The sequence below is a fragment of the Ochotona princeps genome, chromosome 5 (genome assembly GCF_030435755.1).
Source record: "Ochotona princeps isolate mOchPri1 chromosome 5, mOchPri1.hap1, whole genome shotgun sequence".
Classification (NCBI taxonomy): Eukaryota; Metazoa; Chordata; class Mammalia; order Lagomorpha; family Ochotonidae; genus Ochotona; species Ochotona princeps.
This window is the reverse complement of record NC_080836.1, coordinates 99,553,563-99,625,651: the sequence shown is the minus strand read 5'-3', so window position 1 is coordinate 99,625,651 and position 72,089 is coordinate 99,553,563. Positions and strand designations below refer to the sequence as shown.

At 42.4% G+C, this 72,089-nt stretch overlaps 1 protein-coding gene across 1 annotated transcript; it reads left to right on the top strand.

Annotated features, from left to right (window-relative positions):
* Positions 1 to 21,426: 21,426 nt before the first annotated feature.
* On the top strand, positions 21,427 to 28,832 carry SLC19A3 (solute carrier family 19 member 3). The gene is made up of 5 exons (XM_004576749.2): positions 21,427 to 21,596; positions 23,292 to 24,117; positions 25,805 to 25,997; positions 28,013 to 28,154; positions 28,650 to 28,832. Exons 1-5 carry the CDS (start codon positions 21,447 to 21,449, stop codon positions 28,830 to 28,832), a joined length of 1,494 nt encoding a protein of 497 aa, XP_004576806.2. The 5' UTR covers positions 21,427 to 21,446.
* The last annotated feature ends 43,257 nt before the right edge of the window (positions 28,833 to 72,089 follow it).

Here is a 72,089-nt window from a genome sequence, read left to right as displayed (position 1 = left end):
GTTTGCAAGCTCCCCAACCCACACACATTATCTTACTGAACCCTGCACTCGCGGCACCTTCTTCAGTAGGTTCTGCTCAAAATGCCTCCTCACTGTTCTCTTTCCACTTTGTAGAATGCTTTTGCACAGGTGATGGAGCAGTGAACTCCCTCATCCCTTCCCTCAAACTCTGTTCCGTTTTTTTAAAAACAGCATTTATTCCATATTGACAAACTTTGTGTTTTTAACAGTCGCAAAAGGAGCCAGAGCAGTGGTGTTTCAGGTTAACCTGCCACCTGTTTGTGCTGGCATCCCATATGGGCACCAATTCATGTCCTGGCTGTTTCATTTTTGATCTACCTTTCACGTATACCCTGGAAAAGCAGCAGTGAATGCCCAAGTCCTTTAGCCCCTGAACCAATGGAGAGATTCCAAAGAAGCTCCCGGCTCACAACTTCAGATCAGCTCAGCTTTGACCTTTGCAGCCCTTTGGGGAGTGAATCAGCAGGTGGAAGATCCTCTCTCTCTCCCCAAAATTTTTCAAATGCAAATAAATAAATCTTAAACAACAAAGAGGCACAAAAAACACTGAGCCATAATCTCCTTGGTTCATAATACACTCTAAGCACAGCCTTTTTTTGTTTGATCTGCTAATTTATTTAATTATGTGATAGATCAAGGGCTTGACAACATGGTCCAACTGTAAGGTTCATCATCTGCCTCCCTGTACCTCTACACCCGAGGGTGTCATCCTACCTTTACAGGGGATTTCTCCATCTATGTGTGCTCCCTTCTGGGAATGTCCCACTATTCATTTCTTCATCTGTCTGTCTACTCTCCAGATGTTGAAGAGGCCCATGTTCTGCTAAGAGCATCCTCGACTACATTGGCTGGTGCACGTGTGCAGGAATTCATACATGCTCATAGGAAATGCATGAATTAAAGCAGTGCAAGCAACGGCTGTTTGTATCATATTGTAGATGGCCACCATCTTGCATTTTGGCAGAGGCTCACAGGCAGGCACATAAGTGCGAAAGACTTAGAGCAGAAAAAGGAAGGCTTTAGGAATGGACCCATCGGAGGCCGTTAGCCACTGGTCAGCTGACTACAAGCAATGTAAATGTGATTGGTGCAAACTTGGCCTTTTTTACCAAAACCGGAAATAATGACAAGGATCAGAAAAACTTTCCGTTATTTTCTCTGTCCTGGCCATTTAGGGCTGATCATCATCAGCTGGGTTCCTGACTTTTTCTCCAGGTGGTGGTCTGGCTTTCTGTAAGTGGGGTTTGTAGATAACAGGATAGCAGCTCGCTAATAGGCTGGTTGTATATAGTGGCAAGATTTCTGCAGATTATCAGTCAGAGTTCTGTTTTTATGTACAGTCTGGCTAACATCTGTACATTTAGCAAACCTGTTTCTAATAAGTGACATGACCTGTTTGTTTATTGTGGGCTACCCATCTACTCTGACTGTATTACTAATTTCACAAAGGCAGGCATTTGTGTCGGTTTTGTTTTTTGTTTGGTGCCTAGAACAATGTCTAACATATTGTAACTTTCAATGAACATTTGTAAAATGCATGAATATAATACCTACTGTGTTTTTGTCACTATGTTTATGGGGAGATTGTATCACTCAAATATAATCCTCATCAATTAATGCAACCATTGTCCTATTCAATTTTTTTATATCCTACCCTGCCCTACCAGGGTCTGACACTAAGTTGGCGATTGCCAGATATGTGCCAAAGCATAGTTATCCAGTTGACATTGTTATTTTGTTCTTCTGACGCACACAGTAATAAAGAGACTTGAAGGTGGCAGTGATGCAGGAAGTAACCATCAGTCCTGTTCCTTGGAGGTCCTGGCCATATGCCCTCTCAGGAAGCATCCTCGGCATCGGTTGAGGTGTCAGTCTGTCCCCTGCATCAGACTCTTGTCCAATTCTCTTCAATGTAATGTTTCTGAAGCATCTCTCTGGAAGCACGCCCAAGAAGGAAAAAGTCAGGAGAACTGTTCAGTTCAGGGCAGGGCCAAGGAACGGAAATTCCCTACCTTCGGAGTCCCCCAGGCCAGTTGCTGACCTTACCAAGAGCTCTTCTGTCCCATTTTGGATCTCTCGGTGTCAACAAGGAAGAGTCAGGGTCAAAATTCCAAGACACATTTCATAGGTCAGAGCAATGGATTTATCAGCATCATTTATTATGTGATTTTACTTTATAGGACCCAGAGATAGAACAAGTTATTTCTTTATGTTCTTATTCTTTTTAATGATAGGATATAATTAAGATAGATATAGTTATTGAGTAACTCCGAATTCTGACTAATAGATCTATCTAACTATGACTGCATTAGTATTTTTTTAAGATTTATCTATTTTTATTGCAAAAGCAGACTTACAGGCAGAAGGAGAGACAGAGAGAAAGAAAGATCTTCAATTTGCTAATCCACTCCCTAAGTGGCCATAACGGCCAGAGATGAGCCAAACTGAAGCCAAGACCAAACTGAAGCCAAGCTTCCTCCAGGTCTCCCACATGGGTGCAGGGTCCCAAAGCCTTGGGCCATGCTCTATTGCCTTCCCAAGCCACAAGCAGAAAGCTGGATGGCAAGTAATGCAGCCAGGGTATGAACCAGTGCCCATTTCAGATCCCAGTGCATGGAAGGCAAGGATTTAGCCACTGAGCCATTGCACCAGTCACTATATTAGTGTTTTATGACCATAATCTAAGACAGTTAACCAGCACTATTGATAGAACAAAATGTAATAAATGTTATGTAACCATTCAAATGTAATAAAATTATAGTCTGTTAACAGAACCAAACTGCAATAAGCATGAGCTAAATAGATACACATTGCTTCAGGGATTGACATTCAAAATCTGTCAGAAAAATTGAACCAAACAGCAGAAAGAATACAGTGAAATGTGAGTCCACTAATGATCTTCAGTATCTTCTGTGGAAGCCACTAAAGCTTCATAGACTATGAAAACCTATTAATACTCATGATTTTTCTAAACTCATCTCAGACAACATCATGACATTAGGGAGTCTTACTTTTAGTGAATTTAATTGCATTTTTTGGTTATACACATTAAAATCAAAAAAATTTGAGAGACCACCATGTTTTTGCTACAATATTATATGGTTTATTGGGAAAAGATTAAGGCTTACAGAAGCAGAAGATAGTAGCAAAGACACAGGATATATGAGCTCCAGAATGGCAAGGAAAGGAATAGAAACAATCACTTCAGTAATAGATTTTCAAGAAAGCTTAACATGGAAAGTGTTGCATCCAACCCAAACCTCTCCCCAAGAAGTGCAACGTGGACAATTCTGCTAAGCAACAAAGTTTATTGAGAAGGCAGGTCAACAAACCAGCTAGCCGGCTCAGTCGGCTCTCCTTTCCTTCAGAGAGTAACCCACAGGTGAGGGTTAAGTGAGTTTTTATGGAAGAGTGTCATATAGCCATGGGAACCAGGTGAGCTGGGCAGCCACAGGAGGCAGTTATGGAAACAACGGGTGAATAACTCATAGAATATTGATTCCTGGGACCGAGGGTTGCTGGCAGAGCATGCTACTCCTTGTGATCTAATCAGGACCAAAAAGCCGGAAACTGGCAAAGCATATTGTACAGAAACATAAAGGGCAGGTTAGCACACTTAGGCAGTCCTGAACTCTATTTTGTAACCTGATTACACAAAAGTTATCACTCTTTCATGGAACTCAGAGTCTCATTAGTAATTCTTGAAAAAGCTTGATGTTACTGTTTTCTATTAGGACACAGAATCCCGCAGATCAAAGCATATGAATGAAACTCCTTGTGACTTTTGAACCATGGAGGACTGGCAGAAGAGAGAAAAATTTACGCACAGGACAGTTACCTGCAGTACCTTCCCAGGGGCCAGGCCAATAACTCTAGCTGCAGCATTGCTCCTAGCAGCAGCTGTTCCCACAGCCACAGGAATGGTTGTAGCTGCAGCAGACTCCCACAGCAGCCACAGCAGCTGGAGCAGAAGCCTACCAGGTAGCACCTGCAAGAGGTACAGCCACCACAGCCACCAGAGCCACCACAGCCACTGCAACCCATGGTGTCAGTAGAGAGGACTCAGGTGAGATGAGCAGAGAGGTGCAGAAGAGGTGAGAGAGGTTTGATGTCTGTTCCTGAGAGGCAGGCCTTTACATACCAGCTCTGCGGATAGGAGAGCAGACACACTAGGCCATTTCCTTGTCGGTGTTCGGCTGAGTTGGCATGAGAGAATCTCAGAATGTGTTGTTTACTTCCCTTTGGAAGACCAGATACATTTATTAGGTTATGTGCATGGTTGATTTTTTAAAATGGAATGTCCTAAAGAGTTCCAGAGAGCCATGCAGGCACACTCAAAAGCGCGTCAGGGTGCTCTGACGGTTAGCAGCACATCAACATGACCGGCAGGCAAGTCCTGCTGAGCACTCAAACATTCTTTTATTAAAAAGTGGAGACACGAAAGGTATCTCCAACACAAATGCCAGTGCCTACTTTGAAAGCAGCCTCAGCACCACCCCTTGCCAGAACTCCCACCTGAGAATGGAAAGTCTTCTTCCCCACCAGCTAGCTGGGAAGAATGGCACTGTGCTTCAATATTTGGTATGTTCAACATTTTGTGATGGCTTACCTCTCCTTATCCCTCAATAGAAGGAAGAAAAACAGAAAGTTTGGAAATAAAAATCACACCCACTTTTCCCTAACCCTTGAGCCATCCCACTCTGATCAACTATTTCATCAATTAAACAACAACAACAAAAACAGCACAAGTAAACCTTTGCAATAGTCAGGGCTTTTTTTCTATTATAATTCTTGTTGCATTTAAAATAGGTAGCATTTTGTAATTAGACTTCAATGTTGAATGCTTGAAAAGTTTTATCAATTGACATCTACGAGACAATCCATTTACAATGTAATATGGCCTAAAATCTCAGATAGATTAGCAGAAACAAAGCAAACAGAGAATGAATTAAATTAGGTCCTCCAGAAACAAAGATTATGTGTTAGAAAATGTAATGGCACTGACTTGATAGCCAGCACTATGCAGACCATAATAAGTACATTAGCAATAGCAACACGTTTTACTGGAAATACTGATTAAAGATATAAAGATAGCTTAATCACCTATCAGGGTTTTTTTTTTCTTTTTTTTATTAATTACATTGCATTATGTGACAGTTTCATAGCTCTGGGATTCCCCCAACCCCTTTCCATACCCTCCCCCCTTGGTGGATTCTTCCACCTTGTTGCAGTATTACAGTTCAAATTCAGTCAAGATTCTTTCATTGCAAGCATATACCAAGCATAGAGTCCAGCATTTTATCAGTTTTAATTATCAATTGACACTGACAGCCAAGAGAAGTCATAGAGAGGGTAGTTGGCACAGTGGTTAAAGCACCATCTGGGAAATCCACACCCCATTTCAGAGGGACAGGGTTTGAGTGCCAGCTTCTCTCTTGGTTCCAGCTTCCTGACATCAAGCAATGCCTCAAGTGGATCCCTGCACTGATGTGAGAGAGCTGGCTTGAGTTCTTTGCCCTGACCTAGGTTTAGCTGTTGTAGGCATTTGGGAAATGAACCAATGAACGCAGGTCTCACTATCTGTCTGTCTTTGTTTCTCTGATTTTGAGACACATAATAGCAAATGGATAAAACTTAATCCTTAGTAATAAAAATAAGTAAAGTTATTCTTTTTAAAAAATAAGTAGGAAATAACAGAAATGTGGAGGCAGCTACCAGCACACACACCCAGAGAGACAGACTGCAGCCTAGAAGGAGGGGAGATAAAAAAAGGGAGCAGGGAATTACTTCAACCGCTTGTGTGGAGACTCAATGACTGCTAAGACATGCTTACAATCCACTGGCATGCCTGCATGGCACAGCTGCACACAGTCTGGTCAGGATGACCCTGCCACCCAGTCTTACTACTGCTCCCAAGCACACAGTGGGTGATAGCATAGCCATTTCAGCAACTGAGCCCCCAACTCCCCTACACACACACATACACACACAGCACCTGATATACAGAACAAAATCCATGCAACTTTGTTAACTTCACTCTTAGGTGATTTTTAGCCATCTACTTTGTTTTGAAATAATAGATGATGGGACCCACATTGTCGTGCAATGCATTAAACCACTGCCTACGGCACTGAGCTTCCATGTAAGTGCAGGTTAGAGCTACTCCAGTTCTAATTCGGCTCTTTACTAATGCATTCAGAAAGCAGTAGAAGATGGCCACTTGCCCATCATAAGGGAGGCCCAGGTGAAGTTCCTGACTCCTGGTTTCAGCCTGGTCAGTCCTGCCCAATGTGGCTATTTTGGGAGTGAAACAGTGATTAGAATTGTGTGTGTGTGTCCCCATCTCCTTCTGTAACTGCCATTCAAAGAAATAAATATATCTTAGGGAAAAAAGACAGACAGAAGGAGACATGATGAAATGCTTTGGAAGGACAAAATCCTTTAGTCAGTTTTCTCAACTTCAGCACTACAAACATTTTGAGTCAGACATTTCATCATGGCAGGGACTATCCTGTGCACCTCCTCTCTCAATCCCCTGGCTTTGATAACTTCTCTGCCATTTATAGCAACCAAACTGTCCTCAGACATTGCCAAGAGCTCCTGGCGATAAAGCTGCACCCTTCACTCTGAGATCCTCTGCTCCACAGAAGCATGGACAGAGATGCCTTGCATCACAGCACTCCAGAAAAGGACGCAGGTGTAGGAACAGATCCCCAAAGCCTGCAAAGGGATTTTGAATGAGAATCTACTCTTCTTTACAGTTTTGAAGTGAACACCCAGGCCACATGGTGAAGGGGCTAAGTACCGAATTGGCCAGGAGATGAGGATAGGGTGGGCTAGTCTTCTCTTACGGATCCTGGCCTGACTGTAAGGGCTCCCTAACGTCTAATGGAGCAAACTGATTTCTTCTCCTTTGGTTTCTTTTGTGTCATACACCAGAACAACTCAGGTCCCCATTGTAAGATTACATTAGGAAATTGTCCTGCTGATCACCAAACAAAATGCTATCCTGATTTTCAAAAAATGGAGAAAAAAGAGCAAAGCACGCGTGCACACACACACACAAATGTGATGTTTGTGCTGTTTTTTAGTTGATACCCAGTGTTTTTCATCCCATCGGAAAGGAGGAAAGAATACAAAGAATGAAAAGAAATGCCTGGTGAGCAGGGCAGGTGAGAGAGAGCAGTGGGCTTCTCTTCTGACTGCCGGTTGCCATGAGCCCCTGCAGGAGACAGTAGACCTGTGAGCAGGTCCTGGGAAGACAGAGTTATTTATTCATGCATTTACATTAGAAAGGCAGATTTACAGAGAGGAGACATGGAGAGAAGGATCTTCCATCTGCTGGTTCACTCCCTAAATGGCTGTAGGAGCCTCTTCTGGGCCTTCTGCTCAGGTGCAGGAGCCCAAGGACTTGCACCACAGACCACAGAAGTGGAATAGCCGGGATATGAAATAGCACTTACATGGTCTACCAGCACTTGGAGGTGGAGGGTTAGCCTGTTGAGCCACTGCACCAGCCCCAAGACTGGGCCTTTCATAACACCAGGTACATTGGGAAGCTCAGAAGGCTTCCATGAAACCTAAGTTATGGGAAATACAAAAGGGAATGTTCCAAGAAGTAGGAAGGAGCTGGATGACTGAGCTGGAGAGTGCCACAAACTTTAGCTTTCCTCTCATGCTCATCCAAAGCCTCCTTCATCTCCTGTGACTTCCGGCTGCACTGGAACAGTCCCATCTTATCCATGGTCTGGGACAGTCTTCCCCTTCGAGGCAGATTCTTGTTCTTCCACTTGATCACATCCTAGACCTTGCCCCCTGTCCTTTGAGGGCTCATTTCAGTGGTGTTGATGTGGAAAAAATGTAAACATCTCCTACTCCAAAGAACACGCAATGCATTTGTGACCAAAAGCAAACGGTTTTGCCTGGTCACATGAGGCCATGAAAAAAGGAAAGGAGAAAGAGTGAAGGAAAGCATGAGCAGTGCTGTGTGGGTGCTGGTGGTGGAAAGATCATGCCTCAGCCTGCGTCTGAAAGAGACCGGAAATTTCCCAAGGGACCTGAGGTAAGGAAGGGAGTGGTGATGAGGTGCCTTGTTCTAAACACGATTCGGGGGACCAGCCTTGTGGTACAGTATGTTAGCCAATCTCTTGCAAAGTTAAAATTTCATATCAGAGTTCCAGTTTGAGACCCAGCTACTCCATTTCTGAATGAGCTGTCTGCTAAATAAAAAGCAGTAGATGGTGGCTCAAGTACTTGGGCCCCTGCCACCCATGAAGAAGACCCATATGCAGTTCTGGGCTTTTGGATTTGGCCTGGCCCTGAAATGGATGTTGTAGCTATTTGGGGAGTGAATTAGAAGATTAAAGGTCTCTTTCTCTCTCTCTTCCTATCTCTCTCTCTGTGTCACTTTACCTTTCAAATAAATAAAACGTTTTTTATAGATACCTAAATGTTATTTTTAATGAATAGCAATTGTAATAGCTTTCTTTTTTTTGTGCAATTTTTTTATTATTATTAATTTCATTGCATAATGTGACACATTTGTTTTTATGCACTGGAATTCCCCCCACCCCTCCCCAAACCCTCCCCCCACCCCCACGGTGGATTACTCCACCTTGTTGCATTTCCATAGTTCAAATTCAGTTGACATTCTTTCATTGGAGGTTTTGACCAATCATAAAGTCCAGCATCTTATTGTCTTGGTAAGTTTTCTTGGTGAGACCATCTCTGGTCTGAAGGTAGAACCAACAGAGTATCATCCCAATCAAGTAAAAAACCCAACATAATATTTACAACCATTTACAACATTATGGCATTAATTGACATGGTATTGATTAACCAATGTTACTAGAGAAACGCATGTTCTCGGCCACAACCTGTGACTTCCTCATGGACATTTCAATTTTGGTTTATATTTAACCATGTTCTATATACCTTAGAATGGCTATATATTGCTATTCAGCTGTCTCTTGTCTATTTCAATGTTAGTATTTAGCATTTTATAGCATTGAAGCATGATTTTGCTGAACCTGGTTGTTTTTCGGGTAGTCTAACTCTATAACTTTAACAGGACAAATGTCAACAGTTTAGGTGAACTGTTTTGGGAGGGGTGTGCAGAGAAATCCTCAACACCCCAGAGAGGAGTAACTGATCTTTGTGTACCACCCAGTGAGTTATAAGTGCATCCCAGCTGGCCGCTTCCTGTCTGTTTCTAAACTTTCCTAGTTGTTCTCTGTCTATCTATTCTAATTTGTTTGTTCATGTTTGTTTGTTGTGAGGGGTTTCTGGAGCAATCCTGATGGTCCTTACAAAAGAGGGTGGGGACCCAAAGTTGGAAGCAGGCAAGGGCCAGAGAAAGCTCCTCTCCCTAGTTCCGATGGAAGTTTACTGTTCTTCTGTTTCTGCAGACCGCTCAGGGATCCTGGTTGTCGTTCCGATGACCCTGGATCCTTCAAAGGAGGAATTGGGCTTCTTCCATCCCACATTGTAGATCCAAATGGGAGTGGGTGACCTCAGAGTTCTTGGCCTCTGAAGGCACTCCTTTTCCCCCGTAGTCTCCTTGGCAGTAGGGATGTAGTCCTCGGTGGTCGTACTGATAGTCCTTGGTGAGGCTTTGGGAGTCTTCAGGGTTGGGATAAAAGCCTCCTCCTGTCCCCCTGCTCCACTCTGGGGTCCCCTCCAGCTCTATGCGTATGACCTCCTGTTAAGAGGTTGTTAGGATTGCTCCTGATTCCCTCCACATGTCTTTGTAGTTTTGCTATTGTCTAATGCTGACTCGAGACTGCTTTCTATGAGTTACCAGTTATGATCCTGATGGGTTATACTTCCCCCGTCTTCCTCACACCTACTGGGGTGATGTAAGATCTCTCTGCCCTCCCTCCCATTTCCAAGTATCATAGGGCCTTACAAATTTATTAGATCTTACAATTCTTGATGCAGATCATAAGCAATCTGACTCATATCGATTGTTGGTTCATTGGCCACCTCACAACGTCCTATTGCATGAGACACAGGCTGTTTGGGGTTGAAACAATATTACTGTTTTCTGGATTGACTTCATTTCATGACAGCCACATCAATTACCACCACCACAACAACATCAACAACAGAGTATAGCACCCTAGTAAAATAATGCGCCTCTGAGTAACCTATACATGCTTAATTATAAGGAAACACAGAAGTCTTTTGAGAAAAATGATGCCATCGTCTGCTTCATGAGCACGTGATGAATTTTAGTGGAAAGAGATTGTTTGGGAGCAATCAGACTGACATAAAAACATTACCGCAGTCTTGTTCAGTCTGTCCAGCCTCTCATTAAACTCCGGAAATTGTTGATGCATTTTGAAGCCAAACTCGACCTGACCAGCCCTCTACCCATCCCAGATAAATACTGGCATATGAGCTTCATTTAGAATTCCCATCCCTATCTTGGTTTCATGTTCATCAGAGGGGTAGTTACCTAGGAAGAAGATGTCCATTATTTCCCTACTAGGACACTCAAGCTTCTGGGTCTTGGTTTGGTTGGTAATTCAATCTGCTTCTAATAGTTCTTATGGGTAATCTCATTCAAACCTTCATGTCTCAGTCCCACTCTTGCCCTAGCGTTTATGTTTACTATTGCTGGGAATCACCAGAAATTCATCTCTGACCGACACAAAGGCTGTCCTTATTCAAGAATGTCCCTGGGCAGCTTTTTCTGATCATAAAACTCCATAGCTCGCCGCCGGGCGGACAGCAGGCAGAGCCTGGCACCATTTGGTGCACTGGCCGCCTCTAGGTCAGCCAAGGTTCCAGTCCCTCCCCCACTCGCCCCACCTCTAGCCTATGGCCGAGGGGTGGAGCTAGCCCTCTAGCCCGGGTCTGGAGGTTCCCACCTGGCAGGCTTACCCCGGGGGTGGGGGAAGCGGTAGCACTTGGGCCTGGGAAATAGCCAGGGACCCCCTCACTGCCTTGCGGTGGTGGTCTTGGCATGCTGAGTCCTCGTTCTCGGGTCCGGCCTGGTTGGGCCGCTCCCCCAGGGCCGCCCTGAGCCCTGGGGGGCGGCCAGCCGCCTCTAGGTCAGCCAAGGTTCCAATTGTAATAGCTTTGTGAGAATTAAAATCTAACCAATTTCTATTTCTTAGAGGCTTGGGTAGAAAGTGAAGATAGATGTGAAAGCAAAGGTCCTTTTGCCTTATCCAGGCCTTGTGGTGACATGGACAGCAGGCCATGTGCCAGTCATGAGCACTGAAGGACTGAGTCAGAAGGGCGATGGTGGCTGGAACACACGGTACATGGCAGGCCGTTCGCCAGAGGAAAGCAGCCACAGTCAAACCCCAATCAGTACAAAATGTATTCCATAACTGGGAAAATCTGCCATTGTTGTTCCTAAGTTTGGTATTCAAAATAAAGTTGGAAGAAACAAAATCATCCTGGAAGCACAGCAGATCCTACTGTCTGGATAGATTTGTACATGCACTGCTCGGTGTGAACTGCTACCAGTGTGGGAGACCCATCACATTTGGTGCAGGGACCCAAGCACTTGTGCCACCTCCTGCTGTCCTCTCAAGTATGTTAGCAGGGAACTGAATCAGGAGTGTTGGTCAGGACTTGAACTGGAACTGTGGAACGCCAACTCCACAGAGAGTGGCTTTACTCACTGTGCCACTTCATTGCCCTCCATGAATCATTTCTTAATACATCAGTGACTTTTAAAACAGTCTCTATGACAGAAAATGGAAACCATACATAAAAGTGGAGAGGAGCACAAAAAAAAAAAATTCTGGAACGATTATCAAAGTCAGCAGTTATCTTTCATTATCTGTGACCCCCACCCCCAGTCTTTTAAACCACTGATTCTCATGAAATCAAATCTAGATTTTATGTTACTTCATTTGCAGGTGCACCAACTTATGTGACTGCGAATGGACTTCCCCTCCCCTCTTCCTGACACAAGAAAGAGAAGCAAACCTCTCAAGGCCATGTTTGAGGTCATCTCTTAGGAAGTACGGAGGAAATGAAGACACCTTCAATCTTCAAAGTGCAGCTCTATAATTTATAAGCAGCTTTCTTATAAATCATTGTGTTTTAGCTCCCCAAAGCCTGGGTTCACCCAAAAGACACAAGCCAATCACCGACATCCAGAAGGTAAAACAAAGTAAGTATTGGTTGCAAAGTGCAGAGCAAGCAGCTGGGCAGCTGTTCTGAATTTCCTCCTGGAAGGATTGAAGGAAAGGTTCTGACAGGTTGATGTTCTGGATAAAAGGTACCTGCTTGGATGATGGCCAGGCCTTGATAGTCTATGTTGCTCATGACCCTCCTTCGATTGGTCAATAATATTGGGTTATGTGGGCACTTGGATGATGACAAAGTGGGCTTCAGCTAATGAAGTGGGGATTACTTTTTACTCACAGCCTGGAGTTCCAGGAAAACCCCTCAAGACAACCCAGAACCTCCAGATGATACCTGTAGGGCAGACAAATGACCTCATGGGTCTTGTGACCAAAGTTCCTGGTCAGTCAATTTTAGTAAAAGGCTGACTTGAAAAGAAACTTAACTAAGGAAGGGAAAATAAAGTCTAGTAATATCTAGCATCTTCTTCAAGCTCAAAAGGACTCAGTTTCAAGAGAAGGGCAAGAAGAGAAAATGTAAACCAGGGGACAGGGACCAGGCCACGCCAGGAACTTTCCACCCCCTGCACCTCTGCTAGCATCCTTTAGAAATCAAGCAAGGAGTAGCTTGAGGGAACTCTTGATTTCCACCAACCGGCAAGCCAAAGGATTTAAAACTGGTAAGAACTCTCTAATGCTTTAAATTTCAATAAAGGAAATCTCCGCATATAAAAATATACAAATTCCCCAAAGCCATCTCATCCACTCCCTTTAAAAGCTAAATGAGAGCCCAGCAAGATAGCTCAACCGGCTAATCCTCCACCTTCTGGTGCTATTCTTTATGGACACTGGTTCATGTCTGGCTGCTCCTCCTCCCATCCAGTTCCCTGCACGGGAAAGCAGCCAAGGACGGCCAAAAGCCTTGGGACCCTGCACCCTCATGGGAAACCCAGAAGAAATTCCAGGCTGCCGGCTTTGGATCAGTTCAGCTCAAGCAAACACGGACATTGGCTTCAGTCCATCTGCTGTGTTACACTAATACTATGCCAGTGGTTGCATTTAAATTCTTCTGTACTGAGTGTGCTGTTGTCCCAGAATAAATCAGCTCACAGAGCTGCCATTCCTGCTTTTCAACCTGAGGTCCTTCATTTGGAAGCCTTCGTTCGAATATGCAAAAGGAAGGAGGCGTGGCCCCGGACTCCCTCCCAGGACCCGCCAGGCCTTGCTCCTACCGTGGGAGCCTGAATGCACCCTGAACCGCGCGTCTTTGGATCTGCAGGGGAGCGATTGGGTGGACAGACTTGCCCTGCTGTAAGTAAGACGTCTCCCCTGGGTCGCAGCGCTCTCTCTTCCACATCCTCAAGTTGCCAGGCTGAGTGGTGGTACTCGGGAGCAGCTGGGCTGCAGCCAGGTTCCTTCCTCCAGGTCTGAATCAGCCAGGAGCCATGCAGGAGGCCTGCTCACTGGGCACAACCGCCCAGGCTCTCCCCAAGCGGCGCCGCTGGGGATCACCTGCCCAAGTAGGCTTGGCTGTCATTGACAAATGACTCTGATTTGCAGTTATCTGGAAAAGTAGATTAAATAAAACCAGGATTCTGGGAAAGTGCCAACATCTTACTGCAACACAGCATTCCAAACCCTTATCTAGAAGTACCCACCAAAAACAAACAAAAATCCATCCTGTTTGAATTTGAGATGAGAGAGCTAGAGCTCTAACTCAAGGGAACCAAAGCCTAGGATTATAACGCTAGGAAGGATAATCAGCGTATTTTAGGGCATTTCAAAAAGATCATTGAAAATGGAATTAGACTGGGGCAAAAGTTTTTGAAATTTATGCGTACTTACCTAATGTTTTATCAAGTTCCTGTTCTGTTGCCCATGTACCAAAGACTGGAATTTATAGTCTTGAAGTTTTGAAAAGATTCAGGAATTGTTCGCTAAAAATATTCTTATGGGCATGGTGGGAAAGCTCAGAGGCGAAACACTTGCCCTGCACACACCAGGATCCCATATGGGTGCCGGTTTGTGTCCCGGCTGCTCTGCTTCCCATTCAACCCCCTGCTTGTGGCCTGGGAAAGCAATGGAGGATGACCCTGCACCCTTGTGGATGAACCAGAAGAAACTCCTGACTCCTGGCTTTGGATCAGCTCAGCCCCTGTTGATGCAGCCACTTGGGGAGCGACCAGCAGATGAAAATCTTTCTCTCTGTCTCTCCTTCGCTCTGTAAATCTGTCTTTCCAATAAAAATAAATACTTGAAAAAATATTCTCACACTGTGTTTTATCCCTACCCATACTTGAACGCTCTGGTATGGCCTAAAGCAAAAGATTTTTTTTTTCCCAATAAGGGACTTTTCATTTATCTGTTTAATTGAAGTTATTTGAGAGGCAGAGAAAACACTCTTAGGTCACATGCCAAATGCCTACAATGGTGGGGTGGTGTAGGGTCAAATCTGAAAACTCACTCTAGGCCTCTCCTGCTGACAGCAGGAATCCGATTCCCTGGACCATTGCCACTGCCTTCCAGGGTCCGTGTCAGTGGGAAGCTGGGGCCAGGAACTGCAACTGGAAACTGAGTCTAGGGACAAGCAAATGGGAAGTGTTCATGGTAATCACTTGGCTAAATGCCCACTCCAGGTTATTATTTATTTATTTCTAAAATATTTGTTCACTTCTATTGTAAAGCTATATTTCTAGAGAGAAGGAGAGACAGAGAGAAAGATCTTCCGTCCACTGGTTCACTCCCTAATGGCTGCAATGGCCAGAAGTCAGCTGATCCCCAGCCAGGAGTCAGGAGCTTCTGCCAAGTCTCCTACATGTATTCAGAGTCCCAGAGTTTTGGGCCATCCTCCACTGCTTCCCTAGTCCACAGGTAGGGAGCTGGATGGAAAGTAGAGCAGCGGGGACAGGTACCAGCACCAATATGGCATCCTGGCACTTGCAGGGGGAGGGTTAACCAATTAAGTCATTACACGGGGCCAAGATCACATGTTTAAATAGACCCAATGTGCATTTTCCAGGTAGGTTTTTACTTCACTGTGCCTTAGTAGTAGCTGAATGAGTACAAATTCCAGTTTTGCTCATTTTGGCTAATAGATCAACAAGGGCTTCTCAAGGGTGTGGGCTGGTAAAGGTGCTTCAGGCAAGATTACAACAAGATTACAAGATTACAACAATTCATTATTATGACTCCCATCCACTTTATCTGCGATCTTACAATCAGGCAACAACACTTAATAGAGTAAATGTCCCACAAAATAGAATGAGTGTTCCAATGGGCTGAGCAGAAGAGTTTAGTGTTGGTAAACTGGAAGCAGTGACAGAATTCCAATTGGCTATTTTAAAATGGCTTTCTATGTAAGGTAGAGAGGAAAGAAGAAAGCAATAGGAAAATTGATGGGTTAACATGAAGTTATTTCTAGTTGCCCCTTTTTTATAAGGATTAGCATCATTATAATGCCAATTGAAATGTCTGGTTGGGAAATTTGACCATACCTCTTTAATCCTTGGATTTTTTTTTTTTTTTAGCTTATGAGATTCATTTTTGGTTTCAGTTTGATAGTTTTATCTTTTAATGAACAAATCTGTATGTATATTTTAAAGATGGATTTCTTTTTATTGGAAAGACAGATTTACGGAGAGACAGAGAGAACAATCCTCTGTCCACTGGTTCACTCCCCAAGTGGCCACAGTGGCAGAGCTGAATCCAAAGCCAGGAACTAGGAGTCTCCTCCCGATCTCCCATGAGGGTGTGGAGTGCCAAGGCCTTACTGAGGCCATCCTCGACTGCTTTCCCAGGCCACAAGCAGGTTGCTGGATGGGAAGTGGAGCAGCCAGGATATGAACCAACATCCATATGGGATCCTGGTGTGTGCATGGTGAGGATTTAGCCACTGAGTCATTGTGCCAGGCCCAATTAACAAATATTTTTATGTTCATCTTGTATCTACTTAAAAGGCACAGCAAGAGTGAATATGTGAGAGAGAGAGACACAGAGAACAGGGATCTTCCCTGTGCTGGCTTGCTCTCCAAGTGGCTGTGGCAGCCAAGACTCAGCCACGCTGAGGTCAGGAACCTGGAACCCTATCTGAGACTCCCACATGGGTGGGAGAGGTCACAGTACTTTGAGCCACTGCTGCTGCTTCCCAGGATGCACCAGCAAGAAACTGTGTAGGAAGAACATTAGCCAGGACTTTAGCTGGCACTCCAGTATTGCACTGAGGTGCCCCAAGTGGCAGTTTCACTCACTGTGCCACAGCGATATACCCTCTATTTTGTTTTAAGTTGGGTTTATGTGAGCCTAGTGTAGGGGATTAGCCCAAAATTGTAGCCATCTGTACTTTTTATTTAATAAGAAAAATGCACAAACTTTGGCCTGTTGCAGCTTAGCATTTTAGTTAAAACTATCTACCAGGTATTTTCCTGCACTTACTATCTCTAGATTGTAGATGGCTAAAAATGGCCAATTCTGATGAATCTCCAATGTGTACCTGCAGAAGGAGCAATAAGAAAGAAGGTTTGTAGAGCACATTTTAGAAGACATCTTTAGAATGAGCACCTTCTGAGAAAATCCTGTGGGGTGGATATGGCCATCCCTGTTTCAAGCAGTGACTTGGAGGGATTGTCTGTTAGCCATCAGGAGAGAAGAATCCAAGAGAACCATGGAGCTGGATGGAGACTCTGAAACAAAGCAAGCATCTTGTGAACTACTCAGATCCAAATCCCACCTCCATAGATAAAACCAAAAATCTGCCTAAAACTAGGGTTTTGGGGAATGTCAAAAGGTTAAAGCCAAATGTGTCTTTAACAACTATTGATAAATAATTTAGATTCAGAGGAGTAGGTGGGGAGGAATTTGGAAAGACTATATACATGATGAATGGCATCCAGCAGGAAAGGATAATTTTCAGGGAAAACTGAAACTAAGACATACAGATAGAAAAATAAACATGCGATAGCAGTCTCATTTAACTTAGTAAGGAGGAAACCAGTGAGGCTGTTACATTCAGCTCAAAAGAAAATACCTCAAATGCAGAAAGTTTATATCGGTAGCCTTGAAAACGGAAAAAAGATCAAGCGTATTGAAATTGAATATTAATGGAGGAGGAGTGGATAGATAACATAAAAGAATATTTATTTATTAAATGTATCTATTTGAAAGGCTGAGCAACAAGGTTGAGAGGGGAAAGAAATTCTGCAGCAACTGGGGCCTGGCCAGGCAAAGCCAGGAGTCAGGAGCTCCGTTCAGGTCTCCTACGAAGGTTCAGGGCTACTAAGGCCAGTTTTCACTGCGTTCCCAGGAGAATTGGCAGAAGCCAAATTCAAAGTACTGCGGCCAGCACTAGATTCACCAGTCTGGGGATGTCAGAGTCCAGTGCAGTGACTTAACCAACTGCCACAACATTGGGTGAATCTTATCACGTGCCCCTTACTTGATAAACCTCGTTACATTTTTATGGATAAGACTTATTTTACATTGTTATCAGTTAGTACAATTTACAGAGCTGTAAAATGGTTCTACAATCCCTACATTTTCCTTGAAGCACACATTTTTCCCAACTCTTAGCTGACCTCAACTTATTGACATTTCATAGCACTTTATGACTAGACATGAAAGGTTCAATTTCTAAGCTGTTTGCTGTAGTTTTATAGTTCTGCTAGACACGCTCCTCCTGATTCAGCTAATATTAGATTGACCTAATTGCAGCCATACTGAAAACAGACATGAGTTGGGAGGGAATGATGAATCTACCAGAAAATATCTCCTGCAGTTAAAAAGGAATAGCATGTGATCTATCTGATGAAACAGAAGGCCTAGCATGTGCTCTAACAGTTGCTCCTGTCTGCCCTTGCAATGATTTTGACCAAAAGCAGAGCTAGTCATCGCAGCCCTTTGAATATCTTCAGCTTTTTCCAATTTGTTGAAATTTTTGGAGAATATTCCATTTCAGGAAAAATTTTTAAATATTTATTATTTATTGCAAATTCAGATATACAGAGAGGAGGAGAGACAGAGAGGAAGATCTTCCATCTGATGATTCAATTCCCAAGTGACCGCAATGGCCACTGCTGTGCCGATCCAAAGCCAGGAGCCAGGAGCTTCCCCCAGGTCTCCCACACGGGTGCAGGGTCCCAAGGCTTTGGGCCATCCTCTACTGCTTTCTCAGGCCACAAGCAGGGAGCTGGATGGGAAGCGGGGCTGCCGGGATTAGAATCGGCGCCCATATGGGATCCTGGTGTGTTCATTAGCTGCTGGACCACCATGCCGGGCCCCAGGAAATTTTTATTGTTTTATTTATTGTTTTTACAGAATTTTTAACAGAATCGACATAATCATTTTTACTTTTTGTTTTTTCTTTCTTTTTAAAATTTATTTTATTATTTTATGATAAAGTTCCCCTCCCCCTCTCCAAATCTCCTCCAGTCCATTGATTTTGAATACATTATTACAATAGTATAATCCTGCATATATAAAAGTGCATCATTCTGCTATTTAAGTGTATCCTGACATTGTAGGCATGGATAGTGGCAGAGAATCCAGCATCCTATTGTCAAAATATATTTAATAGTTTAATTGAGAGTCCATCTTTGATTTGGAGAGAGATTCAGACTGTATTGTATCTTCAAATCTGGATATGATAGTCTTTATTATTACAAAGTTACTGTACATCACCTTATATGAAAAGTCAAAAAATAAATCAACAACAGAAAGAAAAAGAACATTATAACATTAGGTGTTGACAAAAAATAGGAACATCTCAAGCAAATGATCTAATCATGCAAGAAATTATTTTTAAAAACACAAGAAAGATAAATGGAATTGAAATTTAAAAATTCAAATTGGAACAAGAAAGAGCCATTTTTTTAAGATGAGCAAAACAAACTTTTAGCCAGAATAGCAAAGAAAAGCAAGACGAAAAAAAAACAAGAAAAATTAGAAATGGAAAAAAAAATCCTAAGAAACTAATAAGATGATAAAAATGAAGCTGGAAGAAACACAATTGCAGACTTCAAGACATACTACAAAGTAGTGGTCCCTCGTACGAAAACAGAGAAGGTCAATGGAAAGACTGGAAATTCTCTTTTAATATTATTCAAGTCGAAGTCTGTATTTTCTGATTTAAGAATGGATACAGCAGCTCGGTTTTCCTTTCCATTAGCCTGGAGTATCTTTTTCCATTCTTTTACTTTTAGTTTCTGCATATCTTTGTTGGTGAGATGTGTCTCTTCTAGGCAACAGATAGCAATGAGTTTTGGTTTTTTTGATCTAGTCTGCTCATCTATGATGCTTGACTGATAAGTTTAGGTCGTTTATATTCAAAGTTTGTACGGATAGGTAGTAATTTATTCTTGTCATTTTAGCAATTGGTTGTTCATTGTTTGATTTGCTCGCCTGTCGTTGTATTGGTTTGGTTTTCTTAAGTGCTATTCCTTTTCTCTGTCAATAGAACATCTTTAAGTATCATTTGTAGGCAGGTCTGGAAGAGTGAATTCTTTCAGCTTTTCTTTACTGTGGAAGATTTTATTTCATTTTCAAGGACAAAATAAAATTTTTCTGGGTTAGTTATTCTGGGCTAATGATTTTTTTTTCCTATTGTTTTTCTATTTTTTTTGTATGTAACTCCATTCCCTTCTGGCCTGTTTTCCTGAGAGGTCAGCAAATGAGTCTGATCGAGGTTCCTCTATATGTTAATTGAGGAGAGTTTAATTTTCATGTGTTGCAGCAAAGATCACTTTTGGTCAATCCTATTTTGAGTTGTGTGCATCTCCTGTAGGATGGGCAGTCCTATGGCTAGGTTCACCTCCTGAGTTCCCCGTGAATTTCCCTTCCCACCTGTCCCCTGGTGGAGCTCCAATTTCCAATTGCTGACGGTTGCTGCGGTATCTGGTCATTGCAAAATACCTCGCGGTCTCTGCCGCTTCCCCATGTCCACAGGTCTCCAGGTATCCTCTGCTGTCAGCCTGTCCTCTCCTATTTTCTGGAATCATGCCCTCTCTGCTTCACCCTGGCTAATGGTTCTTCATCTGCTTAAATAAATGTGTCCTTACCCTATTTCACCATCTTTTTTCTCTCAACACTGCAGATTTATTCCACAAGCATAACTGTTTTTCTAATAATCTAAGTCACTTAGTTCAAAATTCTAGGGAAACTAGATTGGATTACTTTAGCAGTGACATTCAAGGGAATTTTTTTACTTATAAACTTCATGAATCATTTGCGTTTCAGAAAAGTCTGAAAGTAGGGAGTCTTATTCTATTTCATCAAATGAAATGTTGGCTAATTTTATAATCAAAGTTAACACCAATAGAAATAAGAAAGACCTAAATATGAGATTTTTTGATAGGATTCCGAAGAAAGGCATAAACTTCCAAGTATAAAGCCATCAGAAAGGAATAGGCTTTGGTATATAAGGCCATTGCTCTTGGCAGCTGGGTTCTGAAGGCATCTAGGACCATTTGTGCCTCGGCATTAAACACTGAGGAAGTATTAATTATTAAAGAATTTTTTAACTGTAAGGATGACTTTAAAAACAGATGCATCTGTTGCTTGAAAGACAGAGTGACAGAGGGAGGAGACAGAGAGCTTCCATACATTCTTCATTCCTCAGTTAACTCAAAAATTCAGAACTTGATCAGACCAAAGCCCAGAGTCAGGAACTCTATCTTGGTCATCCACATAGGTAACAAGGGACCAAATACTACGGTCATCATCCACAGCTTTCCCACGTACATCAGCAGGCAACTGGATCACAATCAATGCCTCCAGGACTCCAAGTAGCACTCAGATATGGGCTGCCTATATTGCAAGCTGTAGCAGGAATTGGGGAAGAGAGTCTCATGCAACAAAGAGAATGGAACTCAAGCCCCTCCCCTGATACCAAGTGTTGCCTGGTTTCTGAGTGTGTTTCGCCTCCTGCTTGCATCAGTTAGAGGACAGAGAGGCCTGGATTTTTCTACAAGTGTCTTGCAGTTCGGTGGCTCATCTGTAAAATGGGACAATCCAGGTTCTGCCAATGTCATCGCATCACCTGGTGGAGATGCTTATAGCTATTGGTCTCATTGGAAGTAATCAAGTTCTGATCGCTAATTTATCATTGAGGATATACTTCTCTTGTGTCCTAGCAATAATCAACAAGAAATTCACTGACAAAGAAGAATGTGGCCATCTTATTTGGAATATTTGAGAGTAGTGTATCTGCTATTTGCTTTTTGCTTGTTAACCTGTAAATGTTTGAGACAGTCAGATCTAGAAATATTATGTTTTCATTACATCTGAGATAGCAAATTTAAAAAAAAAAAAACACTTACTTTTTGCTTTGCTTCCATTTGGTCAGTCATGGACTGTTTCAGGATGTCACCAAGCAATTCCTGGATTTATCCCACTGTGGTCCTCTGTTTATTTGGCTTTTTCTCCATGATGAGACCTTCAGAGCCCTTCCTCATCCCTTATTTATCTGAACCAAATAAAAATCTGACAAGCACAGAGGTAAGTTATTAAACATACCTATCTTTGGGTGGTTTAATTTGATCAGAACATGGACATAGTCAGGGCTTCATTCAACTTTACGTACAATGAACACACTGATCTCATTCAATGAGTTGGATTTTCATCTTCATGTAACATTTCCAACTACTCTTAAAAATGGGTAGCTGAAATAAAAATACAGTACACAGTGGGTGGCTTCATCTAGACTTCTTTTTTTTAACATTTAAAAATATTTTATTTTGCTTTATGATATAGTTCCATAGGCTCTGGGTTGCCCATTCCCTTCCCCAAGGTCATTCCCCCTGCTCCATTGATTTCCCCTCTAGTTTTACAATGGATGTCCTTCATGAAGAGTCCACAAATCATTCATGCTGTTACTGAAGTGTTTCCTGACTTCTAATTGGAACTAGATTATGTGATGATGAGATAGAAAGATCCAGAAGACAAGCTCGTTCTGTGGTGTAATGTCACAAGGCAATTGTGTTTCAGAGTTTCCCATTTGGAAATGTGTCCTAAGAATGGCAACAAGAGAGAGATGTGGGTCCAGAGTCAACTCGGCTACCCCACTTGGGGGCCACCTAATACATCCTTAATCAAAGCAGCAGCGCAGTTGGCACTGGTTTTCGTTAGCGTCCTCTTTCTGCAGTGACCTTAGTGGACCCAAATGTTCATTAAGACTGAAGAGTGAAGTGATCTTGAAAGCTACACTCATGCATTACGTCTCCAAACATCATCGACAACTTCCTTGAATGTTTAAAATTTAAGGTCTCTGGCTTGGTGTGGTAGTCTAGTGGCTAAAGTCCTCACCTTGCACGCCCTGGATCCCATATGGGCACTGGTTCTAATCCAGGCAGCCCTGCTTCCCATCCAGCGCCCTGCTTGTGGCCAGGGAAAGCAGTAGAGTATGGCCCAAAGTGTTGGGACCCTGCACTCATGTGAGAGACCCAGAAGAGGCTCCTGGCTTCGAATTGGCTCAGCTCCAGCCATTGTGGCCACTTGGGGAGTGAATCAGCAGATGGAATATCTTCCTCTCTGTCTCTCCTCTTGTCTGTGATCTTACTTTCCAATAAAAATAAATTTAAAATTTGAGGTCTCTTGCATTTTTCATTAATACATGAGACCAGATTTGCATTGGAATGTTCAAATCAATTGGGGGGGAAGAATCGGAAGCTTAGGAAGTTTATTTGTCTGCTTGTTTATTCCCATTCCTTGATCTGCAAAGTCATTTATTCTTTTCCCATCTTCTGATGTGTGTGTATACAGACTTCGAAAGGGCTGAAATATTTGACAAAAGGAAAGATCAAATAAAGATAAAATGCATCACTCTCTTAACATTGTAACCTTTTGATATGATGTTAATCTTTAAACAAGAGGTGGCATTTTAAGAACCTGAAAACCCAAAAACTATCTGCATAGTTTTGTTTTCAACTTCTTTATGTACTGTTCTAAACTTAACATTGTTCAGATATACGCTGACCTAAAAATTCTACTGAGATAAATGTAAGTATTTACATTTCTGGGTTTTTTGTTGTTGTGTTGTTTGTTTGTTCTTGATGGGAAAGGAGGCTATCTGAGTGGTTTCTTTGAAACTCAGCTTCCAGTCACATGCTTCTGTCATAAAGATGTGTGCTGCGGTAGAAAGCCAAGTGTTTCTTGGTCATGTGTCGGTGGTCACGTTGTTTGTCAACTTCACAGATCACAAATAAGATCCTTCCTGTTTGGACCTACTCTTACCTGGTGCTGCTGCTCCCCGTGTTCGTCCTTACCGATTACGTCCGCTATAAGCCGGTCATCATCTTGCAAGGGATCAGCTTCATCATCACCTGGCTGCTGCTCTTGTTTGGCCGAGGCGTGATGGCCATGCAGGCTGTTGAGTTCTTCTATGGGATGGTCACGGCCACCGAGGTGGCCTACTACGCCTACATCTACAGTGTGGTCAGCCTCGAGCACTATCAAAGGGTCAGCAGCTACTGCAGGAGCATCACTCTCGTGTCCTACACCATAGCCTCAGTGCTGGGCCAGATGTTGGTCTCCCTGAGCAACGTGTCATACTTCTACCTCAATGTCATAAGCATGATCTCCGTCTCTGTGGCTTTCATTTGCTCACTTTTTCTACCGATGCCCAAGAAAAGCATGTTCTTTCATGCAAAACCCAGCAAGGAGATAAAGGAGTCACCACGCATGGACACGATATTAGAAGAAGCTCCTCAGAATGACACTCCAGGCTGCAAGGAGAAGAATCTCACTTTGGAAACACTCTCAGTGACTTCAGGGAACCAGGACGATGGCCAGGTCAGCAGCCCCAGAAACGTGGCTTTGGAGGTTTTCGTGCAGTGGTTCCAGGACTTGAAGGAATGTTACTCCTCAAAACGTCTTTTTTACTGGTCTTTCTGGTGGGCCTTTTCCACTGCAGGTTTTAACCAGGTTTTGAACTATGTTCAAATCTTATGGGATTACAAGAAACCTTCCCAAGATTCTTCCGTCTATAATGGGGCAGTAGAAGCTATTGCAACATTTGGAGGTGAGTGTCACTGCTCTTCTTTTGATGGGCTTCCTTTTAAGTCCATTTCTGCAGATACCAAATGTCTGCCTGGTGGGAACTGCTCTCTCAAACTTAATCTTCTCCAGGAATGGAAGGCTCTGGATGAGTAAGAACAGTGTGATCATTTACCTAATGTGCATAACTAACTCAAATTCAGCATGAATCACACAACATGATTCTAGTCAAATCTCTAAGATTCCACATTTTTTTAAATAAAAGATCCATTTATTTTTATTGGAAAGACAGGCTTACAGAGAGAAGGATAGACTGAGATAAAGATCTTCCATCCACTGGTTTACTGTCTAAATTACCACAATGGCTAGAGCTGAGCCGTTCTGGAGCCAGGAGCCAGGAGCCAGGAGCCAGGAGCTTCTTCCAGGCCTCCCAAGTGGATGCAGGGCTTAGAGGTTCTGTGCCATGCTCTGTTGCTTTCCCAGGCACTTTAGCAGGGAGCTGGGTGGAAAGTGGACCAACTAGGACATGAGCCAGCAGCCATATGGGATCCTAGTTATTGCCAGGGGAGGATTAGCTAACCTACAGCAAAGAATTCTGTAGACTCCACTTTTTTCATTTTAACAAGCATTATTGTACTTTTTTCTTTCAGGAATGCACCTAATATAAAAATAGATAAACAGGAGTTTTTGTTAATTACTTTAGAAAATGCATTCAGTGTTTCCGGGTTCTCACTGGAAGAGTCTCTGCTAAAGGATTGGTCTGGCTCATATACCTGAATGCTAATCACAGAGGAAACTCTTCCTTTGAAGTGTATCCTAGAATAAATATTTATATCCTGGTACATGGGAACCTAACTGAGACTTTGAAGATATCTTTTCTAGGAAGTCAGACTTTTATACACCCTCATTTACACAAAAGTTTCAGAAAACCCTCAAGGCCCATGTTTGATCACTCTCTCTCAGAAGGCCTCAGTTGAACTCCCGGAAGCCAGGACCAAGCTAAATTCACTTGCTGAATGGAATGCACTTTCCAAGTTTTGGGGGAAAATTTTTCAAATCCTTTGTAGTCATGGTACTTACGTCACTTATGAGAGTCTTAATTCACCAGCTGCCAATAATTTGAAATAATTGCTGTCAATTATGGAGCCTCTTAAACTCTACAAGTCAACAGAAATCTCATCTGATAACACAAGAAATCAGGTCAGGTCTGGAAGCCCTTAAGGTGGGAATTAAAAGGAAGACAAAGAGGAATAAGGATTAGCAATGAGCAGCACAGCTGACTGCGCAGTGCGGGGGAAAGCTTGCCTGACGACAAAGGAGGCCACTGGGAAGGAGGTGTGCTCAGAGCAGTTGTGCCAGCCATCCTCACACTGCATGCTGTGTGTTTAACTGGATTCAAGCATCATCCTCCCCACACCACCGTGTAGGAACTTTCTGCTTCTCCACGTAGTATGATTCCTGTCATTCAGCTAACACTAGATGAGAAATGTGATGGCGAATCAAGTGACTGCAAGATTAGGAAGTGAAAAGGGAAGCCAGAAAAAAAAAAACCCACGACTGGAAAAGGATAAATTTGCGTCAAAGTTGGTCACACAGTTTTCGCGAAAGCAATACTCCTCTTACAGAATTACCCTAGCCATGAGTTTCGAAGACAGCATGCTGTTCTTCTTGGATGTGAAGTCATGTCTGATGTTCTCTTGCTTCCTTTTCAGGGGCTGTAGCCGCCTTTGCTGTGGGTTATGTCAAAGTCAACTGGGATCTTGTGGGAGAGCTGGCGCTGGCGGTCTTCTCGGCTATCGGTGCAGGCTCTCTGTTTGCCATGCGTTACACAGTGGACATCTGGGTCTGCTATGCTGGCTACCTGATCTTCAAGTCCAGCTATATGCTTCTCATAACCATAGCAGTGTAAGTATCACCCGCCAGTTCTTTCCATTACTAAAAATAAGCCATATTCTACTGTTTTCCCTGCTTGCGAACTTGAGAAGGGCTGTAACTATTTCCAACATGAAATATAAATTGCTGCATATTAAATAAAGGCCAACTAAGTAAATCGTTATTGATCTATTTGATTTCTGAATATTACTGAAATTAAGAAAAAAGTCTCTACAGGTCTCTTTTTTTTTTTAATATTTTTATGAGAAATGCATATTTACAGAGAAGGAGAGACAGAAAGAAAGCTCTTTCAACAGCTGGCTCACTCCCAAAATGACCGTAATGGCCAGAACTGAGTTGATTCTATGCCAAGAGCCAGGAGCTTCTTTCTGGTCTCCCATGTGGATACAGGGTCCCAAGGTTTTGGGCCATCTTCCACTGCTTTCTTAAGCAATAAACAGGGAGCTGGATGAGAAATGGAGCAGCTGGGACACATATGTTCCACATGATCAAGTTTTGATTTTATATTTTTAGCAATTCACCACAACAAGAGGCCAATTATTTTATTTAAATATCTGTAATACACAGTTTCCTGTAATTTTACACCCAGTCTTTGGATGTTTTAAAAAATTATCTAAAGTCATTTGGTTTCTTTGAAAACAAAAGTGCAGCTAACGCTGACAGTAGAAATGTGCTTTGATGTTACATAAAAAAAGGAAACATTTGATCTTCAAATTGCATGAAAGAAATGAAGAGAAAAATATTTAAAGTTGTGATCTTACTTTGCTCAAAATGTCTGGTAAATGTTGCCAGCACAAATCTGAACACCAGGGGGAAGATCATTTGACAAGAAAAGAGGTTAAACTACTTGGCAAGTTTATTCTGTAACTACTGTAATGAATCAGATTTATTTTTCCAACTTGTTCTTGTTAATATTAGAATTTTTTCCCATTTAAAAATTCTTGGCATAAACATTGTGGGTACATGTTTATGTCATTCCCATGTCAGACTGCCCAGGACTGAATCCTGCTGGTTCACATGAGAAGGCAGCAGGACATGGACCTGCTGCACTTGGAAGACACGGGGCTGCTGCCCTTGGAAGACGTGGGCCTGCTGCCCTTGGAAGACACGGGACTGCTGCCCTTGGAAGACACGGGGCTGCTGCCCTTGGAAGACACGGGGCTGCTGCCCTTGGAAGACGTGGGCCTGCTGCCCTTGGAAGACACGGGGCTGCTGCCCTTGGAAGACGTGGGCCTGCTGCCCTTGGAAGACATGGACCTGCTGCCCTTGGAAGACATGGGGCCTGCTGCCCTTGGAAGACGTGGGCCTGCTGCCCTTGGAAGACGTGGGCCTGCTGCCCTTGGAAGACACGGGGCTGCTGCCCTTGGAAGACGTGGGCCTGCTGCCCTTGGAAGACGTGGGCCTGCTGCCCTTGGAAGACATGGGGCTGCTGCACATGGAAGACTTGGGTTGAGTTCTGAGCTGCTAGTTTTGTCCTGGCCCAGCCCTGCCTGTTGTAGACATTTGATGAAGTGAACCAGTGAATGAAAGATCTTTCACTCTGCTATTCTGCCATTCAAAACAAAATACAGAAATCCTCAGAACTCGGCGCCTTTCCCCTACATTCCAAACAATCTATATTTGCTAGTCTTATATATGTTTTATAATATTTTTAAATGCATGAAGTTATTCCAAATTACAGATTCACTCACTATTCAGCCAGATATGAGGTTGAGAGATGCCAAAGCAAAATTCACAGACCAAACTTAGAAACTTAATACAGACAAATGACAATTACATGAAATGATTTTCTAGAAAATTTTCAGACTGGATGATGCATAAATTAGCAGCTTACATCAGATACCACCCAATATTCTCAGTCACAAGAACTTAAAACATGAATTTCTGTAAGACATTAAACTAGGTTTGAGGAATTTTGCCATGTTACGGCCAATTCAAACTTCAGTGGTATTTCAGTTTCTTTTGTTTTTATTAAACAGTCCCAATGTGTGTTAGTACTTCTATGTTTATTTGGTATTTCACAATAGGTTTCAGATTGCAGTTAATCTCAGTGTGGAACGCTATGCCCTGGTGTTTGGAATCAACACCTTCATTGCCTTGGTGATTCAAACCGTTATGACCGTGATTGTAGTCGATCAGAGAGGGCTCAACCTGGAAGTTGACATTCAGGTAAGCTGCAACCTGCCTAGGGAGTCTCCTTAAAGGTTTTAGCTTCACGAGGCAAATTTTGAAATCTGTAATTTCTTAATTGTCCTATTATTACACAAGAAGAGGTTTCCAGCAATAATAACTTCTAGGTCAGAATTTACCTGCATAAAGCACGTAACAAGTAACCTCAGTCCAAATTCATTCCCGAGGATGTTGCATGCAGCATGGTAGCTGCCTTTAGCTATGGATCAGTTTTTATTTTTATTTACTATTGAAAATAGGGACTAGAACTTGAGCACAAGCAAACTGTTCCAAAGGCAAGTCACTGTTTTGCTTCTATTTTCATATCTGATTCTTTTAAAGTAGGAAAAAAACTGCTATCCAGTCGAAATGATCCATATTAAGATCTTGGGTCTATTGTAATTTAAGGAAGTCAATAGTACCATTAGGCTTAATCATAGGAATATTTGATAGCCATATTTATATGCATAGCTAATAATTACTTTTTTTCTCCAGTTTTTAGTGTATGGGAGTTATTTTGCAGTCATTGCTGGAGTTTTCCTGATGAGGAGCTTGTACATCATCTACTCGGCCAAATGTCGAAATCAGGAAGTACAGAGCCCAGCTACCAAGGAGAACCCAGGAAAGGCCCCCGCAGAGGGGCCAAGTAATGACAACATCATATCAACAAAGTTCTAACTTCAGCACGTGACCTGTTGCAGTGGTTTTCAAAGCCACTCAGTGACATGTGCCGCCATAAACTGACACGCTCTGTACACTTGAATTTTCAAAAACCACAATGAGGCCTCATGTCAAGACCAGATAACCGTGCGCGAATGAACCTCACAGCGCCCATCACCGCCACTGAGACACCTGTGTTGGGGCCCTGGAGTTGACATTTCTGTAAACAGAAGTACTAACTGGACTGACCATTGGATTGAACCTTGGCTTGGTTTAGATGCTTGTTGAATCTCACTGAAGCAGGCAACCAATCCCTAGGACATTTTTTCACACTGCCAATAAGTTATTTCGTTTGATCCCATTTCTAGGGGCTCTCCCCAACCCTGATAACACATTTCACTGACTGTTAATATCATCACTTACATTTTCCCATGGCCACTTCTCATTTTGTGCCTGATTGAGCTACCTCAGAAACATCTCCAGGTGCTTTTGTGTCTGTAGAAGGCCACACACATGAACTCCCAAGGTCTCCAAGGAGCGATAAGCCCCCTTCCCACAATGACCCCTGAGGCCCTTATTTCATTCCATATCACTGTCTACAAAAGGGAAAGGTAAGAAGATAAGAACAAAGTTTATGGAAGTGAATGAAGCACATAATTGTGAATTAGCAGAGACTGTGCTATATAAAATGTGTTGAAAGTTTCCAGAATCTGTCTTTTAATAAATTCTGAATAGTATCTGAAGATGAACTCTTGGCATTTGAATTCTCCTAACAGATTGCCATAGATGCATATGCAAAGGTAGTCACCATCAACACTAGCTCTGTCCAGAATTCTGTAACCATGAGCTAAACCAAAGAAAAGCATTGGAAAATAATTCCGGTTTTATAAAAGATAGTCAGTTTGGTTCCCCAAAACAACATTTCGATCTCCTATCTGCTTAGCTGCTTTAGGTTTTGTTTCAGTGTGGGTCCCTTTCAAAGTTTACTGAACCAGTTCTGGGTGCCCCTATATTCTCAGGAAAATGCACAGGATATGGTCCTTTCTGTAGCTGAAAAACCAGACCTTCTCTCAAATCAGAGCTGTGACTTCAAGCAAAGAAGATTACATGCTTGCAACAAGCTCAGATTGCAGACATACTTCTGCAATTTTTTTTGCTAGTGACAAAGATTCACATTGTTTTATTCATGTTAACCTATATATATATATGTGTGTGTGTGTGTGTGTGTATATATATATATATACATATATAGTGATGTGCCTAAGTAAATATATTGCATAAACTCACTCCAGGAACTTGTCCGAGCCACTGAAACACAACATTCACCTGCTTTAGGATAAACATATCATTTAGTCACTTTTATAAAGATTTTTTTATTGGAAACGCATATACACAGAAAAAAGGAGGACAGAGAAGATGATGTTCCACCAGTGATTCACTCCCCAAGCAAGCAGCCACAACAGCCAGAGCTGCACCGATCTAAAGCCAGAAGCCAGGAGCCTCTTCCAGGTCTCCCATGTGGGTGCAGGGTCCCATGGCTTTGGGCCGTCCTCGACTGCTTTCCCAGGCCATAAGTAGGGATCTGGAACAGAAGCAGGGCTGCCGGGATTAGAACCGGCGCCCATATGGGATCCCAGTGCATGCGAGGCGAGGACTTTAGCCAGCGGGCCCCATTTAGTCATTTTTATGGAAATTGAGCATAAGCAGTTTATACCCTCCTTTTCCAGTAATCATCCACCTCTCCACAGTAAACTGCCATCATTTGAATGATACATTTGTCCACTATTTCAGAAACTTCTAAAATGTAAATTCAGATTTTAAAAAAAGCCCTCCAAAATCCCATTTCAATAATATTAGCAATGAAATGTATGCTGGAAAATTAAACATTTTAATCTTTGCCTCATCTCACTTTTTTTTCTATTTTCGTTAGCTTCAGCTTTATGTAGTCCTAAATATTATGTAGCCCTATATATTTACATATAGAGGTAACTCAAACTTCCTGTGGCAGTGCTTATTTGAGAGAAAATTCTCTTGCCATGTTACAAGTTAGAATGGAAACATTCGGAGAGGAAGTCCCTGATACTGAAAGCAGAGTGTGACTTCCGTCACTTTACATGAATTACTTGTAACCACAGTTACCACAGACCATCAAAAACGGCTTTTTTCTCTTCTGAGTATTTCCAGTAGAGACACCTGATGGACCTCATTCCCACGGCAAGGACCTGATGAATGAACACTAGAAATGGACCCCTCAATGTCGGACAGCTTCTAGTGGGTATGTACAACCATACACAGGATACAGCAAGGTTTTTAGTTGTTTGTTTGTTTTTACCATATACACTTTCTATACCCTTTTAAAAAATACTTTCACCAAGGTAAATCTATTAATCCTATTTTCAGAGGAAGTATAGTAAAAAAATTTTAGATAAATGCAAAGATTCCTAAAGTACACCAAAAACCTTAACTAGTCATTTTAAGCAATGAGTCAAACATACCATTTTCTTTAAAATTTGGACGCCATATAATCAATATAAGGAATGACTCATAAATGCTGATCCAAATTCCCATTCCATACCTAAGATAAACTGCATAAAATCAAATTACTGCTGTAGTTCTGATGAGTGGTATTGGATCACATTAGGGTCCTCTCAACTTCTCCAGATATCAAACAAAAAGGCGTTTACAAAAAGGTTATACAATTTTCTTGAAAGAAATCATGGTGTAATTTGAAAATCCCAAAAATAACTTCTATAAAAGCAATGGCAAAGGTCTGACATCAATGACCACATAAGTTGCTTCAGCACTGCTGAGCTTCATGTAGATCTTGGCCAAAACCAACTCACCACAGGCAAATTATGCAGATATCCACTTGCAATACATATGCATGCCAAGACAAAACGGTATGCACCCTGAGCCTAAGTATGTCATGGAACCCAACCTTGTCTTCTAGCTCACCAAATCTGATATTAAGGCTTTCCACTGAATATTTTATTTGGCATAGTGAATTCTCCACTTCTAATATTTCAGCTTGATTTCTCTTCAAGACTTCAATCTTGTGGGAAAGTTTTTTAATCCATGTCAAGGATGGATTTTCTTAACTCCTTTGCTTCTTATTGTTTTTCCTTAACATTATGAGATCATCTTTTGAATTCCTTTTCAAGCATTTCATCAATCTCTTCACCATCAAATTCTAATATTAATGTGTTGCTGCATTTGAAGGAATAGTATTGTCCTGCTCATTCCTGTTTCTCGTATTTCTCATTTAATTGTAAGAGTTTCGGGAAGTACTTGGGCTTTTGCTTCTCTGATGGTTTTCATCTTTAAACTACTGCTCTATGGTTTGTTCAACTGTCATTTCCTTCGGTGGATATCTGGAGGTGTGAACTAGGTGTGGGCAATGTACTCTGCTCTGCCCTCAGAATCCAGGATGGCCATGGTAGATCTCTTTCATCATCATGGGGAGGCCATGATTGCAAGTGCTGGTGGAATCACTACCTCACTTATCTCTTTCAAGGTTGTCACTGTCCCACAGCGATGGACTTGGTGCATGGAGCCAATAGTAGCATGTGTGGACTCTGATGGTCCAAAGCCAAAGTTTGTTAGTGGCATCAGACTTTATACACTGAAGGTCATATAGGATGAGGGAGGAGGTATTGAGCTTATCAACAAAACCCATCCACTGTTCTATACTTTTGTTTCTCACACAAACGAATGCTCCACCTTAGTAGTTTATGCATCTCCCCCTCAGAGATCGTGGAGGGGATGGCATGCATACTCCCTATAGGCCCAGATGTGTACATTGCTCCCTGCCTGCCCATCAGTCCTGTCACCACCAGAGTTGGTGGACAGCACCAAGATCCTTTCAACAGAACCGCATGTGCCAGCTACGTGCCACACCGGCTTCAGCTGCAGGACCATTGTTTAGCTCATAGCAGGGACAACTGAACAGCTAGTTCTGAGCTTGCAGTTCTGCCTGGATTGGGCCTTCCAGTTGCTTACACTTAGGCCTCTGCGTGCCTGAACTGTTTAACTTTGGTTTGAGGAACTTGTTGTTGCAAAAGCATGTGACCCATTTTGACAAGGAAAACAAGTGGGAGGGTCTTTATAAAATGAGCCTCACAGGACCATGAATGCTGGTCTCTTGAGATACAAAATGGCAAGTGGCCAAGGTAAAGTGTAGGTTCCCAAGGGCCCGGAAGTGGTCCACCCAACACCCGTGTGTTCATATTGGTGTCATCTCATGTTTATCATTCAATTTGTCCAGAGGCACAAAAGTGTCTTACATGTACACTATTAGTCACATGATGTTGCTATAAGCATATAACTGAGCCTGGAGAACTTTATGGGGAAAGAGATGGATTTAGCTCACAACTGGGGAAGTTCAAGGACATGGTGTTGTTATTACACTGACTCCGGTGAGGTTGTCACAACAGTGCAAATTCTTGCAAAACAGGCGCTCTTGTCTAACAACTGGTTATTGTAAGAATTAACTGAGGGTCTAACAGAAACTATCTTAAATCCTTCTAAGGACATTTCTTTGATGATCATACACTAGGCTTCGCTGCTGACCTCATCACACTGAGGACCAAGTTTCAGATACCCAAATCCATAAGGGGAGGGGACTGCAGAAGAAGACACATCCAAACTGTTCTAGAACCTGCTGAAATGTCAAAGAAAAACCAAAATCATACTCAGGGTTTTCAGTTTATTTTATCAGAAAAGGTAGACAAAAGCTACGTGGTGACTTAAACAACAACAGTAGGACAGGTGAAAAGTCATGTGCACCCAGACACAAAGAAGGAAAAGTGTACAGCAGGAAGGCCATTTCAATACTCATCAGGGAAAATATTTGGCTGGGGTTATATTTTGGCCATGGCCATTTTCCATTTAGATCTTTTTTTAATAAAAAAAATTTTTTTTGAAATATTGTCTTCAAAGGAAGGGATAAAAAGTCCAAATCAGTAAGTCTCAGAGCACCAAGGAGGGGGACCTGAGCAGAGGCACAGCATCTCATCCTAGAAGCTCGAAAGCCAGGTGGGCCTCCTAGCTGCAGCACTGTTTCTGGCAGCAGCACTTCTGATAGCAGCAGCCCTTCCCGCAGCCCTTGCCGCACGAGCCACAGGAGCTACAGGAGCGGCAGCAGCAGCACACCACGGGAGTGCTGCAGCAGCCCCCACAGCAGCCGCAGCAGCAGGGGCAGCAGGTGGAGCAGCAACCCACCCGGTAGCACCTGCAGGTGGTGCAGCTGCCACAGCCACCACAGCCACCACAACCGCCACAGTCACCACAGCCACCACAACTCCCACAGCTGCCACAGCCACAGCTGCCACAGCTGTCACTACAGCCACAGCAACCCAGGGTGTCAGTAGAGAGGACTCAGGTGAGGTGAGGAGAGAGGATGTGGGAGAGCTGAGGGAGGTTGATGCCTCCTCCTGCTGGGGAGGGCTTTATGTATCATCTTCAGGAGCGGGAGGAGGACCTGACTCAACCCATGACACATGGGTACTTCCTGTTACTCTTCATTCCGGTATCCAGAAATATTTGGGTTCTTTCTTACACATACCCTCATGGGAAACATTTGGCTAAATAAAAAAACGAAAGCTATCATTTATGTATTAAAAGCCAGATATCGGCCCGGTGCGATAGCCTAGTGGTTAAAGTCCTCACCTTGAACACGCCGGATCCCATATGGGCACTGGTTCTAATCCAGGCAGCTCCGCTTCCCATCCAGCTCCCTGCTTGTGGCCTGGGAAAGCAGTCGAAGACGGCCCAAAGCCTTGGGACCCTGCACCCACTTGGGAGACCCAGAAGAGCTCCAGTCTCCTGGTTTCGAATTGGCTCAGTTCCAGCCGCTATGGCCACTTGGGGAGTGAATCATCGGACGGAAGATCTTCCTCTCTGTCTCTCCTCCTCTCTGTATATTCGCCTTTCCAATAAAAATCAATAAATCTTAAAAAAAAAAAAAGCCAGGTGCCAGAGGCATAACATACAAGTAAGGCACACATGAACATCTTCAGACTCATGAACGGAGGAAGACAAAATTTAACAAGAAAAACAGTGGAAGGAATAAATCTTATCCTCCTTCTGTGACATCCTATTTCTCTTGAAAGAGGGTCCCTCAATGTCAGTTGGATCCCACATGGCATGAGAAGACCCAGGCTGGTTCCTGATGCTTATGGTAGGAGGGGTGCTATGGATGTACAACCAGTGAATCTACCGGGGGTCTCAGAGACAACAGTAAGATGACTACGGAATGAGGGGATCCAAGAAAGTCAAATGGGAAATACAGCCCAGCTTCCAAGCCATTGGTACAACTAGAGAGAGGACCACAGGGTTTTTTTTTTATTATTATTAATTATTTTGCATTATGTTACAGTTTCATAGGCTCTGGGAATCTCCCCACCCCTTCCCACGCCCCTCCCCCCTGGTGGATTCCTCCACCTTGATGTAGTATTACAGTTCAAATTCAATCAAGAGTCTTTCCTTGCAAACATATACCAAGTATAAAGTCCAGCTATTTATTGTCCAGATGGGTTGAACAGTCTCTTGGGGAGACCATTTCTGGTCCGTTGTTAGAGCTGGTAGAATATCATCCCATTCAACCAAGAGTCCCGACATAACATCAACAGCAATTTGCAACATTATGGAATTGACATGGTTGTGAGTAACCAGTGTGTTACAAAAAAAAAAAAAAAAAAAAAAAAAAAAAAAGAAAGCAAGTCCTAACCACAACCTATGATTAGCTCATTGACATTTCAATTTTAGTTTATATGCAGGACCGGCTGCTATATACCTTAAAATGGCTATAAGGTACCATTCAGCTGTCTCGTGTTTATTTCATTTTAGTATTTAGCCATTTGTTGTGTTGAAGTATAATTTTGCTGATCTTGGCAGATTTTAGGGTAATCTAGACTGACTTGTAACTCTAACAAGACATTTGTCGACAATTAAGGTGCTGAACATTTTTTTATTTGTTTGTTTTTGGGGGGGTTGTGCAGGGAAATCCCCAACACCATGGTGAGGAGTGACTAATCTTTGTGTCCCACCCAGCGAGGCATGAGCCAATCCACGCCAGCTCTTTCCTGTCAGATTCCAAGCTCTACTTTTTGTTGTTTGTCTATTTATTTTAGGTTTTTTTAGTTTGTATGATTGTTTGTTTGCTATGAGGGGTTTTTGGAGCGATCCCGATGGTCATCGCAAGAGAGGGTGGGGGTCCAGAGGTGGAGCCAGGTTCAGACCAGACAAAGCTCTCCTCCCTGGTCCCGAAGGACGTTTATTGTTCTTCTGTTTCTGCGAACCGCTCAGGGCTTCTGGTTGTCTTTCCGATGACGTTGGTTTCTGCACGGTAGTGTTTGGACTTGTTCCATCCCCTGTGGAAGCTCCGGTTGGGGGTGGGTGACCTCCGAGGGTACTCGGCCTCCGAGGGCATCCAATTCCCTGTGGCCTCCTTGGCAGTTGGGATATAGTCCTTGTTGCTTGTATTAATAGTTTGTGGTGAAGGTCTGGGAGTCTTCATGGTTGGGATCCAAGCTTCCTCCTTACCACCTGCTCCACTCTGCAGTGCCCCCCTGATCCACGCACATGACCTCCTGTTAAGAGGTTGTCAGGATCGCACCCGATTCCCCCCTCAAGCATTGGTATAGTAGTTTTGCTATTGTTAAGTGCCGCTTTGAGTCTGTTGTCTATGAATTACCAGATTTGATCTTGATAGGCTATATTGTACTTTTTCCTCACTCTTTTTATGGTCCTGAAAGACTTCCCTGCATTCCCTCCATCACGGATTAACATAGCATATTAAGGGTAAAGTAGGTGTTACAGTTTTTCTATGTAGATCTTAAGTATTTTGACATTAATTGTTGGTTTATAGTTTACATTGCATTATCTTATTACATTGGATACAAGTTGTTATAGATTGCACTATTATTACAATATACAGGTACTATCTTCCAAGTTGTCATCTTATCATCTCAGATTAAGGCAAACATGTGGTGTTTAACCTTTTGGGATTGGTTCATTTCTCTTAGCATGATAGATTCCAGTTGGGCCCATTTGGCCACAAAGAACTGCATTTCATTTTTTTTAATAGCTGAGTAATATTCCATAGAGTAGATGAACCATAGCTTTCTCATCCAGTCTTCTATTGATGGGCATTTTGGTTGCTTCCATGTTTTTGCAATTGTAGATTGTGCTGCTATGAACATAGGTGTGCATGTTGGTTTCTTGTGTAGGAGATGTTTTGGATATATCCCTAAGAGTGCTATTGCTGGATCATATGGTATGTTGATTTTCAGTTGTTTGAGTATTCGCCATACTGATTCCCATAGAGGTTGTACAAGTCTGCAGTCCCACCAGCAGTGGAGAAGGGTTCCCTTTTCCCCACATCCTCGCCAACAAGTGTTGGTGGTATTATGTATGTGTGCCATCCTTACTGGAGTTAGGTGGTACCTCATTGTTGTCTTCATTTGGATTTCCCTTATTGTCAGGGAACTTGAGCATTTTTTCATATGCTTGTTTGCCATTTGGGTTTGTTCTTTTGTGAAATGTCTGCCCATTTCCCGTGCCCATTTCTTGAGCAGTTTGTTTGTTCTGGTGTTTTGGTTTCTCTGGAGTTCTTTGTATATTCTGGAAATCAGCCCTCTATCTCCTATGTCGTGTGCAAAGATCTTCTCCCATTCTGTAGGTTGTTTTTTTACTTTGTTGATTGTACAGAAGCTTCTTAGTTTGATGAGGTCTCAATTGTTTATTTTGGTCTCAATTTCTACTGCTTTTGGAGTCTTTTTTAGGAAGTTTGGGCCTACTCCTAAATGTTGCAGTGTGTTTCCAACATTTTCTTCCAAAAGTTTGAAGGTTTCTGGATGTAGGTTTAGATCTTTTATCCATTTAGATTTGATCTTAGTGTATGGTGAGAGATGTGGGTCTAGCTTTTTGTTTCTAAAGACTATCAACCAGTTGTCCCAGCAGCATTTATTAAATAGACCTTCCCATTTGCTTGGATTGTTGTCTGTCTTTTTGTCAAAGATTAATTGACTGTATCTCTGTGGGGTTTCAATCTGTTGTTTCTATTCTGTTCCACTGATCTTCCTCTCTATCTTTGTGCCAGTACCAGGCTGTTTTAATAACCACTGCCCTATAGTATGTCCATAGATCTGGTACTGTGATTCCCCCTGTTAAGTTCCTGTTCTTCAGAGTGGTTCTGGCTATTCATGGTTTTTTGTGTTTCCAGATGAATCTGTGTATCATTTTATCCAGTTCGATGAAGAATGCTGTGGGTAATTTGATTGGGATTGCACTGAATGTATATATTACTTTTGGTAGTATAGACATTTTGATGATATTAATTTTGTCTATCCAGGAGCATGGGATGTTGTTCCATGTTTTGAGGTCTTGTTCTATTTGTTTTTTGAGTGTCTTGTAATTTTATTCATAAAGGTCTTCTACACTTTTGGTTAAATTTATTCCCAGATATTTGATGCTTTTCTCTGTTATTTTGAATGGCAGCTTGTTGGTTAGATCTTCTTCCATCTTGTGGCCGTTTGCATACACTATGGCTGTTGATTTTTGTTCATTTATCTTGTATCCTGCCACTCTGCCAAATTCTCGTATGAGTTCTAGGAGTCTTTGTATTGAGTTTTTTGGTTCTTGTATGTAAAGAATCGTGGAGGACCACAGGGTTTTGACCTGGGCCTGAGAAAAGGTTTTACTGCTCTAGGTGCCACTTAACTTGACTGTAATTATCACACCCCCACTCTATCTAAATAACCCTGTTGTCTTGAAAATGTATTCCGAAGGCTGACTGATGGACTGGATGGGGGAGCCTGTGTTACTCAAAGTGAATCATCAGCCCTCTAGACACACAACTGAAAGTGCATGGCTTTCCCACAATGTGTGACATGGAAACACTTTTCACTGTCATTGCATATGTCATGTGTTAGTTTTCAAATAAAAAGATGGTGCTATGGATGGATAAACTATTAACTACAGAAATTATGGAAAGAACGTACACAGTTGAAATATATTATATGGTGTTCCAAATAGGTTTTCATTTGTATGTTAGATTAGACTAGAATTACCATCGTTGTAGACTCAGCTATGTCCTTGCAGACACCAATCACAACGGGACCTTGACCTTGAACTGCCAAGCTCCAGACTGTGATGAAATGTATTCCTGCTATGGCAGCCGCCCAGTTTAGTCAGTAGCAGTTTGTAAGGGGAACCTCAGCAGGAGAACGCACAGTCTCCCTGGTTTCTCTCATTCCAGTCCTAAAATTTCAGCCTTGATGCACACTATAGAGAAATCTCAAGAAATAGTCCTAGGGACCTGAGGATTTTAAAGATGAATACGTCTTTATCCATGCCCAGGATGTATTTGTCAAAGCGAAAAGCCGTGACTTCACAGGAGTGGCCACAGGAACAATCACCTGTCTTTTTTGTGTGTCTTTCTTACTGTCGGGTGAGCGATGTTTCTTACAATTGATGGTATATTGGGTTCAATGAAATATTGAAATACAACGTGGTTAGTATGTTTAAATAAGATATTATAAACATAGCAAGTAACAGAAGACTATCAATGATGATCAAGAAAATGTGCCATGGAACCAAATATCTACTACTTTTAGAAATAAACAGATAAAACAGTCATGTGTAAAAAAATCAGTGAAGGGGGCCCGGCGGCGTGGCCTAGCGGCTAAAGTCCTCGCCTTGAATGCCCCGGGATCCCATATGGGCGCCGGTTCTAATCCCGGCAGCTCCACTTCCCATCCAGCTCCCTGCTTGTGGCCTGGGAAGCAGTTGAGGACGGCCCAATGTATTGGGACACTGTACCCACGTGGGAGACCTGGAAGAAGTTCCTGGTTCCTGGCTTCGGACCGGCACGCACCGCCCCATTGCGGCTCACTTGGGGAGTGAACCATCGGATGGAAGATCTTCCTCTCTGTCTCTCCTCCTCTCTGTATATCTGACTTTGTAATAAAATAAATAAAATCTTAGAAAAAAATCAGTGAAAGAATGAAACATACTATTACACAATGGAATATAACATTGGTGATGAAGGTACCCGTATGGGTACCAATTCATATCCTGGATGCTCCACTTCCCATCCAGCTTCCTGCTTGTGGCCTGGGAAAGCAGTAGAGGATGACCCAAAGCCTTGGGATCCTACACCTGCATGGGAGACCTGGAAGAGGCTCCAGTCTCCTGGCTTCAGATTGGCTCAGTTCCTGCCATTGCAGCCACTTGGGGAGTGAATCATCGGATGGAATATCTTCCTTTCTGTCTCTCCTCTTCGCTGTATGTCTGACTATCCAATAAAAACTTAATAAATCTGAAAAAGATCTTTGCAAAAAAGAGAGAAGAAGAAGAAGTCAGAAAATGGAGATCAGTATTTAAAGACTCTTGAGCGTAACTTTCCAAAATGATTGTTAAGACACCAACACTCAAAACCAGGTGCCACAACAAATGCCAAGTGATGTAACCGAAGACATTTGAAGTCTGCATCTTGTGAAATGAAAGAATATGAAGAAGGCAGATTACCTGCAAAGGAATGGCCCATAGGCAGGTGTCTCAACACCATGGGATACAAACGGGAACCCAGAGTTGCAGCCACAAAACACTCTCTTTTAAAGGTTTGGGGGAAATGAAAGTGATTTTAGACAAACAAAAATGAAACATTTACCACAAATGCCCTCTTCGAAGGAATTTCCATCAATGGAGGAGATTTTGAGGACGTGGTAAGTACTTGGTGGATCCAGTCAACAGCCACAGGACTAGAAAAATCACTTCCCGCCTATAGGGGATAAAAAAAAGCATAGTCCTAGAGTACTGCACAGCTGTCTAAGTCGGACACAGGCGGTGGCTCGAGACAGATGTTTCTGAAGTCCTTCAATGATTTGGAAACAGACCAGGCATCTCTCCTAACTGTAGACTTCATTAGTAAACATGCTTGTTGTAACTACTTAGGTGGTACTGAAAGAATAAAGTTATATTTTGTAACTTCTAGATTAGGAGAGATTCAAGAATGGTAGGAGGTGGGCATTGGCTTAGCAGTTAAGATGTGAGTCGAGACATCCATGTCACTTTGGGAGAGAGCATGGGGTCAAGACTTTGCTGCACTCCCAATTAAGCTTCCTTGAACACACTCCCTCAGAGGCAGCAGGTGAAGGCTCAGGTTGTTGAGCGCTGGCCACCCCTGTGGCAGATCTGGCTTGAGCTCCTGACTTCTGGCTTAGGCCTCGTTCAGGGGCAATCGTGGGCATCTGGAGAAGGAACCATGAGGTAGGGAAACAGTCTCTCCTTCTCTGTTTCCTTCTGTCTCTCATATACAAATACAGAAGCACTGCTACATAACTCTGATAAAAATAAATATTAGGAAACTCAGGGATACCAGATGTATTGTATGTAATATAATTTGATGTAGCAATGGCAGTGCTTGGAGGGCAATGTGTAGATTAAATGTGTTTAAAGACACAAGAAGATAGGCTACATGGTATCTCTGTTTGAAAGATTTAGTTAATTATTTGAAAAGTAGTGTGACAGAGAGAAAGGAGAGGGAGACTGAAGGGTAGGGAATGAGAGAGAGATCTTTCACCTGCTGATTTACTACCCAGATAGCTAAGTGGCCACAGAAACTTGGTCTAAGCTAGGCCAGATCCAGGAGCCAGGGACTTGATCCAGGTCCCCCATGTGGGTGACACGGGTCTCACTCAGCACTTGAAGCATTATCCACTGCCTTCCCAGGCGTAATGGCGGAAAGTTGAATCAAAAGCCAAGCAGCTAGATCTTGAACCAATACTCTAAGTAGGCTGCCAGCTTCACAACTGGCAACCTAACCTGATGTACCACAGTGCCAGTCCTGTAATATCTGTATTGTCATAGTAACTATTTATTCTTATGGTATTATTATTAAGCAAATAATTCTGTGCAATAAACTAGAAAATTATTAATTATGCAAATAAAAAAGAAATACTAATGACTAAAGAAAAAATAAGAGCAAGAAAAGGCAGCTAATGAAATAAGAAAGGAACACTCAGTGGAATGAGTCACTGAGGAAAACACTGGCTTCTTTAGAAAAACACAAAATTTACAATTATCTGGAAATACAGAAACAAGAGAGAAAAGGGCAACACACTTCCTCAAAACACGATATTGTCACAAAGAATGTTGTATCTTGGTTTTCTGATTTATGAAATGAGCAAAAGAGTGGCTCCGCTTCGTGCTACCGATTAAACAGGTTAAGGCATGCAGGTCACTTCAAAGACTCTCCAGACGATAAGGACTTAGGCTTGGCTACTATTCCTATTGACAATTATTTCCCTAAATGTCAGACTACAGGCATGCCCATTTTGGAGATATCCAAGCTTTGACTCAAATACCACATAATTGGCATATTACTAGGACAGCTGCAACCTCAAATAGTCTGTGGCATTGCCTGATCACAAAAAAAAAGTGCATGTTTTCAGTTTTGGAAAACCTGGCCACTATGTTAATGGGAGAACCAGGGAGCTGGAAAGGAGAGAATATGCATGAATCTGAAAATGCTGAGTTGTACTGGAATGCTAGAATTCCTGCCTGCAGCAAGGCCTTATTCTAGTAATTCATCAGAGGGCTGCTGGATACGAGTGCACTTCCAGCTCCTCCAGTTAGCTTCCTTAGCACAGGAACAGGAATGAACCCATTTTCTCTGCTCCCCTCAATTCTTCTTGGCCAAGATTAGATCATAACGTGGCTTCCTCTAACTTTACATTTTCTTTTTCCTGTTCTAAGACAAAGGAGGAAAGTATAAAATGTATTTTATTTAATGTCCTTGAAATGCAATGCAAAGCCTAAATTCCCAACCAGGTATTCTACTTTCATAGACTGTAATCTTTCTTCCCTACCCTGTTCCAGAGCCTCTCGGCCAAGAGTTTGCCAGCAACCAGTGAAGGAAGCAGTGGCGTGTGAGGAAGCCTGCAAAACATCATGGCTAAAAAGAAACCCAAACACTGGCATTATTGGTGATAAGAATCAAACCGAGTACTATTAGCTTTTCAAGACCTTAGGAATTAAAAAGGGAGATGGTGAAAAAAACTGAAAAATCTGTGTCTGCTTCAGACATGATTTTTTTTTTAAGGAATTGCTATTGAGTTTCCTTCCCACAGGCACGGTGACTGAGATATGGGGAGAGGGTTCAACGATGCCAAGCTACATCTCACAGTGACATCAGGGACCACATCCCAAGGCTATTCCCTCTAGTCCACTGGGTGACATGGTGACTTATTTTAGTGTCCTTCATAATAAGCATTACTCTTTCCTCTTCCAGAATGGTTACAAGGACTATCACAGAATGTATGTGGGCTTCCAGGCCATTATATAAAATTCACAGTGCCCACTGGCAAATGGCTGCCACCTGAGCTTCAGTCCCAGAGAGAGGGAGACACACACACACACACACACACACACACACAGGCCTGGAGCCAGCTGCAAATCAATGACAGGCTGCTAAATGATGAAACAAGGAGGATAAGACAGCATGGTAATTGCACTAAGCGAAGGCAGGTAGCCGAACTTTGATACTCAGAAACTGCAGTTGCTTTTGAAACCTGGAAAGGCAGATTTTTATCAAAGGAAATAAGCAATGGGGGAGGGAAGCTGCCACCAACATTGGCAAGCAGAATGTAAAAGGTCATGAAGGGGGGAAGAACGCATGTATGCGTGAGCATTCATCCTGATTGTGTCTGCCAGGAACGCATGTATGCGTGAGCATTCATCCTGATTGTGTCTGCCAGGAAGAAAATGGTGACTTTGCAGAAGACCCGTCCAAAGGGCAGCTGAAAGAGTAGGAATATTAGTGGGTCACTGATCGGGTACTTCTCCAGGAAGTTATTGAAACAACAGCAGTGGTTAGCTTACATTCCAAGGAGCATGTCTTTGTCTCCCGTGTTCCCTCCTGCGCACTGAAGAATGCCGGAGGCCACACTTCCCTCATGGCTCAATGACGCTATCGCACCGTCAGCCCTGTTGCCAGGAAGGGTCAGAGTGTTACCGGTAGCCTGACTTCATGTCGTAGTTGGGTGAAGTTTAGAACTGCAGCCCACATCTGTTCAGTTCTCTTGTTGCTAGGTAACACTCTGCCTTTGTGCCTAGCTTCTTCCCTCCTGCCTCTAACTCCTCAAAGACAACTCCTCTCCACCCACCTGCCGGAGGAACCAGCTGAAGCTGTCATCTTGGTGACACTTGCTTCATAAGTCGCACCAAACTGGTTTCAGTCCTTCTGTTTGACAAGTCCTGGATGGATATTGTGATGCTGCTTCATTTTTCATAATGTACACTCTAGTAAGGCATCATTAATTCAGATTATAAACTCTTAGAGGTTTCAAGAAAGTAAAGCAAAGCAATCAAAGGACACAGATTCTCCCTCCTCAACCCCAGTTCAGCTATGAGGGAGTCACTGTCATTGCTCAAAGCCAACCCGCTGCCGACTGTCACTTAGAACCCACCCAGCTCTGGCCAGCACACTCATACCATCTTTCCAAAACAACATACAATTTTATTTACTCTGAAGGAACACCAGAACACAAAGAGCAAGAGCAAATTAGTAGGCGATTTCACAGACGAGTGAAATGTCATGAAGTCCTGACATCCCAGCTTCTTCCAGTAGATGTCACTAGAGTTCAATAACATTGGATCACTGTGCCTTAAACAGCATTGGATGGCTGTTACATCATTGAAGATTCTGAACTCTAAAACCTTGAACAAGCTACCGTATGTCTCTCTGGTCGCTTTTGCTTTCTCACCCGCCAAACAAAGACAATACCTATTTTGAAAATTTTTCAAAAAATCAGAAACAAGATCCACTGTTTCAAACTGAGATCACTTATTTGCTAATAACAGTATATTAAAAGCGCGGATTCTGAGGTTTCGGACCTGACCTATTCAACCAGAAACTCCAAGGATGGGCAGGGAAAATAATTTTTTGTTGTTAAATTCTCCCAGGAAATCTAAATACTAAAAGATTCTACTAAAAAAAAAAGCTTCCAGTACAGTCTGAATAAGTGGCCTCCAAGAGAGAAACCATAGGTTGGGTTGAGCCAATATGAATCACCTGAGATTATCAGGGGTTGGAGGAGAGTCATGCCTGGGCATTTGAGAAGATGGTTTTGAGGGCCGCTAGCCTTGTTGGCAGCTCTCGGCGCTAAGGCTAAAGATCAGCCTTGACTACTGGGGACAGAGCCAAGAAGGGCCTCCAATGCTGGCTGGGAACCTTTGCTTTCCTCCACAAGCCAGACTCCGGTCCTCTTCACAGATGGCCTTCCTTCTTCCCCCCAGCAGGAGGCACTGTGATGGGCCTCACAAGCGTGGACCAGGTCCTGGAGAAGAATCAAATGATCACCGCACTCCCTGTCTCCATCTGCCAGGATCTGGACATAGGCACCATGGGACACACGCACACTTCCTCATCATGAAGTACCTGCTAGCCAAAAGTTATAAACTGTGAAGAAGCAAAAGGCAGAAGGAGGAAAATTAGCCCAAACTGTAGGGAAGCAATTATATGTAGGATGGCGCACGAAACTCTTATTGCACATATACCTCATCTCATCTTCACAGAACTCCGATGAATGATATTATTTCTTAAAGAACTTTACTTTATTGGAAAGTCAGATATACAGAGAGGAGGAGAGACAGAGAGGAAGATCTTCCGTCTGATGATTCGATCCCCAAGTGACCTCAATGGTCAGAGCTGTGCTGATCTGAAGCCAGGAGCCACAAGATTCTTCCAGGTCTCCACAGGAGTGCAGGGTCGCAAGGCTTTGGGCCATCCTGTACTGCTTTCCCAGGCCAAAAGTAGGGAACTAGATGGGAAGTGGAGCAGCTGAGACATGAACAAGCACCAATTTGGGATCTCAGAGCTTGCACAGTGAGGATTTAGTCATGGTGCCAGGCCCTGATTCCTGTTTGCTAACATGAGACAACTGGGGTGCAATAAATTTTCTGTTCATTTAAAAATTTCCTTGGGCCCCTACTCTGCCTGACCCTCCTCTAGGCATTGGGTCATGGATTTGGAAACAACCAAAGAAGAAGCCGTGGAGCTTACAGCCTACTGGGGACTTTGATTACCAGTCCAACAGGCACCATAGCGAATGTGAAATCATTAATGTCCTCCTAGAAGACTGTCCGTGAGATGACAGAGGAACCTGACCTTGACAGGAGAATTGGGGGGTGGGGGGGGCACACAGAATGAGAGCTGAAAGACGAGTAAAAGGTGAGGGGGAACACACGGCCAACTAGAACAGCAAGTGAAGAGGCCCTGTGGCAGAGAGAACCAGGGTGTGCTGAAAGAATGGGAAGGCCAACAGTATGACAAAAGAGAACAGAGGAAGGGAAGGGCTGTGAGCAGGAATAGGGGCGTGTGGCTCCTGTAGATCAGCTGGCTTATTTTTGTAAGCCAAAAATGATCAGTTTTACACATGGTTAGTAAAGATGACAATGTCTACAAGTAGATGAACAATTGAAGGCAGAGCAAGAGCGTGAGTGGGAACAACAGTTAGTAGGCACTAATCCAGACTGTCATGTGACTCTAAAACGTTAGAGGTAGCAACTTGAAGGAACACATACCGGAATTATTTAAGGGAAGAATATGGGAATAAAATATACAGTTACAGGAAGAAAAATGCCTAGGTTTAGAATAGTACCAATAATCAGACAGGGAACAAGGGAAGAGGACTGAGACAGAAAGGAATTCGTGGGTTGGGTTTGAACTTTTCCTTGAGTCATTCCATGTGGACGTCACACGGGTATTAAACATAAGTCCAGGTCTCTGCTAAGCAAACAAATGTGTTGATAAGCACAGGGGTGAGTGAAGGCAGGCGGAGCTTGGGTGGCAGAGATGAAACTGCCTGAAGAAATGACTAAAGTGAGATGCTAGTGGAAGCTTTGAAGACCTCCACACTGGGCCCACTTAGAGGACAAGTGGCGCGGTGGTCTAGTGAGATCAGAGAGAAAGGAGGAGAGCTCAAAGTGTGGTGGCTCCCACGTCTGTCAGCGGAAAGTGTCTGCAACTGAACCACATGACCGACGACCTCATATGACCCTGAGGAGCCAAGCAATAGGCTGCCAAAACGTTTTCACTGAATTTGCAGATGTGAGCTTGTTTCTGACGTTAGCAAGGAGTGTTTCCATTTAGGGCCCAGGATACTTTCAGAGGAGTTAAATGAGGAGCACATGGGGGGCAGGGAAGGGGAGATAAAGAGGCGGTCAACATAGACCACTGGCTCGAGTCATGGTCTGTGATGGAGGGAGAGACATCAGATGAGAAAAAAGAGGGCTGCTGGGTCAAGAGGCAGTTTTCTGAAGTGGAAAACTTTGAATTTTTTTTTTAATGAGAAGGGTTAATTTAAGTATAAAAAAGAAGAAAGAATTATTTTGTAAATATTCTCAGAAGGGGGGGTGCTACTGGTGGGACTGGAGGGAAGAGGAAGGAAGAGACCCCCTCTGACACAGCACCATAGGGCTGAGGAAGACAGAAAGGAAGTGGTTTGCATGTTGCTGTGAGAGGACGGAGATGATGACATTGTATTTTAGCTTTGAGGCATGAGATTATCACCTGGGAGACCTGAAGGGGGCACAGAGTTAAAGCATGGAAAAATACAGAGAAAGCATGAAGTAGCCGTGGTGGAGAACAGAGAAGCTGGTCAGCTAAAGGACTGTCCTGTGCCCCGAATACCCACTTGAGGTTGGCGACTGTGGAATTAGAATGGAATGATCTGGCTTTGTCGTACGACTTTGTCTAGCAAGCTTAAATAAGGCAGACAAAATATTCTTCCTGGAATTGAGTTGTTTTTCAACACAAATGTCACCACAACGTGGAGTCTGGGGCATTGATATGAGTATTGTAGAAATAATCACAGAATTGGAGGAGTACGCAGGCTGGGGCATGGTGAGAAGAAAAGGCTTCTGGACGAAGAATGGGAGTAGCTGACCGAGCAGACCGGAAGGAAAGGATGCTGCATTCAGAGTCGATCATGGAATCCCCAGTGTTAGCGTCTTTTCTATTGGTTGTGCTTCTCTGAAGAGCTCTGTTACAGTAAGAAACTGTATGGCAGAGTCCACTCATCCAGCATACGGCAGCTCAGTTCCTACAAAGGCCCAGTCACGCAGCAGACAGCAAGCCCCTTCTGTTCCAGCTCCCCTAGTCTAAAGCAGGGGTGGGGGGAGAAAAAGCAAAGTAAGGATATCACTCTACAATAGTGGGTGATAATGTAAGGGGAGCGATGCCAAAGAGGGTTCCTGCCATGATGGTCCAGCACTCCACATCCTCTCCTTGCTGGCTCCTGGGATACAGCTCACGGCATTGAAGAAAATTCCTGCAAGGGAGGCTGCATAAGTGTAACTCAATGTTCCCAAACTTCTTGGGTCTCAAATCCTATTTCTTTTATTAGTAGAATTGGGATCACAGAAAATATATTGAGAAACAGTGAGTTGAAAGAGTAAATTTGTCTTTCAATTCTGTAATGTTCTCTGCATAAAAGAAAACAAAAGCACCCATGCTGAGCTCACCAACTAACAGCTTCAACTTTCAATTAAAGAAGCAGGACTGAGAAATGCTTTCAAACTTACTTTTGACAAAGGAACACTTGTTACCTGTAAGTCCCTGTGTGAGACACCCATAAACAAGCTAGAGAAAAACAAAAATGCTTGAGCAGAGCAGGAGTCTTGTTAGATTAATTACCAAGCAAACCCTGATCCTGGCTTAGCGGGGACTGGGGCTGCAAACCACCCAGTAAAATGTAGTCACAGTGCCCTCTGGTGGAAGCCTCAGGCTGCTGCTAGCTGAGCTCTTAATATGAGCATCCCTGAGAACTTACAGGAAATGAACATTTCTACTCCCAGCCCCAGCCCAGTAATCCCACTGACTCAATCACCGGGGATGGGACACAACAATTTGTGATTCATTGAAAAACAACTAGTTTCAGATGAGGACAAAACCACAGCCCAACCCATAATAACTCCCACAAGTGAGGGTAGCAATTTTGGGGCCATGTTGCTTTCAACCCAGAAGAACAAAATAGACATGGGGATAGGTGGCAAAAAGCCAAAAAGTTCATCGACAGACGCATTCTGTCCTTGACAGTTCTTGAGCAAGGTTCACTGTTTCTGTGCTTCCAGACTCAGGGCATGTTCCATCCTTTCCAGTGTTACTACTAACGCAACTTCTCTTCAGCACTGTCATGAATAACAAACAAAAGTTCTGCAAGAGACTTAGTCATCTTCACTTGAGAATAAAATGTGTAATGCTAACGTCAGCCACTAGACACAGGTTTTGCATTGTGGAGTGGAGGTGCACCTCTGTAAAGCTGAGCCATGTTTTTTTTTTTTAAAGATTCATTTATTTATTTTTATTACAAAGTCAGATATGTAGAGAGAGATAGAAAGGAAGACCTTCCATCCAATGATTCACTCCCCAAGTGAACGCAATGGCTGGTGCTGTGCCGATCTGGAGCCAGGAGCCAGGAACTTCCTCCAGGTCTCCCATATGGGTGCAGGGTCCCAAAGTGTTGGGCCGTCCTCGACTGAATTCCCAGGCCACACGCAGGGAGCTGGATGGGAAGTGGAGCTGCCGGGATTAGAAGTAGCGCCCATATGGGAGCCTGGCGGGTTCAAGGCGAGGACTTAAGCTACTAGGTCATGCTGCCGGACCTAAGCTGAGCCATGTTTAACACCTCTACAGGTGGCATGTGTAACACCAATATCTCGCTGTCTTACTACAATTATACTCTGCCCATAACCAGAGAGAGGAGACAGAACACATGAATGAACTAGCTCAATTTCACCACAACCACACACACATGAAAAAGGACTTGCTTCCTGCCCTTCTTTCTTCTTTCTCCCCCCACGACTGCCAAGCATTCAGGGCAGTACACATGCTGGAGGAACGCATGGGCCTGCTAAAGGCAGAGGAAGCGTTAGCCTCCCGCGGGAGCTGCACCTCCCCCCTCACTGAAGCAGCACACCTGCTCCCAGTGTATGGCAACGTAACAAAGAAGTCACAATCAACTAAAAGGAAAGTGGTATCATAAATGCCCACTTGGGGGGAAAATAAACACAACATAAATGTAAAGAATAATGGTAAAGCTGTAAGAAAATCTGTACATTATTATTCAAAACATTGTCCGGGCCCGTGTTGTGTGGTACATCAGTATGAATCACCATGTGCAAAGCAGGAATCCCATACAAGCAGCAGTCTGAGTCCTGGATATTTCACTTCCAAACCAGCTCCTTTCTAATGAGCCTGGGAAGCCGGCAGAAGGATGGGAACTCCCACACTGGAAATCTGGATGGAGCTCGAGGCTCCTCTCCAGCCCAGGTTACTGTGACCACTTAGGAAAAGAACCAGCACTCAGCAGACATCTCTCTCTCTTCCTCCTCCTCCTCTCTCTCTCTCAATCTCTCCATCACTTTGCCTTTCAACTAAATAAAATCTGTTTAAAGAAAACTTGCAAATTTCCTAGAAAGACAGATCCTAAAAAGGTGAGATAGCCCTTCATCATTTCTGCATTTCATGGAGCATCCACTTTTTCTTAATCATTATGGTCTTTCATGTGAACAAGTAAGTTGGTAGACAACTACTGTATAAAGAATAACCAATGCTCATTGCCTAGCTAAAAATGTTTATGGGTCACTACAAATGAAAACCAGAATGTTTCAATCCATAAGTAAATAAAGTTTGCATATCCTAGAAAACCAGGACAGAGCAGATTTAAATGGAAAATTGTTATTGTGAACTTAACCACAGATTTTGTGCAAATGATAAACAATTTAAATTAAGTGCAGGTGTATCGGATCTGCGTTTTTCCTAGGATGGCTGTGATAATGTCCTGCAAATCAAGTGGATTAAAACAACAGAAATGTTGGTCTCGCGGTTCTGGAGGCCAAGAGTCTGAAAGTCAGTGCCAGTGAGGCCAGGTGCCATCTAGGGTTGGCAGGGGAGCAGCCATACCTGGGTTTCTCATCTTCTGAGTCTGCCCACAACTGCTGGTGTACCTTGGCTTGTAGACTCATCCCTGCATCTCTGCATATGCTTTAGTCTACAGAGTTATCTTCTTGCATTGTGTGTCTATCTCTATATCTGTACTCTATTCTCTCTCTCTTTTAAAATGATTTATCTGAGAGGCAGAGAGAGAGAGAGAGAGAGAGAGAGAGAGAGAGCTCTTTCATCCACTGGTTTACTCCCCAAACGGTTGCATTGGCCAGAGCTTGCCAGGATGAAGCCAGGAGTCAGAAGCTTCATCTCTCAGGTGGGAGCGGCATCCTCAAGTGCTTTTCTCAGGTGCACAAACAGGCATATGGATTAGAAGTGGAGCAGCCAGGACTCAAAGCAGCACTTTTACACAGGTGCCAGTGTAGCATGGGGTTGGCTTTACCCCATATGCCACAACACCACCCTCGGTACTCCATTTCTGATGTGGACACCAGCTAGTGAATTTTTAAGGAATTTCCCTACTATTTATGACTTCATCTTATGAGTCATTTCTACAATGAATCTATTTTAAAATAAGATCACATTCCAAGCTACTGAAGATTTGATTTCAACATTATCCTTTTGGGGTATACTCATTAAACCCATAGAAGTCCTCCACTTAGTTCCCCCAAATTCACATCCTTTTCACATACAAAGCACATTCACTTTATCCCAAACCACTCCAACATCAACACTGATCCCCAAATTTCATCTAAATATCATCAACTTAATGTCCCGTATTTAATCATCTAAGCCAATAGTGAATGAAACTGAGTGTAATTCATGTTGGCATACAGTACTTCTCTATCTGTGACCCTGTGAAACCAGGCAAGTTAACTGCTTACAAAGCAGTTTCCAGCATGGGACAGACTTCTCATTCCAAAGAAGAGAAATCAGAAAGACAAAAGGGCTGCAGATGCCTAGCAAGTCTGAAACTCCAAGGAGCAAGATCCATCAGATTACACGGCCTGAGAATGATCCTGCAGGTCTTGCTATTCTTCCGTTCAGGCCTACGAGACAGCAGCCCATTTCTGTCTGTTCCTGGGCTTGTAATTGTACTCCAAGTCAAGCCTCTGCATCCATGGCTGTGACTTTTAAGTTATGCTTTCTTAACTTTATTCTGTTTCTTTCAGTCCAGTTTCACTGATATAAAATTCTCAAAAACTTAGCCTCTAGTGCAATTCAGAGTCCCGAGTTCTCTACTGAACAATTGCATCTCCATTCTCCTAGTCTATTGATGGTTGATTGGATCCACACATCGCAGATCCCAGCTATTTAGGAAACATTTGCCAAGCTATCCCCGCCTGATTCCAAGTGTACTCTCTGGAAAGGCTGAGAATTTTCTAGCTCATCATGTGTTTTTTCCTTAGCAATTCCTTTTTCAAAGTCTCTCTTGCTGCTCACTTTCTACTGTAACAAAGAGAAACCAGGCTTCACCTTTCCACTTTTCTTGGGAGCCTCCTCAGCTAACTATTCCAGCAGCTCATCTTTTCCAAGTTCTACGTTTCTCCCAAGAACAACACAACCATCTCATGCTTTGTCACCAAGATCGCCTTTCTTTCAGTGTCCAGCAACACATTTCTCCTTCCCATCTGAGACCTCAGCAGAAACATTTTTTTTTAAGATTTATTTTTAAACTTTTATTGAAAAGGCAGATTTACAGAGAGGAAAGATAGACAGAAAGATCTTCTATCCACTGCTTCACTCCCCAAGTAGTCACAATGGTTGGAGCTGAACCAATCCAAAGCCAGGAGGCAGGAGCTTCCTCCAGGTGTCCCATATGGATACAGTGTAAGAAGGCTTTGTACCATTCTCCTCTGCTCTCCCAGATCACAAACAGGGAGCTGAATGGGAAGTGGAGCAGCTGGGATACGAACCAGTGCCATAGGATCCCAGCAGATTCAAGGCAAGGACTTAGCACTGAGCCATTGCAGCTGGCCAGCAGAAACACTTTCAACATTCATGCCTCTATACCTAACAGCAGATTGTTTCAAAGCAATAGATGCTTCCTCTCTAGCACACCCCACTTCGAGTCCTCACCAGAACTATCTTTGATGTCTAGGTTTTTACTCTCAAATTGGCCTGGGTTCCTTCTATGAATGCTTCAGAATATTTCTTTCCTCTTCCTATTGCAAAAACCCCAAGGCCACTTTCACTTCCACAATTGTTTATATTCATTATAGTGACATCCAACTTTGCAGTTCCAAAATTGATGTCAGCAATTCATTGATCCTTGTGATGTCCTGGGAGAGAGAAAATCATATCCCTGCAGTGAGTGCCTTAGTCCTGCCTCGTGCCATCCAAGCAGCAAGACCAGTAACATGTATGTTGAAAATGAGGGAAGAGAAAACGAAGCACACGGTCTGTGCATAATGTTGTGTGAGACGCACAGACCGTTTTGGACTTGCATGGTCTGTGCGTCTCACACAACTTTACCAATAGTTAAACGGAAAGTGCCAGTGTGGAATGCCGACTCACACAATCTCAGTACTGAGTCATAATGAGCTGGAATGTATAGACCACTTCCCTTCAACTCTTTCAAAATGCATTCAGTGAATGTTTACTAATTCAGAATGCATAGGAAATAATTCAAATGAGTTAGTACAACATCTGAATGGAAAACTATATTTGTAAGTAGCATATATTTTGAGCAAAAGCTAACTAAATTCACAAAGTATTCCCATGGTAGGTGCTCAGAAGGATCTGGTTACAAAAACTTGCTATCTGTATGAGTGAAATTACACTTTGAGAGTTGAGCATTGTTTACAGCCTCTGACTACACTCTGGAGGAACATTTTTTTAACTTGCTGTTTGTTGAATTTCTCATCTAAAGGATTGTAAAGTCTGTGAAGTGAAGCCAACTGAAATCATGTCATTGTAAAGATCAAGAAAAAATAATAAACCAAGAAAGAGGAAGGTGGTTAAGGAAGGCAGATTGGGTGTGAATTATCACTATTATTCTAAATCTGTATTTTAAATACAAGCGATTTGTTTACCTACATACAAATAATTTTTAAAAGATTTGAATAAGTGGCAGATAATGATGACTTATGAGCTATCTTACATAACTTCATATTTATATAACGCTTTGAAACAATACCATTCTTTAAGAAAATATTTCCCTGTGCAATTTTAAACTAAGTTTACTCTTACAATCTCTTTTTATTGTCCTAAACTAGCCTTGCAATTGCTTATGCCTGTTGTACAGAAGCTCAACAAATTATTAACTACTTAAAGACTAACTGGATGTGACATTTTGAACTTTTCCTATCAGTGATCATCGGCCCTTGCGCTTTCCAAGATGGTTAGATTCTCAAAGAAAGGCCAACGCATTGATTGCAGGAAGGGCCACTGGAGCTCTCTTGGTGTGATCTTCACAAACAATACAGCAGGCAAACTTTCATTTTCTTTCAATAATTAAGAGTAGAAATGATTAAGGGATATGAATACAGATGAAGGTCAATCAGCTATAATTAAATGCAATGGCAAAAAAAAAAAAAAAGAAAGAAAGAAAAAACCCTGATCGCTCACATCCACCGTAAAAGCTGTGGTGTTATGAAATACTGACCTACTCAGGGTAGTGCATTTCCTTTGCGCAGTCAGGGTACCAATACTCCAAGGCTTTCATCTGAAACAATATGAGGATAGCCCAGCAACCCAAGCATAAGTCCAATATAGACAAGGCACCCACCTTGCTTAGGAAGGCTAAACATTTGCATTAAACATGACTAAAGTACATCACAGCACTTGTTGGATAACCTTTTAAATGATTTTCCAATGACCTTGAAAGTAGCAAGTTAAACATTAACTGAATATAGCCACCTGCTTGAAATACTGTAAGTGATGCCATTGGGATAATCTAGTTATACCTTTAGTGTTTGTTTTCTCATTCATGGTTGTAGCTCTACCATACCAAAAGATGAAATGCCCTGGGATTAGGAAAAAAAATCATTAAAGAAACAGTGTTAGAATCTTTCTTGTCGAGATTTTTTTTTGCTTCAATCTCGGAGAGATGACACAGTCGAGGAATAGGGTAGTCCTTAGGATTCCAAATTTCTTTCCGGGAAGATATTATTTTTCCATAGGCCATAAAGAAAGCCATTCAATGCAGAGAGGTCTGTGAAGGTAGGACAGTGACAGAAAAAATAAAAAGAAATAATCTTATTCTATTAACTAACAATATCAGCAGGGGTAAGTTTGGTTCCCACCTGAAGCAGACAAGCGGAAATTTCCAAGCTGAAGAGAATTTGTTGTAGTTGTTTTTTCCACTTGATTGCTTGTTTGTGTGGGTCTTGTCTTTGTCGTGCTGATAGATTCTATACTTGGGTCAGATCAACCAGTTCACTCATTCTGAGGTAAATATTTTGCCTTTACAAACTGGCTGCCAACATCAGGAGTGCCATCAGGACATAGTTCCAACATAAAAGCCTGAAGCCATGGTCTCTCCTGATCTCAGGAATGGGTAACCTTTGTTCATGTCAGTACCATCCACACCAACACAAGGGAGATTTCCTGGATGGGGAGTGGAGCACCTGGGACAAGAAAGCACCACAATATTGCCCCCATGAAAGTGACTGAACTTTCAATGAGAAATTCATTCATGTCTTTGAAGAATCAGATACTGTGCTAGGCTGTGAACCGCTGCTCTCCAGGAGTGCTCAGCAAGCAGGAGGGGAAGCAATAGCCCAAATTATGCTTACTGATGGAATGGTATTCAGGCATTGTTCCTACATGAGTTAATGAGTTAAAGAGTAATCCCCATAGAGCATTTTAAGAAATTCTTGGTGCAAATGGGTTTTGTAAAGATCAGAGAAGACCTGACCCCAGGTCCGGGTCCTCACCTGTCTCAACAGGACAGTAATGCGATGAGACGTAGTATAAGGACAGGGAGCGCTTGCAGGGATCCAGAGGGTTCAGAAAGGAGGTGGTCAAGCACTGAAAGGGCAGCTGACCCACTGGGGATGCTCACTGCCTTTCCCGTGAGCGTTCCGATTCACCCACCAGTCAACCTGGAGGTCCCTTCATGCCAAACATGAGTTCTTACTCTTCAGTGTTGCCAGTACTAATGGGAGGAAGCAGGAACAGAAATAAACACCAGCTTAGGAAACCACTTCCAAATGCTGAGGTTTAATTTCACTCAAGACATGACCACATTTAAATGTCAAGTAATTCTTTACATGGCAACAGGTATTTTTTAAAAAATCAAAATCATCTAAATAGATGACAGTTCTAATTAAGTTAGGTGATTTTGCTAAACCATTTGAGTGTGATAATTGGGGAAAGCAAGGAACCCATTTGCTTTATAAATCTCTACTATATTCAGCATATTTAAGTAGTCATTAAATATATTTCCTCTTCATCAATATTATCATGATAATAACCTCACAAAGGAGGTATGAAGCAGATATTTGTTCAGTAATTAATTGTCCAGTGAATTATTTAAGACCCTCTTCCTTGTCCAAAATCTACTAGTTGCACCTTCTCATCTTCTGCTCAAAATTTCTACCACAGAAGAAACTGGTATTTTTGTAATTCTAGAAGATTGAGTAGAATTTGACGGAGCTGACATAGGCAAGACTCAAAAACATGACTCTATCATTCCAGCCAAGGTGAAATTTAATCCCTTTCTAAATGTTTTCAAGTTATCATTACTTTTTATTTTATATATTTTTATATAGTTTTCACTATACGTAAAAATTTGAAAATGAGACAGATAAAGGTCTTCTACCTGCTGATTAACTTCTCAAAAACTCGCAGCAGTTGGGTTGGGCTGAGCCTATACCAGGAGACCAGCATTCCCTATTAGGGTGCCCACACGGGGGCATGGCTACAGTTGCTGGAGCCATCACTTTTTGCCTCCCATGGTGCACCTCAGCAGGAAGCTGGGTCGGAAGTAGAGTGGTCAGCTGGGACCAGACCCTGTGGTATGGAATGTGGGCATTCTAAGCAGCAGGCTAACTGTGGTGCCAAATATCTGCCCAGTTTCTTCCTAAGACGGGAAACCCAAAATCAAAGCCTGAAGTTCCCTTTTGTGTCTTGACCTGTGACGTAGTTTCACATAATTTTTTTTTGGGGGGGGTGGGTTTATAGATAATGAGTGGCAAATGTAGCATGAGAAGGATACAGATGTTCTAAGAGAAAGTGGTCACTTGTACTGACAGTCTGTTACTTGCTTTTATTTTCTAAGATAGTTTTATTTAACATGAATTGATCTCAAACCTCATCAAACCATTTCTGGATGTTCCCCCACAGTAATTCTCTGTTTATTTCTCTCAGTGATACCGTCAGAGCTGTTTGTTGCAGCTTGTTTGTCACGTCTGCATAGAACCAAGAGCCTCAGTATGGTAAGGTAACTAATCTGTTTTTATTAGACTCAAATGTAACCAGAATTCTGCCTAAAGTCTTGTGTAGGAGCAAAATATCAGGACTTTTTATGATCTCTAATGAGAATAACTGGGCTTTAACAATTGTTATGTATTAGTCACACAAAACTATAAATTCTCCAGCTACCACAAGTACAGGATGAGTGCAGAACAACCTTACTAAATCTTTTGGCTGTACAAAAACATAACTTAGATGTTTCAATGCATTTTATCATGAACCTGAAACCTCATCGGCTCTGCTTAAGAATACAGAGCTGACAGGAAACATAACAGAAGCTTAGAGGAAGAAGGGAAATCAGGAAACGAGTGCAAAGAATGTGTAATGCCCTTTGAAAGTTAAAATTCACCTTTTTCTTGCCTCTTGAGAGCTTGTCCTAAAAAAGTTCCAAAGTCAGGGAGATGCACCAGGTTAAGCAGTTGCTTCGGATGCCTGCATCCAAGATCACATTACTGCTTCCAGTCACATGTATCCCACTTCCAATCCAGCTTCCTGCTAACATACCCTGAGATGAAACGAATCCTGGTCCAAGTACTTAGACTCTGCTATCTATGTGGGAGACGTAAAAGGAGTTTAGCCTCCTGGATTCAGCTATGGCTTGACCTTGACCCAGCCCTCGTTATGGCAGCCACTTGGAACAAACAGATCTTCTTTCTCTCTCTTCCTCTCCCTCTCCCTTCCTCATTCTGTGGCTTTGCCTTTCAAGTAGAAAAAATAAACGCTTTAAAAAAGAAGTTTATAAGTGGAGGTTCTCAAAATGTGGCCTCTCTGCACCATTTGGGAATTTGTTATAAAGTCTTCTCTCAGACTTACAGCCTGTGCTTTAACAAGACATCCACCTAATTAGAGTACATGCTAAAGTACATGTTTTAAGCCATCAAGAAATAAGAAGACCATGTAAGGAGCAGTATCAGTTAATTTTCTTCAGGGGGAATTCACGATCATAGTTTTTGCAAGTGGGTTACACAGCCAGCGGAATATAGTGATTGTATCACCTTTGCCCTCTTTCTCAGTCATCACCTGCATTTCCCAACTCCACTCAAAGGTCATTTTGTTCCTTAAATCCACCACGTCCTTCACAATCAATCCAAGCACAAATCAATTTCAAACGTCACTGGATATAAACTAGGTTAAATTTAAGTTGCCATCGGGCTAAATTTGAACACCATGGACAGTCACTAAAAGTGGGCCCTGAAAGACAGCTTTTCCCATGTTCATGACCATGTATATCTAAAAGCCAAGAAGAAAATAAAACTCTTACAAATTTTACCAATACCTAGATCAAAGTCTACCTGGGAATTCAAGGAGTGGAGGCACAGGTTAGGCCAAAACAAAGGACATTCTCAGGCTTAGTAAATCAATGGGCTGATTTCAGTGTTCTGAAAATTCAGAAAGAACAGAGTTGGGGATTCTACCTCAATCTTCCATCCTCTGTATAATCTACTCCTTTCTCGACTATATCCAAATATCTACTGCAATAATTGCTAACTTCTAGCCTCCCCTGCTATCTCCTACCTACAATCAAGCTATTATACAACCTGTACAACTTCCTGTCTGGGTTTTCATGGATCTTATACTTTCATTCTGTTGTTGTTACTGAGTACCAAGCATATGGCACTTAACAAGTAGAATTCCTGGGTTACAGTGATAATGGCAGAAGACAAGGACCACTGTGCAGTGAGCAAGACAAACTGTCAGATGGTGGAGAGGCAGGCTTGATAGTAGGTGCACATATACCTGAATATTCCTTCTCTCCCCTGAGTTAACTGTTAAATGTCTGCTTTCTGCTTTCTTCTTGTTTGCTTACAGGTGGATGTCTGATATGCATTTTTTTCCAAATGGAACAAAAGTAGGAAGACTGAGTCACTTAGCATTGGGTGGGAGTGGGAGGTCTTCAGAAGGACTCTGGGAATTGGCCATTTCTAGCCACATGACTGGATTCCTCCTTCAAACCCGTTCCTGGCCCTGCTGTTTAAAGCAAAACTTCCCTCCTCACTAGGAAGCTACTGTACTCGAGGGGATTTGGGGTATTTGCCCACGTGCTCTTCCTCTTTCCCAGAATGTATTCTGCGAGCTTCAATGCACTTCGCAAAGGGAGCGGGATACAGAGGGAGAGGCCAGTGTAATGGTAACACTCCAAATAAACAGAAAAGGGCAGAGCCCAGGTCTGTCTTTGAAGTTAGCCCAAGAATGCACTCACATGTTCCCGACATAGCAAACATTTCACATCAAATGATTCTTTGAAGATATTTATTTTGAAGTTAAGTGGTTCCACACCCACTTATTTATTGAACATTTCAGCAGCCAGTTGTTGAGCTAATATCCTTCTTTTTCCCTTGCTGAAAATTCTATTTGGCTTCCTAGAAACCGATTTTAGGACTTGTTTCACCTTAATCCCATTCCCTTTGTAAGTGCTTGTTCCTGGGGAAAAGGGTAGGCAACTCTTCTGTTTACATATTATTTCCTTACTTAGGGTTTATGGAAAACAAGCAAAAACACAAATATTCTTCACCTCCACATGATAGGAAGGATCTTTAGTGCCAAAATGTCAAGAAAAACAGATAGATTAGTTTGGCGGCTCAAGGCCTCCCATAAATCAATCAGCATCTTCAGGAAAGACAGCTAGGAGTAGCAAGTAATCTTACAGCAGTTGACTAGGAAGCACACAGCATGTTGTAGGAATGTGCAATAAACACATCTACTCAATACATGTTATAAAACCGTTTTCTATAAACAGTTATAGGAGTCCAAAGCACTTGGTTTATTATGTCAGGGTTTGGATCAATATTTTCCACCCTCAACACTATCGACTTTCTGGCTCATCTCAGCAAAACCATGCCATGGGGGAAGTTCTGTGAACTGTAGGATATTCAGCAAGACCATCACCCTCCAAACCACCAGATGCCTTTTACGATTTCCTGCAGGCCCCTAAAATGCTGTCTACCTCCAACCCTGAGCAAGTACCAAAAAATAAGCCAGGAAACCCCTCCTCATAAGCTCTCCCGGGAGTTTCTGGTTCTGCTGGCCAATCATTTTTCTTTTAGATGAAGCCCCACCCTGTCTAGGTCTAGGTTTGTTTTGACTTCACTGCCAGGGTTCTCAGCCTGACTTTGATCTTCTGTGAGGGGAAATAGAAACAATGACTCCATGACATCTTCCTAGTCCCCATGTGGATTTGTGAAAACTAAAACTCAATTGGTCTATTTTAAACTTAAGAGAAAAATATGTGTGCAGTTGACAGAGCAGAATCACGCAATATTTTCATTCAAAGTCCAAGGTCACCATTTTTACCACAACCTAGAAATCCTACTCTTCTATAATATGGATCTAAACAGAACTATAGGTTTTACACCATGCATAGACAAGCAAGATGTAACAACAAATTGATTCTTATGGGGGGCTTTGGCTACCTTCTAAATTGGTTCTATCCAACTCGACCAGCATCTGTTGGGAGGTTCGGCCTGGCAGGTGGTCTCAGCGGCAGGTGTGCTTTCCTGTCTCTATTATATTTCACCAGCATTGGTTTGCTGTACTGATCTTTCAATATACAAATCAAGTTGCAAGCTTCTTATAATCCCAACAGCATAAGTACTTCTGAACTCTATCTAAACCTGAAACATCAAAATACGCTTATTAATTTTCCTAGTTCCTCTGAATAGCATTTTGCAGTGTTACATTTAATGCTTCCTACAAGATACAGTGGAACTAAATTCCTGTGTTAATTCACTTTCTCTTAGGATATAAAATGTTTACAGGAGAAAAATCAAGGTTATCACTATTAATAAGCAATTATATACATTTTAAGGTTTGATAATGCTTATTGAGCAACATAATATAAAAATTTGATTCTTTCTCATTTTGGTTTAATTCCCAATTCTTGACTTCTCTTACCCAGTTGGATCATCAAAACACATCTGTTGCTTTTTGAATTATAAAGTATAATTCTAAAATATTTCTGGGCTTTTTTTTTATAAGTGAAAGCTTTTCTATAAAACTACATATGAAATAATATACACTGCATCCTACAGTTGTTTGAAATATGAAATATTTGGTTTAAATTAATTTAAAAAGCTAGAAAATGAGACAAGAAGGTGATGGAATTGCTTAGAGATACTGGAAGGATTAAGCATTGCTTCTGATTTCCTGTGTGGCAATGTTAAAAGGTAGAAGAATATTATTATTAAGAATTGTTTTACACATTTGAAACTCAGAGTTACACAGAGAAAGAGAAGAAGGGAAAGAAAGAGAACTCTTTCATCCAGTGGTTTACTTTCAAAAGGGCGACAATGACCAGGGCTGGGCCAGGCTTAATCCAGGAATCAAGAACTTGAGCTAGGACTCTGTCAGGGAGAGCAGGGGTCCAAGCGTTTGGACCGTTTTTCATTGTTTCCTCAGACAGTTAACAGCAAACTGGATCAGAGGTGATGCAACTGGAATGTGACCTGGTACCATTTGGAATTTCAGCATTGCAGGTGGTGGCTTTACGTGCTGTGCCACAATGATGGTCCCAAGAATGCTAATCTTGAATATTGTATTTACCATAGTTCCTTCTCCATGTAGGTGCTTGAGTAGTATTGATAGTTCTTGGGAGAAAGCGAAGGAATAAGTACAAAGTGAAAGAAAAACATTAGCCTGTCTAATTGTAAAAGTTTTGTCATTCTATTATTATACGGGCATAACTAAATGCTCTTTTGTTAATTTTTAAAAACCATCCCTAATCTTTTTAAAGTTATTGAATAAATTGTGGAATACCAAACCCATAATTTTATATTTGACACGTAAGTATAATTCCAAAGTGATTCTATCTTTAAAAGTAAAGACTCAGCTGTATTTAGAGCTAGATGTCCATGGAGTAACAGAGCCACAACCATTCTTTTTCCAACAACTCACCGAATCTGACAATGTGCTCTGCATGGGAACACTATGTCCCATAGTGCCCAAATACATACCACTGTGAAAGGACTCAGCAGGAGCTTCCAAATAAGATTTAGACAGTGTGATTGCATGTAGTTTCAGGAACCTTGGAAATAGCTTTGGGGTTTGAACTAAAATCTTGAGATTCATTGCCAGTCTCAGGCTGCTGTCAGAACTGTCGTCATCTGAATTCACCGCCTGTTCGGGTCTTGTCCAAAACCAAGTAATCACTGCGAAGCTGCTTAACCATCTGCAAGATTAAATCAAGATTCTGACATGGAATAATTTGCTTACTAAAAGGAACTGTGATATTTGCTTTAATCTAGATTTCAAATGCAGCAATTTAAGGTAACATTTGTTCAAGGAAGAGATTGCTAGCTAAGCAAGAAACACCTGAAATTAGAATCCCCCTTTGGATCACATGTCACATTTACCGAATAGGGCATAGATTGTTTCTTTAAATGATTTTGTTTTGTGAAGTTGATAATTTTTTTCACAGAATTAATGCATTTTCATTGGCCTAATTTTTGCATGCTTGCATTTGGTTTTTGTGAGGATTTTGGAAGAAGACACAAAAATAAAGTTTTTCATTTGTTTTTATATTTTTAAGTACATTCAACTTAAAAATTATTTAAAGTATATGGAAAATTATTTATTTATTTAATGATATAGTTGCATAAGCTCTGGGATTTCCTGGTGTGTGTGTGTGTGTGTGTGTATATATATATATATATATATATATATATATATATATATATATATCTCATAATTGAATGTTAAGGCTCAGTACAATTGTTAAATATGAATTAATTACCGGATTTAATGATTTGTGGATTTTCCAGAGACACTGTCATTGTAGACCACCAGTGTTCCAGTGATAAAACTCCAAGTAAGTTTACATTTATTGAAATGTTTCATTTTGGAAGTGACAAGCTAAGCCATATCTGCCTGTAATGATATTCATTGTTCTCTAACTGTAAAGTATTTGAGACATTTAGCTGAATTTTAGATACAATTAATTGATTTTTAATTGCTAACATGATGTTCCCTATCCCTGGAATGTTGAAAGATGTGCAGCTGTCCCATTTGCCCTTCTTTCCTCTAACTGCTGGAAGGCTTTCAGACAGGAACTGTCAGCAGAGACCCAAGCTTTCAGGATTGATTGGATTGAAAAGCAGTGTCCTTTAAAGCCCTGTTTCTGTGTACAACATTGGATTTCAGTTTGCAGTTAACCTTAGGACACAACACAGGAATCCACGTCATTGCAAAGTGATGTAGTCCCTCATGATGGAACTGGTTGACAGCCGAAAACTGGGATTTCCTGTCAACACTCAGGCAACGTCATATTAGTGGGATAGACTTCAGCTGCTGATTTGTTTCTGTTTGTATAATATCTTCAATGGAGTAATTTTTTTAAGATTGATTTATTTTTGTTGGAAATTCAGACTTACAGAGAGAAGGAGAGACAGAAAGATCTTCCATCCACTGGTTCACTCTCCAAATAGCCGCAAATGCTGGAGCTGAGCCCATCCAAAGCCAGGATGTAGAAGCTTTTTCAAGGTCTCCCACATGGGAAGGGTCCCAAGGCGCTGGGCTGTCCTCTACTGCTTTCCCAGGCCACAAGCAGGGAGCTGGATGGGAAGTGGAGCAGCCGTATGTGGGCCAATGCCCATATAGGATCCTGGTGGATGCAAGGCAAAGATTTAGCTACTGAGCCATTGCTCTGGGCCCCAATGACAACTCATATATGGAAAACCATAAATATGTCATAGTTAAGCCATTCTGTTTCTTAGAAGCCTTTTTTAAGCTGGTGACCTTTTCACTGAACAAGTAAAAGAATGAAAGGGCTATGTAAGGACAGAACCACAAAATGATTCCAGCTGAAGTGGTTCTCACTACCTACAGCTCAAGGTTTTTCCATGCTTAGCTAAAGTCCAGCCTTTCTGAGGCTTGGTTCACTAATCCCAAAAATAAGCCAATTTCACCTCAAGAGCAAATGGTCATTCTTTACTATCTCAGTAAAAAAAGAAGGCAAAATGTTTAGAATTGAGCCTCCTTCTTTAAAAACAGACAAAAACAAATTATTTCAAAAAACAGAATTATGTGAAATAAGAGCAGATCGTTTTCAAAGATGCACTAAATCTTCGTATTTACTAACCAGAGGATAGTTATCTCACATAATAAATATGAAAACTAAGATTTGCATAGACTTAGTACTATTTGACATTGTAAGACAAACACTGTTACTTTAGAAAATAAACTGACAATCTGGATGTATTATCGAGTTTGCAAATTGCTCTCCTGTTTTCAAGAATTTATTATGAATGTTTTATATAGGCAAAAGTACAAAGCTTAAAAGCAGTAAAATACGTGTTTGAAGTTTCCTGTTGATTTGTAACTTTTTAGAAGCTTTTCATTTGTGAAAAGTTCAATTATTGAAAAGAGAGAGACAGAGAAAGGCATCATGTAGCCATATGCTAATATCACTCAGCTTCAGCAGTTATCCATTTATGGTCATTGCTGCTTCACCTATGTTCCCAGTGAAATGCAAACCCCATGCTTAAATGATCTATAATGTTAATACATAATATGTATAATATATATGCATACCCTTAAATCGTTCATATACCCCAGATGGGTAATCTTTATTTAATATCTCAATTTTTATCTGCTACATGAAGTCTGTATGAGTCAAAAAGCTGACGAATAGCATCCTCAGTAAATTGGACACATCTTTCCCTAATTGAATAAGTCACATCTATTCCAGTTGGCCAATATGATTAGGGTGCACTTAGCTTTTCTAAAGATGTCTCCATGAATCGCCCTCAGACGATTGCTTCACTCTCCCTCAATTCTATTATGTTTTAATTCCAAATGAGCAAGTTCCTGTAATTGAATTAGGAAAAATTAGAGCAGACAAAATGACTTATCAGTTTGTCCATCTCTTCTGCTTCGGTTTTGTGTAACCTGATTTAAATGTCTTCCGTAGGGCCTGGCACAGTAGCCTAGCGGCTTAAGTCCTCACCTTGCACATGCCAGGATTCCATATGGTCATCAGTTCGTGTCCCAGTGACACCGCTTCCCATCCAGCTCTCTGTTTCCAATCTTTCTCTCTGGGAAAGCAGTGGAGAACAGCCCAAAGCCTTGGGATCCTTCACATGTGGGAGACCCGGAAGAAGCTCCTTGCTCCTGGTTTCGGCTCAGCTCAGCTCAGCTCTGGCCGATGAATCAGCAGACGGAAGATCTGTCTCTGCTTCTTTCTGTATATCTCACTTTCCAATAAAAATAAATAAATAAATCTTTTAAAAAAATAGTTCTCCTTATAAGCAAATCAATACATTTTGACTTTTCACCAAGAGGTGTGGAGAAGTTTACACAAACACCAAAACCTGAAAAAAGAAAACAAATTTAACAGAGACAATATGTATATATAACATTTATTTCTTTCATCTCTTGATCAGATTTCCAAATATTTTTGCCTTCTCCACAAAGAGAAATCTATAATGGAGGCATTTCCTCTAAAATGTTTCTCTGTACATTTCTGTCTTCTAGTTTCTGCTGACAATGCTGGAACGACAATTGGCAAGATATCATAGATTCTTCAGTTACAGTAGACTATTAGATAACCAAGAGCAAGTCCCCAGGCTAGCACACATAACGGTCGATTAGGAGCCATAAAGACCAAGTGTGGGCTCAGATCTTCCCTGCCCCAACAAGGATTCCCTGGCTCTTTCAAGGCCGTTTTCACTGGGGGTGGACTATCCCACCTCTCAGTTAAGAGGCAGGTGTAAGACAGTCCCAATAGCTGATGCTGCTCCCTGTACCTGTCCACTGGGCTTGAAGAATGTTTTCCACTGCTTCTTCCTTGACTCAAGCTATTTCTGAATTATTTCTCTACCAAGTTCAAGAATCGTGAAAACATATTCTCTTCCAAAAATCTGGTAACAAATCCAACAAAAGCTATTTTATTGCTCAGCTCCAAAGGAGCAGACAGTTCAGACATAGAGCAGAAGACAAATTCTGTTCCCAAAAAATATTTCTCTCGAGAGGAGCTAAATACATGTGTTTTGAAAAGCAAGTTTCTTATAAGTTAATTTTTAATATTTTTAATTCTATTTGAAAGGTTGAGTTGCAGAGAGAGATCTTCCATCTGCTGGTTTCCTGCCCAAATGGCCACAGCAATCATAACTGGACTGACCCAAAGCCAGGAGCCAGGAGTTCCCTCCAGGTTTCCTATGCAGGGGTAGAAGTCCAAAGACTTGTGTTATCCTCCGCTGCTTTCCCAAGCCGCAACAGGGAATCATATTGGAAGTGGATTTTTTACTAGGAATGTAATTAAATGTGATTGAATTAAATGATTATGTCAAGATGGAACTACTTTGATTAATGACTTCCAAATCTTAGCAGTATTTACTTAGTTGATTCTACCATTAGGATATCCTGCCAATACATTTCCACATGCCCTTTCAAAAAGGCAGAAAATATAAGCTGAGTCAGCATTCTTACGTAACACAGAGATTCCTCAGATTAGGGTACACTGACACATCCTAAAGTCAGTGCACCCTAAACTGATTTTTCCTAAAATCCTAAAAAATGTAGACTGCACTGAGACACCCTGAAATTGTTACTTCCTTTTCTCCACATTTTTAAAATTGTTATTATAACATAGGCTGTTCATGCAGCTCTCAATTTTAACAGATGGAGAAATATTCAGAAGAGATTTTAGGACACGTCTTCAAAAATCAGTGGAAAGGTTAGAAAGAAAAGGCCTTCTACGAAAGCTAAACGGAGCACTTCTTAACCACACCAAGAGAAAGCTGGGAGTAATTCCAGAATGATTTTTAAACATATGGGTGGCTATATTAAGAAGATAAAGCACATTACTAAAGACATAGACTGTACAATAGCCCACTGGGGACATAAACTAGCTTGCTGGGGAATCTTGTATACAATAATAGATGAAATTCACAAGTGTAGAGGATATTGGGGGAAATAGGAAATAGTTATCTACAAAATACTTCAAAAAAGTTAATTTGTTAAAATAATCCTTCATGAGATAAATGGAATAATAGCGCCCCCATATTTTACACTAGAGCATCCAGCCCACCCTCCCCTTTCACTGGTTCTAGTTATCACACACACCGCCACCACCACCCTCAATCTGGGCAGACGCACGTTGGGATGGGGAATGGCTGATCAGTGGAGTTGAAGGAATAACCCCTTCCCTATTCAGTAATCTACCTGCCTGCGCACTTCTCCCTGAAGGATCATGAAGCTCCATGTATGAAAAGCAGCTGTCCCACTGAATTTGGGAAATGCACATGGAGAAGGAAATGGAGAGGACAGTGTGCAAAGTGGCCCCTGCAGGTAAACAGAAACCCAGGGTCTGCCCTTGCCTGTCTCTTGAAGCCTCCCTGGGAAATGCAAAGGGATTCTTCCTCCCCAGAGCAGGTGGCCAGCACTCAGTCAGATTGGAACCAGATAATGGACCCCATTAGATGTTCCATTAGATTACCAGCTAGGAGAACTGCATCTGAGACCACCCTTAATGAAATGAAAGTTAGATTCAGGAAAATGGATGTCCAGCTGGTTGGGCTAAAAAGCATCACCCATTGCCTCTAGGTGCACATAAAAGCTGAGGCTGGGGCATGGTTGGCTGGGCTAGGCTACAGAACCCACTCACAGGTGTTGGAACAGAGGATGTCCCATGTCAGGCTGGGATGCAGCACCCACCAGAGTGCAAAATCTGGGTACAGATTCTGTAAAGACTTGTGGATTTGCCTATGTGGAACTTCAGAAACAACTGGTTTGCTTGAGAGCGGGGGTTGCAATGGGCTACCCTAGCCCATGGTAATGGGCTGCACCATGCAACTCACCTGATAGAAACTCATCTGACATTCACCCGACATTCATGGGGGCTGGGGCTAGGAAGATGTTAGGCTGGGCCAGGATGCAGCACCCACTGGCACCTATAAACCCCCAAACTTAGAACAGACCATGCAAAGCAGGGACATGGACCTGCTGGCATGCATGAGTTTCTTTCAAATCTGACAAACTTGGGAACTCCACTGCTAAACCTTGGTTCCTCCTGGGGAGCTCAATAACTAGAGTTGGAGGCAGGCTGGGCTGAGCCAGATCGCAGCACAAGCTGGCATGCATAAGGGCCAGGACATGATGTGGGCTGTGCTTGGCTGGGTTAGGCTACAACACCTGACAACAAGAGCTAAGTCTGCAGGTTGATCATGCCAGGTTGGGTTGAAGCATCAGCCAACACTTACAGGATCTGAGGCTGGGAATGGGACGGGTAGGAGAACTTTGGGGACTCCTCTGCTAGATTGTTGTTCCCACTGGTAACTGTGAGAGCCAGGGCTGGGGGTGGGCTGAGCTAGGCAAAGCTTCACCACTCATCAGCATGCATGTGGTCTTGGTTTATGGGTACGAGAGACTGGGCTAGGCTCTAGCACCTGCTGATGGTTGCAAGAGCCAGAATGGATGTGAAACAGGCTGAGCTAATCCAGAGCACTTGCCAGTTCACACAAGAACCAGATCTGCAAGTGGGCCAGGTTGGACTGGGCCACAGTACCCACCAGTAAGTGCCAGGACTGGGATCCAGCCATGTCAGGCTGGACTATAGCACTCGCAGGCATACGCAAGGTCTGAGGTGTGGAGCAGGTCTGGTGGAAACTTGGGGAACTCCTCTACTAGGCTGTAGCTCCCCCTGGAGAGTCCAAGAGCCAGAGCTAGAGGCAGACCAGGCCAGGATGGGTTGCAGCACCCGTCAGTAAATGTATGAGCCAGCTCTGGGAGCAGGATCAGATTGATCAGTCCACAGCACACACTGGCATGGCAAAAGCCAGGATGGATCACAAGCCAGGCCAGGTTGGACCACAACACCCATCAGTTCACATGAGAGCCAGGACCAGGGGTGGGCCAGGATTGGCTAGGTGATGCATCCACCAGTTCACATGAGAGCTGGAGGCAGAATCGAATAGGCAGCTACATTCACCAGTATGTGTGTTGGTTGGTGCAGTGACAGAACGAATCTGTCCCTGCACTGACCGGCATACACAAGAGTCAAGTCTGAGGTCACCCCAGTGAGGTTTCTTGGGGAAATCCCTAACCAGACTGCTAGATTAAAACCCAAGCACAGGACAAAGCACAAGATATGTGGTCTGACCTTGGAGTGCATGTGTCAGGACTGGGCCTCTTCAGTTACTGATGCCTGTGCAGTGGGCTACATGCCCAGATGTACACAGTGGACATGCCAGTCAGCTCATCTAGGCCAGCAGAGGTTGATGTCAAATGCCTGGTCAGAGGATGGGAAGCAGAACAGGTTGGAAAACTCTCCTGGCCAAACTTTGTAGCAAATGTCTGAATCTGTGGATACACTAAGATAGATTTGATCAGCCAATAGACCTTGGAAAGATTTTCTCAGCTCTGGCACAATGGAACCAATGATGTCTCAGCTATCAAAACCATTCAAGTAAAACCCTTCCAGCATTCTTCCCCATATAGGGGTCTCTAAGGCGTCATCAAATGACTGTCCCCCAGCCTCAGGTGCTGATGTATTTTTACAACAAGGAGTGACTCCCTCCCCTTCCCCCAGTGCAGATAGGGGAGAAAAAAGTAAATGAAGCATTTGTCCCGCACATATTCCTCCAAACTTTGGCCCTCATTATTTTAACTGGAGATCCACTAGGGCATGAATCCCTCTCAACTACATAAGCAATATTTAAAAATTAGCTATTTTTTCAAACAGAGCTGCATTTTAGCTTAGTGGGAATCTGATTAGTACTGTCCCTAGATATCAGAGCAGGTGATCTCTGGATGTTTACCTCTCAGGATAGAAATCAGAACATTGCTACAGATCAAATTCTATCAGATAAGAGTTCAAAAAAATATATGTAAGGGTACAAAGTATCATGAGGCCAACTGAAATAATAAAATCAAATAAAAAACAAATTAGAAGCTAAAAACAAAGATTTGAGATAGAAGAAAATATTATTAAAATCTCAAATGAAGTTTTTAATGTGTTTATACACAGAAGAAAACAGTTTAAGAATGGAAGAAAGTATATCAGAAAAGATGATGAATACTGGTGAAAAATAAAAGTAGTCAGAATTGGAAGTTGAACAAACCTGTTAAAAAATGTAGACACATATAAAGAAAATTATTAAACTGAAGAACGTCACTGAGGACAGGAAAAAAGTAATTTTAAAATAATTAAAAAATAATTTTTAAAAAATAATTTGGGGCTCGGCAATAGCCTGGCGGCTAAATTCCTTACCTTGAATGTGCTGGGATCGCATATGGACACTGGTTCTAATACCTGAGGCCTCTCTTCCCATCCAGCTCCCTGCCTGTGGCCTGGGAAAGCAGTTGAGGATGGGCCAAAGCCTTGGAACCCTGCACCCTTGTGGGAGACCTAGAAGAAGCTTCTGGCTCCTGGCTTTGGAACTGCTCAACTCTGGCTGTTGTGGTCATTTGGGGAGTGAACCAGAGGACGGAAGATCTTCCTTTCTGTCTCTCCTCATCCTCTCTGTACTTCTGACTTTGCAATAAAAATCAATAAATCTTTAAAAAGCATAAAGCAACTTGTAAACATGGAGATTTAAGTGAGAAAGGTCAGTAAATATCTTCTTTGAGTTCCTTGGAAAGATAATAGACAGTAGAGAGAAACAGGATAAACTGAGGATGTTTTTAAACAAACAAGGAGAGTGTGTGAGCACCCAAAGCCCCCTTACAGAAATAGTTTCTAAAGGATCTACTCGATGAAAGAAGGAAATTCTTCCAAAAGAAAGCCGTATGATGCAGGACAGATGTAAAGAGAGGAGAGAGGCAAGAATTTGCACAGCTGCTAAAATGCTGTGTGGGGTGTCCACTCCCAGGAAGTTGGGTTTCTGCTGATGGAGCATAAAACCAGCTTCAGACCGTTCAGTTCCTCAGTCATTGCAGCTCCCGGCCTGTGAACAGGCCTTTCCCCAGGGACTCTTGCCCCTAAAGAACCTAACCCACGCCCTGTATTATTCCCACCCCACCCCCTACATTCCATGTACCCCATTGAGTTTGAAAGGCCCATGCTGTTACTTCAACTCTGCACACTGCCTTCCCCTGCAAACCCCTGCATTCACCCAAGCTATAGAAGAACCAGCCTACTGGGGGCCCAAGTCTTTGCCATGGGCTTGCTCTAAATCACACCTCCGTTGGCCACTTCTGCAAACTTATTTCTCTTTAATACCTATGTTGGACTGTGAATTCATATTCTTTACCTTGCCTGTTCTGGGCCAGGTTGAACCCAGGAGCCAAGAGTTACAGTCTAGTCTCTCACATGAGTGGCAGGTACCCAAGCACCTGAATCATCATTAATTGTTACTCTGAATTCAACAATAGGAAACTGGGTAAGAAGTGAAGTGGCTGGGACTCCAAGCAGCATTCCATCATAGGATACAGGCATTCCAAGTGGCTTAGCTTGAAATGCCCATATAATCTGTAATTTTAAATTTTATTTATTTTTATATTTGAAGATTTATTTATTTTTATTGGAAAGGCAGATTTACAGAGAGGAAAAACAGACAGAAATATATTCCATTTGCTGGATCATTCCCCAAGTGGTCATAATGGCCAGAGCTGAGCCAATCCTAAGCCAGGAGCTCTTCCAGGTCTCCCACACGGGTGCAGGGTCCCAAGGCTTTGGGCCATCCGCTGCTACTTTCCCAGACCACAGTCAGGGAACTGGATGGGAAAATGGAGCAATCAGTATACAAACTGGTACTCATATGAGATCGTGGTGCAAGCAAGGTGAAGCATTAGCTTCTAGGCTGTCACGCCAGGCCCACAATCAGTAAATCTTAAATACAAAAGACAATCCTAGATAACTTGATAAAAATTACTTTAAAACAGTTTAGGAGTTGAGTTTGAGGATCTCTGAGAAGATGAGACAGTTCATCTGTGGCAAAAATTTCAGTCTTTTCCCAAAAATTCTGGCCCACCAA

Excerpts from the sequence above, each read along its gene's own strand:
- SLC19A3 (XM_004576749.2), top strand. The coding sequence starts at position 21,447 with ATGGACTGTTTCAGGATGTCACCAAGCAATTCCTGGATTTATCCCACT. Across the intron at positions 21,597-23,291 it reads AAAATCTGACAAGCACAGAG|ATCACAAATAAGATCCTTCC; the intron begins GTAAGTTATTAA and ends TCAACTTCACAG. Across the intron at positions 25,998-28,012 it reads CTTCTCATAACCATAGCAGT|GTTTCAGATTGCAGTTAATC; the intron begins GTAAGTATCACC and ends ATTTCACAATAG.